Raw genomic sequence first — 72,089 nt, forward strand, 5'->3', positions numbered from 1 at the left:
TGACACCTACTCTCTTTCTTTCTGGTTCTGCCTCAACACACCTGTCCCACTTAGGCCCTGGAAAGCAGCCACACCGTCAGCATCAGTATGAGTCCTGCACTGGTGCTGTGCACTGCAGTTCCAGATGAACACAGACATCAAGGATGTAGCCTGTACATACTGGCATCCTTCCAATAACACAGTCTTGTGCTGATTACTCCAGGAGGTCCAGCAGAATGTTGATCTTACTCATCTCTACCCGGCATCTCTGTTGTCTTTCATGCCTGTAAAACACCAAATCGGAATGGCAGCAATGTTCTACACCCATTAAGCCTAGTGTTAATGACAACATAAGGGGCACAAGACAGAGCAGAACTCTCACATTTTTCCACACTGGAGTGTAAAGTATCTTTGGAGCTCTAACCAGGGTTTCTTTTCCATGAAGGTAAAAATGGTTGAAGGTGCTAATGTTACTGGACCCTCCAGACCCAGATTTCCTCATTTGCAGTGCAGCCCTCATTGAGATGTGCATGAAACAAGCAGAACAAAGCTCCACAGACCCATTCCTCCACCTCCCTCCCTTTATCCCAGTAATCTTTACACCCAGTAGAAAATTCACCATGGGGCCTGTTGATAACACACAGTAAATGAAATGAGTTCACAGGACAAAGCCCAGCACTTGCCCTCTCCAGGCTGGGGCTGACACATTCAAGGTGGGGTAGTCAATGGGCAGTTAACACTGGTTTTACCACCCTGTGAAAAGAAAATTAAGAGCACTTTTTTCTCAAAGGTTTTATCCCTTTTTAGAACTTCCCACAAGAAAGTGAGCTACTGTGTCAGTGCTCAGAACACCAAAGTGGGGGTTTAACTCCATCTTGGTGGGAGAGAGGAGAGTTTCTGTAGAAAGTAATAACTGGCCATTCAAGTTCCCGTTCTGTAGAAAGGGAGAAGGCAGCCATGAATTTAAATTAATAAGAACATAATGGACATAGTGGATCAGACCAAAGGTCTCTAGTGCAGCATCCTGTCTTCTGACAGTGGCCAGCAGCAGGTGTTTCACAGAGAATGAACAGAAGAGGTAATCTTCAAGTTATCCCTTCCCATCACCCATTCCCAGCTTCTGGCAAACAGAGGATAGGGACCCTGTCCCTGCCCATCTTGGCTAACCGCCAATGATGGACGCATCAGAACAGAACTAGGTAAGGTCATGGAGAAACACCTGCATGACATCCACTGGCAAAGAGTTCCCCAGGTTAACTGTGCATTGTAGGAAGAAATCTATGCTCCTGTTTTTTTTTAATGATCTCTGATCTCCAGAACAAGATCATATACTGTATTAAAATCTTTCAACATCCAGATCAGAATATATGATGCATTTGTTAAAGCAACTATGAAGTATTTTAAAGTGCTTTTCAAGTCTGCCTCAAAAAGAACTTCACCCACATGAATGATTTTTTTATTTTTATTAATTTGTAGTATCATAATGCCAAGGCACCCCAGTGACGAACCAGAATCCTGTCGTGCTAGTTCGCAATCCCTGAACAAGTACATGGGATGGAAGGTTTGTGGCATAGCTATTTGTGTGTGGTATTTAGCAAAGGCGACTTTCCATGTAGGCATGTGGGGCTGTGGGATTACTATACTCTCTCTTAACTATAACAGCTGGATTTTGACTCTTGCTTCAAATAGTAATTGAGGTGCATGGTGAATATTCATCAAGAAATATTTGTAAAAGTTTTTAATGAACAAAACTCACTTAAAAACTGACCAGCTGTAGTTCTCATTTGTATTTCAAGCACCCATATAGAGTGTCCAGCTGACAGACAAATGCACCCTTTTGTCTTACTGTGGCTATCCACCTTGGTTCCTGTAATACAGTCGTACAACTTCAGCAGTTTTCTTCAACTGAAACTATTAAATTGAGGGCCTTAAATTAGTTTAATTTCTCCAGACTAATTTGACTGCCACACAAAAGAAATTTTAATATAATTTGGTGAATTGTTTGACTTCTTCTTGTGAGCTATTATTGAAATATTGAACTTTGTATGTGAGATTTTTCTGTCACAAGTAACTCAATGAATAAGTGACATAAATTTCAATATTGTAGTTCAGGGACACCAGAGCAGGTGAAATCTGATTAAGATTAATGACCTTTCTGTGACCATTAGGGAAAAGGGCAAAGGCCAACTTTCTCCTATAGTCAGTGGATAATAACAAATACCACGTTGCAAGATTCTAGTTCAGTGGGAATCTGGAAATGGTCAGACAATCCCCTGGTAACAAATACTTGGGTTATATTGGATGTTAATTAAAATCACAGTGGTGCTTTCCACGCCTCTTGTGTTAAAAAGGCTTGCACAACTTAAGCATAAATGAACTTGGAATCGGCTCCTGTGCGAACTTTAGAGTCAGCTTGAACTGAGAATGAGAATCTGAAAGAATCCATTCATATCACCAGCCTAATGTGCCTTTGTTTGCACATAGAGATCTAAGGCCTCCATTTCTTGTGGTTGAGAAGAATGTCCAACTTGCGGGGGAGAGAATTCTGGGGTAGTGAAAAGGTTCATGAACACAAGGAATAGACAAACAAGTGGGCTACATCTACACTACAGTGATCTGTTGACAGAAGTTACTGTTGGAAGATATCCTCCAGGGCAACTTTTTGACAGATCATGTCCACTCTCACAAGTGGATTGCTCTGTCAATCCGCTCTGTTGACCAGAGAGTGGCCATCCGGAAGCACGGCAAACAGGGCTTCCTGATGACCCGGAAGCCTGGTCTGTTGACAGAGGGCCCCCCAGAGTTTCTACATGTATGGGTTTTCTGTTGGTAAACTGTCGACACAGGCGTTATTCCTCATCGTGGAGAGGCAGAACTCTGTCAGCGTAAGAGGCGAGTTTTTTTGTCAACAGACTGTCGACAAAATGCATTGTGTGTAGATGTTCTGCAAGTTTTGTCGACAAAACCCTCCCTCTAGTGAGACACAGCTGTTGAGTCCAGATACAGATTCAGACTGTAGAGGGAGCTGATAAAATCTTTTAATTTGAAAATTAAAACGTAGCCTGGGATCTGTTCTAGTTTGGTTTAAGAAAACGAAGGCCCCAGACCTCCAAGAAGAGCTACCTTGTCAGGCCCTTGTGTCTGCATGGAGCTCCAGATCAGTGTTGCCAACCTTCATAATTTTATAATGGATTGTTATAGTTGATCTTTTCCTTATAGTGCTAGCCCTTGGAATCATGAGAATTTCAAATAATGACTTTCTAAAATAAAAGTTTCTAGCCACTGTCGTTGTGGAGAAAAGCTTGGCAATGCAAACCTGAAAACTAAGAAACCAGAAAGCAAATGAAGTTCCAAAATTTCTTTTAAAAAAAAAAAAAACTTATGCTTTTGAAGCTGATTTCCTAAGTGTTTGGACACTCACCCATGAATTTTGAAAGTTTGAGGTTTGCAGTTCAGCCAGTGTTGCCAGCTGGAATTCTCATTGGCAGGTCGATCCACACACACAGTTCTATTCAGAACTAAAGCTTGGTCCTTTCCTGAGATTCAGAGGTTGGAAGCGTTGGAACAATCTCTGTGCTCATTGAGGGTGTCTGACAACTGCACCAATACAGGTATATTTAAAGGTAAAGAAAATTCATTTGGATATTCATGGCTCATTACTTTTACTTGAAAAGCCAGTTACTATAATTCAAGTCTGAGGTGAGACATAACATGTAATCGTTTGCTTTTGTTAGTAGAGGATTTGCGTGTGCAATTCAAGCTATGTTGGGAAATCCTAAGTTGGGGAGAAATCAATTAGAATTCAAACCACTAGCTGGAAAAGAATAGAGGGGGGAAAAAAGCAAAACTAAAACAACAATATTCTTTAGTGTTGGGTTTTTCCCCCCACCCCCTAGTTTTTTCCAATTTCACTTGTCCTGAATTTTATACCAGTGTAAAACCAATGAACCTACTCCTGGGGTTTATAAGTGTGAGATTAGAATCGGGTCCTATGTGTGTATTTTCTAACATTTATGTGTATAGTCATATCTGTGTGGGAATGCTGTGTATCTTTGTCCATGCATACGCCAGTGTGTATATTTCCCAGCAGCAGACTGCATCATTCACTTCCAAAACCAGCATGCATTCATTTTCATAACTTTTTGGTCCATTACAATATTAATGGGACTATCAATGGGAGAGGACAAGGGAAGCATTTTTAATGTTTATCTGACAGTTGCAAATTTCACTTGAGATTGTTTACTGGGATCTGATTGTTGGCAAAGAGGAGCAGGAGAGGCAGCAAGATGAATGGGATCACAGGAAGAAAAGATGTATTTATGGGCCTTCCAGCACCATCTAACAGTAATAAAAAGTCCTGTCTTGCCCCTTCTCTAGCAAGTCATGAAAAGTTTTAAACGGTGAGAAATGAGGCATTGTTTTAATTAACTTCCATCTAATCCATGTGGCTAGTTTTGAGGTGACTCATGCTGTATTTACATCTGTGTCAATTACAAACCAAAGGACCTCTGTGGACATGTTCACTCCCTCCTTCCTTTTTTTCCCCCCTCTAGTACTTTGCGCAGGAGAAAGTCAAGGGATAAAATCTGTCCCCCTTCTGGATGACTGTGCCGCACAATGGCAACCTGGGGAGCACATTACTATTGTGGCTACCACTCTTCTGCCCTTCAACTATCAGACTGGAGTGATTAGTTGGGGTGGGTGGTGTTGGGAGCAGGAAGGGGTGAAAGCATTTTTTGACACTATTATGAACTTGAAGCACTCAGAAATAATGAATCAGGGCTGAAAAAAATCAGCCCCTTTAAATAGCTCCAGAGATGACCCTTGTGGACTACCATCATGTGGGCCTTGTTCCCTGTAAGCTGTGAGCTTGTGCGGCTGCTCAGGAGACAGTCAAATGCTGCCCAGCTGATTAGCAGAGTGCCCGCAGTTAGGCTTTTGTTTCTATTGGTAGTGCACATAAAAATTTATTCTGCACATGGTTGGAAAAGATTAGAGGGAACACTGCATGTGGGCGTGGCCTTTCTAAAGTGGTGACTCCAAACTCCAGACCGAAGTCTTTCCCTTTGCAATCCCCCAGCTTCTGACTACTTTGAGCTGGGCAGAGATGCACAGAGGGAGTGTATAGCCCTATAGCTACGTAGCCCATCTGAAAGAATCTGTTGCAAAAAGAGATTCTGCTTCATTATTGCTTTGGCAAAGGACCCCGGAGAGAAAGGGATGTTGGTAGATTCAACGCATCACTGCCTGGTAACTCTGCTTCACCATTTGTCAATTACAAGGACTAATTTCTATTCAGTGTTAGGTTTATGTGAATTACAGTCAAGTTCCTTTCCATACTTAGGTTAATCACAGTTGGATGTTCCCTGTGGTCACCCACTGACACCCCCCCCTCCTTGTGGGGGTCCATTGCAGACTTTGTTTGCTACTAGCATCCTCTACGTTCAGGTTGGGTCTGAGGCAAGCTGGGTCATTGCTTTGTGAAAACACAGAGGGAGCAGCTATAGATCTTTTCATCTAAGCTTTCACTAAAGCTTTCAGCAGTGAATTGAGACCAGAGGTGTCTGAACCCCAGGGAGCTGCCGTGTTCTTAATAAAGATTGTAGCACAGGCTTTGATGATCTGATATACCTGGGCTTCCTGTGGAACTGTTCCCTTGCCAGGCAAATCTTGGAGAGCCTATGAAGCCCTGAATTTTGATTCAGGAGACCTTCGCTTTCTGTTAAAAATGCACGTTTCTCGTCTATGTTATGGGCACAATCTAAACTGATTATCAGGGCTGAGGATTTAAGTGATTTATCCTCAAGATCACAGGTAATTCACTGCTTTACATGCTTCTCCATTGCTGGCCAATGGGATTTTTGTATCCTACAGCCATGGGTCAGTCTGCTTGCTTGTTTGTTTTTTCCAGTTTTGGAGTGTAATGGCAAAAAACAAGTTCCAACTGTGAGGGTGTCTTCATTCAGGCTGGCTCTGGCCCGATGTGTTCTATGTCCTAGACAGTTGCCAGAAACTGAGCTGGTTCCTCAGCTGAAGATCTAGTACAGCCTCCAGTCACAAAAGATGGACAGCTCGAGAGTGCGAGAGGCAGCACAGTGTGTAGGGTGAGGTAGGAGAGAGACTGAAAGCAAGCGACACCTGTGTTCTAATGACTCCAGCTGTAGCATGACCAGGTTACATACACTCTGCCCTATCTTCTCTGCCCACCCTGGGGAATCACACTGACTACCTCACAGGGAGTGGTGCTGATTGATTAATTTATATTTATAAGGTGGTATTATATCTGAGCTAAACCTCACCAGAATTTACCAACAACCTTCTGGAGGATGGAGGTTGGTAGCCCCCAGCTGTCCCTTGGAAGAAGCCTAAGTGTTGCCACTAAGTTAGTAGACAACGCAGCACTTGTCCTGGAGCCTGGGAGGTTGCAGGCCAGCTGAAGATGTTTTCAGTCATGAGGGAGGAACAAAGTTGTTTAAGTAGGAAGGGCAAGGCATTGTCTTTTGGAACCTCCCTGCAGCTGTAAATCTGTTCCCATGTGTAGTGCGCAGGGTGTTCACAGGACAGCAGCTGGTTACACTGCATGTTGCCCTGGGAGCTTGTTTCACAGGCTCCCCCTAAAATCAAAGGGCAGCTCTGCTATCCCGCACAGGGGAACTTGTGCCTTTGCCAGCCCCACAGGAGATGAAATTCCAACAGTGGTCACCAATACTGAAAATGTGCGGTTGGCCAAAGTGGTACCATCCAAGTTATCTGCTGGAGCTGTAAAGTGGAGAGGAGTCACCTGCATGCAACACGGCTGGGAGGAGAAATCTCACCCTTTTTCAGCTTTATCACATCTCTTATAGGATGTCCTTTGTGACAGGATGTGTCATGGCAAGCTGGTGAGAAATGCAGCGATATTTAGCATGTTTGTGGTAGCCTGAATAAGAGGTTCATAAATCTTTTCCACATTAATAATGTAACTTCACATCTTACCCTGGAAACAAACAGGTGTTATACCCAATTTACAGGCGGGGAAGTCAGGGCACTGACGATTAAGTGGCAGTCTGAAGATTGCAGATAAAATCAGGGATTGAACTTGAGCTAGAGCCTCAGATGTCCTGATTGCTAATCCTGTACTCTAACCAACAGACCACATTGTCTGCAGAGCGGAGTGTGAGCTGAAGTGCTGAATGAAAGCTAATGCTACATCAGGCCAAAACCAAATTCTGAGCTCTACCCGTTGGAATGGGAACTCTGGGATACAATGCCTCTGCCTCCTTACCCTCCACTGCTCCCTTTTCTCTTTGCAGTCGTTACACAGTAAGGCTCCAGTCACAGCAATGGGAAATAGTGGTGCAGGGAGTGCTGCAGCATCCCCACATTTTTGTCTGGGGCCCGACCTCTGGCCCCAGGCTTGGCTTCCTTAACCCTGTCGTGGTTCCCCACCCCACAGACATGGTCCTGCTCTCAGCCTCAACTCTTGAGTTGGGGGGGAACAGGAATAACTTTAAAAATTTTCCAGCATCAGTGGCTCCAGTCTTGTTAGATGTCCCAAGTTAAGCAAGGTTAGAATTAGCTTGTACTTAGATGGATGCCTTTCAATAAAACCCCGGGTCCTATAGCTGGTGTTTTTGTTTTTCTGTTGAGTCCATACTGAGCAAATTTGCTGCTGCTGCTCTGCTGAGCACACTTTTTCAGAGGTGATGAGAAACCAGCTCCCAATCTAAGTGTGGCCGTTACAAACCTGATGAGATGGTTAGGTAAGAATTGGCATTAATCCTTAAGTCTCTGTCTGATTCTGACCATGCTACTTATATTCTACTTCTGAAAACTATCTTTGCCTTCTTAGTTCGATGCAATACTATTAATCACTTTGTCCTCAACTGATGTGTGAACAGTTAAAGAGCTGCCAAATTCCACCCCAGAGGTGGCTGCATTTCACTGCTACAATGATTTTTTTCCACACAAATTTCTGTGATTTGTTGGTTGAAGTAGAGTGACTACATTGCCCTATGCAAATAGGAGACACCGAGCTCTGGGGATGAGGGTAGGGCTGCTGTTCCATGTGAGGACTCCTTGGTAATGTGGAGTTGCTGCTCCAGGGTGAGACACCATGGATAGGAGTTCTGCAGCTTTCAATGGGGCGGCACCAGGGATCAAGGGAAGTGGAGGACAGGGGCTTCCGTACCCCCTGGTCGGGGGTATTTCAAAGCCTTCCAGTGCGGGGGGGAGCAGGGAAATAAGTAGCACCTACCTTCCTGATGTGTGGGAGGCTGGGGAACGAGGCAGCTGACCCATGGAGGGACTCCCCCCAAGCATAAGGAACAGAGAATGAGGCAGCTGTCCCATTGTGGAGTTTGCCAGCAGTGAGGGCTGCCACAGCAGGGTGCCAGGGGATGGTGCAGCTCCCCTGCAGCAAGGTGTAGAGCTCCAGGGAATAGGACAGCCAGCCAGTGGAGGAGGTCCCTAGTAGGAGAGGCTGCCAGTCCAAGACACTGAGTGCCACGGAGCAAGAGCCCTGCAACAGATGGCACAATTTACTTATTTTTCTTAAAGTCTGTATGCCTCTGAAGCAGCTTAAATAACAGGTTGTCCCGGTAAAAATGGCACAAATTGTCATCCTAGATTAAAGGCACTATAGGATCATTATCCAGTAGCAACTGATACTGGCACATTCTTTCAAGCTGATTAATCAAGCAAAGGTCTAAATTCTAGAACCGTTAGAAAAGCATCACGCTCAGTACTCAGGTGAAGAGAGCATTTTGGATTATACACCAGGCTGGAGCAAAGTTCTTTGGTTAATTACCTGGTTGGGGGGCGGGAAGGAGAGAGAGACAGACAGACAGACATGTGCATGAGGAGGAGGAGGAGGAAAGAAAACAAACAGAAAAAAAATAGATTTACCACACCCTCTAAAAATCACAGTTAAGTTTAAATTTGCCTTGTCCAGTGTCTTGTGATTGTCCTGATGAGCCAGGTTGATGGAATTCAAATTCACTCTGGATATGTGAATGGGGAGGGGAGAATAAAGGAGGAAGAAATTTTGGAGCACAATGAAGTTTTGACATCAATCACAGGCCTCCCACCTCATCTGTTTGGACAGAATGTAAATGCAAGTTATTTCCTGGTGATCGTCCACTTGATAGCCTCTTTGGAATTCCATGGACCGGCCATCTGTCTGCATGTAATAAATGATGGCTATAAAGGAAAGCGATCCCAGCCCCGATACAGCAAGAGGCATTTGTTTATATTCTTATAATATGTATCAGATTGAATAGAAATGATCACTTAAAATTGACAAATGGAGAGCAGAGCGATTTGGTGGAGATGCCAAAGCTCAGCCAGGCTGGACTGGCTACAAACTTTCTTCAGCAAAGATTCTCCATGGAGTGCATGCACCAAGGCATATGGGGTTTGAAGTCACAGCTGTGGGCATGGGGGCTTGTGAATAAAAGTGATCCACATGTTTATGGAGAGCTGCATGATGGCAGGAAGGTTATTTTGTGGCTGGTCAGAAAGCAAGCTGTGGAACTTGTCTTATCTGTAAAGGAGCTGACATCTTGGGGAAGGTGTGCCATTCTTCGTAGCTGTATTTCCACTAGAGAGTGGCGCTCTTGTTTTGAAATGGGTGTTCACTAATGAAATCCCACCTCTGCCACTACTACCTAGGTTCCCTTTAGTATTACAGAAATAACGAGAGGCATATTGTCTACTCCACAGAGGGAGGGGATGAAAACTCAGTAGATCCCCATCAGGAGTTAGTAGAACGGTTCCCCCTCTATGGTGTCATTATTCCCTGGAGTGAAAGAACTGGAACGAGTCCACAAGTAGAAACATTTAGATTCTTTTAGAGGTGGGAGCAGCCTAGCTAGGAAACTGAGGCCCAAAGTCAGGAAACAGCTTTAACCACATCTCAGAATATCAGTACCACCAGTGGTCCTGTAAGCTTGGAAGATCTATCTAATCCTAACATTTTCTTATCCTTATGGTCTTGCCTCTTTAGAGAGGTTCCAAAAATCCAGTTGAAGTTAGCTTCTACTTTTATATTCTGCCCCCTCCCACCCCCTGCACTTGCTTGATGCCTTGTTGCAATGTTATATAATGCCTACAGACTGGCACATGTCGACACTTTGCGGCTTGGTCTTGCTCGAGATAGAAATTACCTTACGCATTAGAAAGACAGCAGCCCCATCTTTGATAGTTGCTGGGATCTCGGGCAAGTCAATTTACTTACTGCAAGTGTCCATTAAGTTATTTTCTTCCCCCATCACTCCCTCATCCCCAGCTGATTTGTCGGTTTTCATTTTGTGGTTTTGTTTTCTCTCTCTGTTGTACATTCGTTGTGCCAATCCACTTACAGCACCATCTCCCGCTCTGAAGAGGTGGCCTTGCCCCACAAAAGCTCATCACCTACTAATTATTTTGTTCACTTTTACAGTGCTACAGGACTGCAGGTTTATTCTGGCACATGAACATCAGCCTCAAAGAACCACTCGCAGCATTCTAAATGGAGGCAGGCCCGTGGATAAGGTGGGCCAAAGGGAGCAACTCTAAGGGGTCCAGAGCTGCCAGCTGCTGCTGCAGCAGCCAGAACCTCAGGCCCCTTTGAATTGCCACTGGAGCACAGCTCGGCACAGCTCTGAAGGCTGGAGGGGGCACTGCAGACTGGGCAGCATGAAGGGCTGACTGCCCTTGGCCCTACCCCTTCTGTGAGCACCGACTCGGGGTCGCCACCCACACCTGGCCCCATGGCCCTTGGATGTTGTCAGCTCTACTGAACGGAGATGTTTTATATCCTCTGGGTGGAAAGAGTGAGGGAGCCCTTCAGGGCATAGGCATTAACCCCTTCATGTCTTATTAGGGAGTGCTGGTCATCTTCTAAATACTGGTGTCTCTCAGGAGGTGTCCTAGCAGAAAAGAACATAGAGCAGCAGTTGAGGGCAGCTCAGCTCACTCCAGCAGCAGGCAAGGTAGGAAACCGGGCAAGAGTGCAGGCTGCGTGGGAGCTCCCAGCCGCTGCAGTCCTAGTCTCTTCTAGCAGCAGGCGCCATAGGGGATGTGGTTGGAAGTGCTGGCTCTGCCTGAGGTTCCAGTGCACCAATTGCTTCAGTAGGCTCTGTGGGTCCCTAGACCTGAAATCTCATGGCTGGGGAGCTACCACTGCACAGACTCAGACTCCTTCACTTTCAGCTGCCCTACAGCAGATTATATTGGAGGGTTGGGGAGGGGGCCAAGAGGGAGTGTTGGGGGAGAGAGCAGGGTGAGACACACGAGCGCTGGGTATTGGAGACAAAAGGGAGCAAAGCAAAGGAAGGAAAGAGATAAGGGATGAGCTGAAAAGTACAGTAATCCCTTGATTTATGTGGTGCTTGAGTCCTGTCTCTGCATAAATTGAATTTCAGGTAAATGGGGGTGGGGGCTGGGGAAGCAGGCAGCTGGGGGAAGTGGAGGGGGCAGGCATGTGACCCTCGGCTTCTCCCAGCTGGGGGGCACACAGCTGCTTGCCCAGCGGTTGCAGAGATACCACGCCTGACACAGCTGTATGCCCCCCAGGCGCTCCAGCTGGGAGAACCAGCACTGCAAGCAGCTGTCTTTCAGGGATGGTAGTCTGACTCGTCGCTGCCATCCTGACAGGAACAGGAAACCACTCTTGTCAGGGGCGGCAAGAGTCAGGCTGCTGCCCTGACAGGCGTGGTTCCCCACTCCAGTCGGGGATGGCAGTGTCGTAACTCTGGGACATGCGCAATTGGGTGCATGTATCTCGAGAGTTTACTGTAATCATGGACTGGGGTATGCCAATCCTTTAACAGTAGAGCGGGACAGCCACTCTCGTACAGGGATGTTGGAATAAACAGGCCCTAGGAATGGCCTGGCAGCAGTGTTTCCTCTAATCTTTCCTATCCATGTGTGAATTTTTTTCTTCTATTTATTTGTGGAATAAATTTTATGTGCTCTGAGGAATGTTCACCACCACTAGGAACAAAAAGCTATCTGTGGGCACTCTGCTAAACAGCTGGACAGCATTTGAATCTCTCCCGCGTGGCCATACAAGTGCGCATCTTACAGGGAACACTGCCTGGTAACAGGAGGAGAAGTGGTCCCGGAGTAGTACGGTGGGGAAGACCAAGATGCTGTCCCATTAGGGCTCCTGGTGCTTGTAACTAGATTGGGACAGGGCTCTGCTAGTCAGTGCAGGGGGTGCTCTGAAGCAGGACAGTATATATGTTGCCTTCTCCCTCAGAGCAGGGACCACACTTACAGGAAGAAGGGAGCCAGAGTCCCAGCTAGGATTGACAGGACTGGCAGCTCCCTGAAGAGCCATTTGAGGCGAGCTCAGTGCACTGTTGAGGAGCCTCGGACGAGTATGAAATTCTGTGTTGCTGAAATGGATTTTCTGTTTGGGACACTGGGGACTAGCTGGCTTAACAGCACCTATTTCAAAATAGCTACTTCAAACTAGGCGCTATTCTCGCAGAATGAAGTTTACCTATTTCAAAATAAGGCTCCCGCTTTGTTGAAATTCTTTTGAAATAGCAGTTGTGTTGTGTGGCTGCTGGGAAAGTTACTTCGAACTAATGGCTGTTATTTTGAAATAACTTTGCTGTGTAGACCTACCCTTACAGAGAGAATGAGTCTCCTCCACGGCCTTAGCTAATAGCCAGCTGGCTTTTAGCTTATACAGGACAGGCTCATGCACTAAGTTCCAGAGGTCCCATGTTCAGTTCTACCTCAGTGTTACCCTGGGAGGGCACTTGGGCTGCGTCCAGCAGGCTGGGACCAAAATGAAAAGGGGCTGGAGCTTTGTGGGAGAGGCAACACTCTTTCCAGTTGGTACGATCAAGTGGATCTGGAATAGGGAACATGGCCAAAGCTTTCTTCTCAGCTGTCAGTGACTGTCAGCTGGACCCAACAAACCCAAGAACCCTTTTTGTAGAAGGTGGAAAATCCAAATCCGTAGGGCTCCAATCCCTGAATGTTACATTTTTTGTTGCTTAAAATAATCTTTCCTTGCTTGTCCCATCTATTCTCCCTAACCTGAATTATGAACCGACTACAAGTTTTAAGCTGTTAGTGGAAAAACTCTTGCCCCATAAACTGAACAAGGGGAGTAGAACTTATGGCTAAGGGTGCTGAGTTATAGTAGAAGTCATTTCCTCACCTCCAGGGTGTAGTGATTGGGGTGTAATGCTCGTCTGTTTATGGCAAACCACCCTGCCCCTGTGTTTTATGTGATTCATTGTATCCTTGAAGGTGCGTATTACACCCCTCACTGGAGAGTACTCCTGTGCTGTCAGACTGGCTCCACCAGCCTGTTAAGCTTCAGCAATTATAGCCGCAGCTGTATGAGAGACAATAATTAAGTAGCATTATTTAACTATTTAATAAGCATCAGACAAAATACACAGGGCCTTACAAAACATACTAACTGCATTATCCCTGCCCTGTGCTGTCTATAATCAAATAAAAATAAGACCAAGCACAGCACAATAGTTCAGGTAAAGGTAAGTATGAAGAGCAGATAAAAGTAGGTGTTCAGATGAGGCACAGATGTGTGGTACAAACCATCCCCAGCCTCTATCAAATAGAGATCAGCAGAAAATAAGACAGGCAGATACAATGTCCTTCAGAATCTGCAAACTCTACTCCACAGTTGAGTGTGACAGCTCTTTCCATTTTGAGAAAAAGATCCCTAGTCTAAAGCTTTGTGACATCCATTTGTGGAATGAATCCCCAGAGAGTTTGTAAATAACAAATAAAGGCACAGGACGTAATTCTTTGTCCTCAAACACACGGAGAGCATATTTCTGCCTTGAGGCAGAGATGTTAATACTCCTGGGCCTCTTTCTGAAAAGGCTGTGTCAGTCTGTGCCAACCTTCATCAACAAAACTTTGCCTTGCCTATAAAATTGCTGGTTTACAGATCCCTGATGCCTGTGAGAGCACAAACGTCTAAAACTGCTGCACAGCACTGGAAAAGTGGCAACGCTTTTATTCTAGGATCAATGTCATCTGTACGCTGTGAGCAGTGGAGGAATTCTCAGGGTCTTTTTGAGATGAACAGTAAAAGAGGGATGTCTCTGACTATGTTCATCTCTGGTACCATGGTGAGTGCAGCTAGAAGTTTAGAAAGTCCTCCTGTCTGCAACTGGACCCCATGTACCATCAGTCTGCCTTTCATGGGCAATAGCAGAATGTCCTCTTGCAGGTCAGAAAGGTGCATGTGTCAAAATGGAGAGTCAACAGAACTGATCTGGAGGGTGGAGACCTGGATTCATGAGTAGAGATTTAAAGAGTCAAATTTATGTTTAGATTGACCAGGAGATGGCATAAGGGTCTACAAGCAAAATGATGAAGCAAAGGAAGTGTATTTTGGGTGGTCCATGGGAGATCTAGTGAGGAGTAATGGAAAAAAATTATATTGAGTATCAGAAAAGCCTTTGAAGTAGGTTTCACTATTAGTTGGGCAACAGTTTCCCAAGGCACTGGTGTGAGCTGTGTGGCTTGGGATATGTTAAAACTAGGCTGAACAAAGCCCTAGCAGACATTTGGAAGGGAACAATCCAGCACTGGGCAGGAGGGGTGGGGTTGGGGGAAGCTTGAGTGACCTCTTTTACAGTTGATTTTTGTTCACGGGTCAGCTGTGAAACCTTATTATACTGGTACATGCCCAAAGTATCCAAGAAAGGACCTAGCAATTCTTTGAAGCCGTGCAAGGGGTTGGAATGTTGAATGTAATCCTGGTACGATGAATTGGTGCACAGTGTGCCTCCGGAGGGGCATAGCAATACCATTCGTCACTTTACTTTTCAGAGCTAAAATGGTAGTACCTGGGCAGGATCACTGAGAGCATCACTGTGTTGTACAAGATCATTGGAAGATGGTACTGCATGCCCAAGGAGCTTATAGTGACCCAGCAGTTTATAAAGTGGTTATTGCCCATATGACCAATGGAGGCTCAAACCAAAGCCTGGAAAAGCAATAGGAAGTGCATTTCATCCTGATAATAGGAGTGCCAAAAGCCCAAAATGCATTGAAAGTAGCTTTCTTTGGTAACAATGTGCAACATGTTTACACCCCTACATAGTTTGGAGTGGAACACAACTGGACTGTCCCCTTCCATGATCACCTTGAGAAGGTAGCTGCAGAGAGGAAAATGACAGCAAACAAAGGTTGGAAGCTAGCAAATACAAACTGGCGTGCGTTGGCTTCAGTGCTGTGAACATCTGTCATGGCCTCTGTGTATTTGGTAGCTGAATATTGTACACTGGTATTGCGCAGATACAGCCACAGAGCACTTGTTGACAACCAGCTGGATAAGTGATGGGGTGCATTGTGGGAACCCATCAGTCGACTCCAATACCATAGCTATCTGTTCTTTATAACGTCACTTCCTGACTGATACACAAACTGCTGCAACATTCTGCGCAGCCCAGTGAATCTAAAAAAAGGATGTCATCTTATTCAAGACTTCAGCCTTGCCCCTCTCCTTACCCCAAACTTAAGTCCACAAGCCTTTCTGGGAGCATCTGTGCTAAACAAGACTTAAAAGATAAGCTCCTTGTGCTGAATCCCAAGCAGAAGGTTCCTGGGTTCAACCTGCTATGGTCACCTGTGTTAACTTTGAACCAAATCCGAATCAGCCACAGTAGAGGCAAGACATCTAATGCACAAATAGCCAATCACAGACTCCCTAGCATGCAAGCGTGGCTCCCCACAATAGACTGTCAGAAGTATAACCACCTACTGTCTAAGTTCCTTCTAAGCTTTGCAGCTGCCTATGAAGTCCCATGCTGGGGTCCAGGTTGAAGTAGGGAGAGAGACCTCTCCTCAAGCCCTAGACCTGTGCTGCTTCTTGTTGACCCTAGCTCAGACCTGCCCTGGAACTTGTCACAGACAGGGTAGAGGTGCTCTCCCCTGGCCCCAATCCAGCCCCAGCATGGGCTAGCTGCCAGTGGGAGAGAGGTGCCCTGGCCCTAAACCAGCCCTGGCATGGATCTGCCATGGCCAGGGGACAGGCATCTCTCATTTGAACCTGACCTTCTGCACTGAGCGAAGACTGGAAGTAGTCCTCTCTCTCCCCAAGGCAGCCTACACCCCAGATCCCTCATCTCCAGCTCTACCCACAGCCAGAGTCCTCACTCCCCTTGGCCCTGGCCCTGAAGCCTCTCACACACTTCAAACCCCTCTGCTGTACCCCGCCATACACGGTCCATGTGCCAAATGGATTTTGTCATATTACACATCCCCTTCATATGGGTGCACATAACAAAATTCATGGACTTAAAACGTTAGAGGGAATGACGCCTACTGCCCAGCTTATGAACGTGAAGGAGGCATCACTGCAGTGAATTCTGCTACTGACTCTGGTGTGGCTTGGGCAAATCATTTCATGTCTTTGTGTTTCAGTTTTCCCACCTGTAAAATGAAGACCCATGTTCCTGAAGCACTGAGTTTGTTTTTACGAGGAGCAGTAGAAGAGTTTGTTTTATTAATAACATTACATTGAGCTGCAGCACTCAGTCCCTTCAGTGTCCCGTATTGTTACTGGCACAGTGTTGAGACCTGTAGACAGAAGTGGGACTTTGAGCTTTGTTGATCAGATCTCCACTTCTTGCTGTGCCAATAGCCGAATAGTAAACACCCAAAGTCCTGTCTTTACCCTGTGCCTGGAAGTAGTGTTTAAAAACCTGGCATGGGATGCCTGGGGGGCAGAAATTTCAATGGTGGGTGTTCTGGGTCAGGAGAGGTGGGGTGGTGGGGAGATCCTGTACGACTCTCCTTACACAGATCTGTCTGCAGGTGAGTGTGGTTGGGGAGGAAGCCTGTGACCACCAGGAGGGTTGAAAAACACCCCAGTAGTGCAGAATACAGAGAACGTAAGCAGGGAAAACTCTAAGTATGTGCTAATATTTTGGCTCTGTACTCTGATACCTTGTGCCTCATCAGCTCAACTCTCTTCTCTGGGCCCACAGTTAATGTCCCAGTTCATGCTCTTATATGTCAGAGGAAGGAGACAGGCCCCCATTTGTCTCCAGGACTTCATTCTGAATCAAGCTCGTTTGACAATGATCAAAAGTTACCTCTGAGAGGTTGGGGGAGTGGAGAGAGTCCAGCTCCTGTCGAATAAATATCTAAATTCAACCCTTGGCTTCTCCAGTACACTTTCAAGCCGGGGCGGGGGACAGTCACAAGAGTTTTTAGCCATAAAAAAATCAAAGCTTCTCTCTTACCCATGGAAGAAACTCTTCCTCAGCTCTGCCCTAATACTCTGGCAAAGCAGTGGTGAGGAACCATGAACTGACTTTTCCTCTTCTGTCCCTCAAGTCCTCCATCTTACTTCCAGTTTAACTGAAAAGACTTGTTTTCCTTCCATGTGCCTCTTAACTTCTGACATGGATACCATTTAATGCTAGCTATTGGTAGTACAACTTTCAAAAGGCTGCCACTAACCAAGCTGGTGCCTGTAGCATACTTGCTCACCATTTTCTTGATTAAAATGCCCCTAACTGATGACCTAGGTGGCTATTAATGTGATAAAAGTCAAAGTTCAAACTTGTGGGAGTAAAGATTGGGGATTGTCAGGTAAACATGCACAAAGTATGAGTTGATTAGGATTCAAGGCTATAGTTCTGACGTGATGGGGACCTGAATGTTTGATATCCAAGACTAAAATCTGATGATGTTTTGGTGAACTTGGCGTGTAAATCATTCTCCTTTCAAATAGGAGGGAGCGTCATGAATTACTGGTCTGGTCTGAAGCCTATTTCATCCAAAAGATGCCCCTTGCATAGTGAATTAATTCATCACAGGAGAGCTCTGGCTCAGGTTGGAAACTTACAGGAAGAAGTTGTCCTAAATCTGTAAATAAAGAATAGTTAATTGTTGTCCTAACAACTATGGCCATGAAAATGTGAATGAGTTTAACCTCCATTTATTTCTGGTGTTAGCAAAGGGGACTGACTTGTCCTAAACCAATGCTTAGCTGGGAATTATACCAAGGGAGCTCGTACTTTGGCCTCTCAAAGGCTAATGGCTGGCATCTTGCTAGGAGTCCAACAGCCACAGGGAATCTGCATAAAATGCAATAGGTAGCAGTTGCCCTTCTATTTCACACCATGGTATGGGCAGCCACAAGAGAATACAGGCCCTGGCCTGACTGCTCTTTCAAGATGGAGAGTTGCGTGTTAAGGTCACACATCTACTTTAGACATGAGGGAACCACTGAGCTGAATTGCAGGAGCTTATGGGCTGTGTTTGGATTGTGGAGCATGGTTTGGCTACCTGAACTATCTAATGTCTTATCTTCCAAACTCAAAACTAGAACTGTTTGAGGATCTCTCCACCAGCTCTCAGTGGATCTACCCTCAGTTTTCTGATGAGTTCGTACTGCCCAGAAATGCGTCTATTTAAAATGAGTCCACCTGGTATGTACTTAAAGCAGCTGACCACTACTAAAAAATGAGCCCAGGTCTCTTGATCTTTCTCACTTTCTGTGGATGTATCTGTACTACAGAGTTATTCTGGAATATCTTATTCCAGAGTTATTCCAAAATAAAATATTCCAGAATAATGTGTCAACACTACAGGGAACCCCCAAATAGTCAAAACTTATTCCAAAGTAGTGTGTCCACACACACAATAGATCCTATTTCGTATTAGAGCCCCTGGAACCACTGGTTCCAGGGGCTCTGATCTGAAATATTTTGGCTGTGTCTACGTGAGAGGGTTTGCTGTCAAAACCTGCAGAACTTCTACACCCACAGTGCATTTTGTTGACCATCTGTTGACCTCCGACAGCGTTCTGCCTCTCTGGGATGAGGAAGAACGCCTACAAAAAAGCCATGTAGATGCTGCAGAGGTCCATTTTGTCAACAGAGGGGTCCTCCAGGGCACCAGCCAGTTAGGGCACCTCCTGGATCCATCCACTGTAATCACAGCTCTAGGTTCTCTGGAAACCCCGTGGCAGGAAGCTGAGAGTGTGTGAGCAGCAGACCCACTATGCTGCTTGCTCCATGGCCTCACAGCCACTCCCTGGGACACAGAACAATGGCAGAGGCTGTCTGAGGACTCCCTGGCTCCTTGTTCCAGGGATCCCAGGACCGACCCTGGAGGTCAAAGAAGCAGGGCCCCTGCTGGTCTGGGCTTGAGCTCTGGGACCTCCTGGCTCTCTGGGGCGAGGAGGCCATAGTCCTTGACCCCACAGCCAAGCGTCAGAATGCCCCTGGAAACACCCATCTCACTGCAGCCCTGGCGAAGTGTGTCCGTCCCGCCTGCACCCTGGAGCAGGTATGGGCCAAAGTGAAGGAGCTCTGTCAGGGCTACGTGTGGGCCCAGAACGCATGGTGGAGGTTGGAGGCAGGGACTGCCACCTGGTCCTATTACACTGAGCTACACCAGCTCCTGGGGAGCGAGGCAGTCACCCCTGCTGAGAGGCTATCAATATAGTGGAGGGGGGGGGTCCCCCTCAATGCATCTGGAGCTGGAGCAGCCAGGACCCCTCCTGGAGCCCCAGCTGGAGCCACCCTCAGGCTCCAAGTCCCACCAGGGAACCCTCACCTTTGCCCTGGACTTGGGCTCCTCAAGTGAGGCAACATCCTGGGCATCTCCAGACCTCTTAGGGGGACCATCTGGTGAGTATCCCACAGGTCACATACCCTGGGGCATGGTGGGGGCATAGATGGGTCACGCCACAAGCCTCACCAGGCTGGCTCAGGCGGGGGCACTACCTGCGAAGGAAGAAGACCAGGCACGCATGTGAGAGCCTGGGGGAGAGGGCACCTCTGGGCCCTGGCAGCCTCCCTTGCCTGCTTCTGTCCTCGTTCCCTGCTCCCTCCTCACCCTCTTTGGGACCCCGCCTGGGAGGCCAGCCCCTAGTGACAGGGCTGTGTGAGGGTGGGGTGGCATAGTTCCCTGGAGAAGGGGCTTTCCCCCAACCCCTCACCCAGCACAACCCTTCCTCCATCTCCCAAGGCTACCCCTTGGGCAGGGCCCTCCTCTTCCCCTCCACTCTTTCCCCCCCCGCCCCCAGAGTGCCTTATCTGCATGAGTAGGGCTCTGAAGGTGGACCTCCCAACACCCAATTGGTTGCCCATGGAGAGGTAGCTGTCGGGGGGTGCCCAGCTGCCAGAGGAGATGGACAGCTGCCAGCAATGTGTGGCAACCTGCTTCTTGAGGGGAAGAGTGGGCCACATGGGGGTGTCCTGTCGTCGGAGGGTGGAGGCAAGCGAGGTGCAGAGCTCCATGACGGTCTCCTTGCACATCTGAAAATTCTAGCGCCACTGCTGGTCATCCCATTGCCTCATGACCAGCTGGTCCCACCAGTCAGAGCTGGTGTGGTACCTCCAGACCCACCTGAGCACCAGGGGGTGAGAGTGGGCAGAACACTGGGGCTCCACAGGTCAGATGGCAGGCTCGTCCCCCCAGACGTGGTAGAAGGCAGGCATCAGGGTGAGTGTAAGCTGCATCAAGCACTTGTCATTTGCCCAGGGCAAACCTGAGGGCTACTGTGGCATGCTTGCAGTCCAGAAAGAACTGGGTGTCTCTCAGATGACTAGCGAGCCCTGCAAAGCTTTGATTTCCCTCAAGGAGACAGGCAAGTCTCAGCATGGGCAGGGAATGTGGGTCAGGTGCGGAAGGGGCTTTTAAAGGTAAACCTGGCTGGAAGTCCTGGAAGGGCTTGCTGTCCATGCAACCCTGTCTTCTGGGGCTTTGGGGCTGGAGTGTGTGGCCACTTGCTGTCCACAGTGTGATTTTGCTTTTATGTGTAGACATGGTCTATTGAGAAACATTTTATCAGGAAATCCCTTCTGATAGACACTTCTGTGGACAGATGCTTCTAGTGTAGACACAGCCTTTGTCTACACAGCCGCTTTATTTTGGAATTAGCTATTCCTGAATAGTTTATTTTGAAACAGCCCCTATTCCTTCTCTAAACATCCCCAAAATATCTATTTCAGAATAGGTGGTGTTCCTCATAGAAAGTAAACGGAAGACCTGGGAGAAAAAAGATTCTAAAGAAGTTAAAGTAAGAAAACTCCAGAAGGAATGGGGTAGGAAATACCAGGTGTGTCTACACAGCAAAGTTATTTTGAAGTAACAGCAGCTATTCTGAAATAACTTTGTGAGTGTCTGCACAATGCAACCATTATTTTGAAATAATTTTGAAATAGCGGACAGCTTCTTTCACATTTGGTAAACCTCATTCTAGCTGTTCTCTCTTTTTGCTTTTAAAGGAAAATCCTATCATTTGTTCTTCTGTATTGGTTTCCTTTTCCTTCTCCTCTCCACCCACGTTCCAGTTTCTCCTCTTTATAGGGGCCCAGTAGCTAGGAAAAAGGGTGGATAAAATGTGAATACCGTGGCCTGCAGCAGTGGCATGAGGCCACCTGCAGAAGCACGTGCCAAACACTTCAGGAATTAGCCAAAAGACTGCAAAACCCTCCCAGGACAGCTGGCATTGTCTCAGCTCCTTTCTCTCCCCCAAGGTTCTCTGGGCAGCAGTTATTCACTGTTGTTACCAAGGACAGTGCCCCTAATTCCCTCCATGGTGCTTGGAAAATGTCCCCCTAAAGTGGCATTAGGGTTTTCTCTTCCTCTCAAACTCTTCCTTCTGGCTGTCTCCATCATGCCTGTGGTCTGTTTTCAGCCTACCAGGCCGCCACCTTATCATGCTCTGGTTTTGTCACTTTGTGGGAGAAGTGGGAGTCTGGAGTCTTGCCATTGTCCCCCCTTTGCCTGTCTCCACCCAGGTCCCACATGTGGGTGACCAATTCTATCCAGGGAGAGCTGGCCTCAGCTCCCTTTGGAGCACATCACGGTGGCTGCTAGGCCAGTTTGCCTCTTCCTCTTAGTCACCCCCCAGCAGTGGTTTCTAGGAGCAAGCTAACACTGTCCCGAGCCACAGGCCCACGGACAAGGGCAATCGCTCCAGGGAGCAGTGATTCAAAGGGGCCCAGAGCGGTGGCAGCTGCGAGCTCCAGGCCCCTTGGAATTGTTGCCGGAGTGCTGCTCCACACAGCTCTGAGAGCTGGTTTAGGGGGTCCCCTGTTGCAGTCTGGGCAGCACTAAGGCTGACTCCCCCAGCCCTTCTGCCCAAGGCCCTGCTCCTTCCAGGGGTGTGCAGCTGGGTCTCCCCCAGCCCCGGGCTCGCAGTGGCTGTCCACCCCCACCCGCCTTTCTCCTGAGAGGCCAGAGTGCTTTACAAACACTGCCGAAGCGGCTTGTTATTTCTGCCCATGATTGAGGGGACAGGGGAGCTGAAGCACAGACCTGAAATGACCAGGGTCACACAACAAGACCGGGTTAGAACTCCGCAGCCCTAACGCTAACCAATGAACCTTGGTCCATCCCAGGGAGAAAATGTAGCCCTGTGTCCTGCCTCTGGCTCCAACTACTGGACCACTCAGCCTCTCTCTCTTTTCCTTGGCTACTGATCCTCCCCCCTTCCTTCCTCTCCTTTCCACTCTTGCTCTTCCGCTTTCCCATGCCAATGAGCTGCAGGAGGAAGGAGCTGATAATGCCGTAAGTCAGGGTGGGGAAAGTCTCCCCTCAACCCTTCCTTCTCTCCCCACCCTCACCCCCCGTCCATACAAGATGGATAATGAAACCGATACCTTTCACCAGCGTAATTTTCATATTTAATGAGCGTGACTCAGAATCTATTACATTAATTAGTCAAATCCCACAAACCGTTAATGGTGCACGCAGTAATTAATATTGTATTCAATTAAAAGCTGACCCATTTCAGGTGCCTTCCCCTGGTTTAGGGGGCTCTTTGGAGACAGCGTATGTTCCAGCGCCTAAGGCCAAGCCTTTTGGTTTTTTCCCAGAAGTGGGCGAGAGAGGTATCCGTCTTTTCCGTCTTGCTTCTGTAGTTTTTTTTCATGAACATATGCTTAGTTCTTTCCCCCCCGGTCTCCGAACGTGGCTGTTTCACTGTACAGACAACCTGCTTTCTGTGATTTATGGGTTAGCCCAGCACAGGGCTCACAGACTGGAAAATTTCCAGTTTACACAAGAATTCCCTGAAAAATGAGCTTGGTTAATTTATTTCTTTCATTAATGAGTTCAAACTGTGAGATAATCTTTCTGAAACCTGCCCACTCCCCTTCATGAACCATGACAAGCTCAAGGCCCCACTATCCAACTCCCAGGCGATGTTCAGATTGACTCCTCCAATAGTGGCAAACAAAGCCACAGGGATGAAACTTACTTTCAAAACTTCTGCAAAGAGGATTTTTCTCATTGGTTGTGAGAGGGTGCAAGCCTGTGGCCAGGAACCACAAGGGCTGGTAGTCTAGGTCAGCGTTAAGCTTTGTTCCATGTGTAGTACCTGGAGGAATTGAGAGCTCATACTAGGGTGAGTGAAGTATCTGCTCTACAGCCCTAGCTGAGAGCCTGCTGGCCTTTAGTTCATGCAGTGGAGTGCAAGGCTTTAGATCCTGTGCTCACGGGTTCTATCCCTCATGCCAGCAGCCCAGGTCTGTTGGCATTACACATGGAGCATTGGTGTTTTGTAACCAACTCTCAGGTGCGCTGCAAGTGCTTGGAAAAGTAATTACAAGTCTAGCACTAAACCATTTTACGGTAGCAATAATGGAAAATACTGAAACAGAATTTTATTTCAACATCTCGCGAGAGTGGTAGTAGTCAGGCCGCACAGGCGGTTGACTCACATCATGCTAGCCTCCTCCTCCTCTAATCCATACGGAGGCTATGCTGTCAGTCGGCTGCTTGGTGTCAGCCAGTGTGTGTATGTGGTGAGTGGTGGTTTATTGAATTTATTACTTCCACTGATATGAATAAACAGAGTAAGTCACATTTTGTTCTGTAAAAGCCAGGAGTGAGTGAAAATAGTATTGGTGAGGAACCAATACCATATGAATATGTACATGTTGCTATTTGGGTGGGGTTTTTTTGTCTGGCAAATTTTTTGAAGGAAATTTTCATAGGTGTTCTGCAAAAATATATTATTGGTGTTCCATGATCTCAAAAAGTTTCGGAACCCCTGGTCTAGGTTCCCTCTCTAATAGCGCTTGCTCTCATTTGACAGCAGGATTTCTCCCCTTGAAGTCAAAGGTAACAGAGTCAGTCAGTTGTTTGTGCTGCTGGGCCTGTGTTTCAGCGCTGCCCACTGACTCTTCAGCTGTGTATACTCACTCACAGGCTGCTTTGTATCCCAGGCTCTCAAGCTGTATGGTGGAGAAGGGGACACAGAACAAAAAAGTATAGTATATTGTATAGTATATTGACAGGATATAGACTAGCACAGCTCCCTCTCTGCTACTAAGGGGACACAGAGGTCAACAGGAGGCAGGATGCCCTAACTGCCATCACTGTGATCCTTGTTCGTTGAAGAGATCCCATTGCCTACGTGGCTTGGGAGCTGCTGGTTACTGTGACCTCACAGTCAGATGTTCACAGCTTGAAATCTTTTTGTTTAGGTTCACGTCATTGCTCCAAATCACTTCGCCTTTCCATCCTTTTGTACCTATGCTGGCCTCAAAGTTTTTTGAGTCTGTGCCCAGCTGTTCTCCTTGCTCCCTCTCTCCCATGCCACACAGTTTTGGGATATGCTGTCTAAATTCCTTGAGCTTTTTTGGCATCTTCCTTTGGAATCTCTCCAATCTTCCTACGTGCCTCTTGTGCGCCGGGGCCAGAACTGAGCACAGAACTCCTTTGCATTCTCCCGAAGGCTGAACAGAGAGAAATGATCGCCTCCTCTGTCTCACAAAGCTACATCCCAAACATAGCACCAGTAATAGCATCACACTGCACAGGTCTGTTTAATTTGGTATCTGCTCTGACCCAGAGGGCCTTCTCTGGATCACTGCTCACTTACCAGCTCCCTCTTGGCCTCTGTCTCTGTGTGGTATTATTCTCCTCCCCTCCCCCATGGGTACTGCCACCATTTATCTGTATTAAGTCTCTTGGGAACAAAACGAAGACCCTGTTATCATGTATATAGCTTAATATAACAAAGAACAGGGAATGCCAAATTTAAAACAATGGATGCAATTGTTTCTAAATATAACGTTTATCTAAGGTTTCCAGGAGGGATTGGCTGGCGTTCAAGGAAACATGTACGTTCAATGACAGCAACACACATATCTTGCAATTACCCCTTAGTAAACTTTGTAATGTAATGGGATTTACCGATAAGGAATTTAGGCTCCTGCAGGTTACTGAGTAATAGGTTCAGTAATTCCCACGTACAGTAAACTGACCTGCCCTCTGGTTAGGAAGAAATGAAATTAAGCTTTTACACTCTATTTGTGTGGTGCTTGTAATAGCTAGATGGTATGATTGCATGGTATTGTTAGATTGTAAATTAGTTCTTCAAGGCAGGGACAGTGTCCTTCTCTTCTTTCTCTATTTCTTTTACAGAGTTCAGTGATGGCAATTAACAAACGAACAAAATATGCTGTCAACATGGAAAATATATCTGGCCGCTGATTAATATGTACAATATTCTTAAATAGTTGGAAATTATCAGCTGAGTATCCCTTTGAAACTGGGTGTAAGAAAGGCATGAAGTTAGTGGAATGGGGGTGAATATTTAAATTAATGTAAAGTCACGTGGGTGTAACTATAATAGCACTTAAGTTACACCTCTGGGCATGGCCTGTATGAAGTAACCTTGGAATTTTAAAAGAGACCCAAGGGAAGCTAAGGTGACGTGTGCCTGACGCCCTCTAGTCCCTTTGGACATCAAGTCAAATGTTCCTGTCAGACAGCGCTGAGGGCACAGGTAGCAGTTAAAACGTGCCGGATCTGATTCTCTTCTGCCTTTGCCCTTTGTCTTCATTTACATCTGCCTAATGAGGGTGCTAAGACGTTACTGGTAGGGCTGTGTGAATATCTGGCAGTGCCACAAAATCAGGGAAAGAAGTTAAATTAAACCTTAACTGAAAGCAACTTTTTTTTTCCCCAGAGTTTTTGTTAAATAGAGAAAAGTTGGAAAAAAATTTCAGATTCAACAGAGTATTTTGTTTCCTTGCCAAGCATTTAAAAAATAAAAGTCTAGGTTCACAAAACAGGTAGTGGTGCCACCACCTCTCTGCCCCCTCCTACACCTTTGAGCACAGTGACTAGTGCACTCACCCAAGAAATGGGAGACTCTCATTGGGAGCAGTTATTTCCCATGACGTATAGTAGCATTTCTGTGCCCCTCACCGAGCCCCCAGCTTTCTCAAAATGTCAATGCTCATCTGCCTGAACAAGTTGTTGTACTCTGCACCTAGGACCTCAATGGCCATTCTGAGTGCTTCCAACTTCGTGATTTTAAGATAAAATCCCGACAACAGCCATGCGTGCCCTGAGGTTCCTACTGCTGAGGTTGTTCTATATTGCTCTCCTTGCAGAGATGGTACTGTCAGTTATTAATTGCTGCTGTATAACCATTATACCCAGGGCTCCAATCTGGGTTAGGCCTGTGCAAAAATATGATCCTTGTCTCAGAGTTTACCCTTTAAAAGGGAACAGGTGCTTTAAAATATCTTGGATAGACCTGTGTTGTTCTCTCCTTGCCTCTTACTTGTTAAGTCCCGTTTCCTTGTTGTCTTTTTTGCTCGGCAGTGGTCTTTTGTGGCTTTGGGCAGTTTTTGTACCTGCATTTGTTGATGGTTAGCTGTCCCAGGGGTACCGGAACCTCAGAGGTGCGTATGTGGAGATGGTGCGGAACTCTGAACAAAACATTACGAGTGTCCTTTCAAAAGTTTACATCTGAACACTGACTTGATACAGCTGTGAAACTTCACCAGGCAGAACCAAAATTGGCTTTCCTTTTTTTTGTGGTTTAACACAGTGTTGTACTGCATTTGCTTTGTGGGGAGTGTGGAGAGGGGAAGTGCGTTTACTGCCCCCTGATTGCATACTCCTGGTTCCAAAGGAGGTGTGCGGTTGACTGGTCGGTTCATAACTCTGGTGCTCATAATTCTGAGGTTCTGCTGTATTTTATTTCCTTTGTCAAGTGAGAGCTCCTAAGGAAGATATCTGTCTTCCCTGGCTGGTGGCTCTGCCCACACAGGAGACAGTTTTACTGCTGTTGCAACATCCATCCATGCCCACATTAACTGTGTGCAGCCAGGTGGAGTTACTGTCATACTGTGGCCTGTAAACCTGCCCCTACATACACCTGCACAAATGTACACCCACGTCTTTACTGACAGGCACATAAATATAAATACTGTTACTGAAATCCAGCCGTGTATAGTTGGAAAGAGGCTGCGTCTCAAGCCATATGTGAAATTAATCCTGGCTCCAGGGCAGCTCTTGCCAGGCTATTTCTTATGGATTGACCCTCCAGTAAAAGGGATTTTAACTATATGCCCCCGCATGCTTGTGCCCTATTTTCATCTGTTGGTAGCTGTCTGGCTGGCCACTCATACACACAGCTCGCTTGACTTCTTCCCAGAAAGCTCATCATCACTCATGTGGCTTACAAACCTTTGCCTTCCCTGCTCTTCATCAGTACTTCCAGCCCTGTCTGTGCGAACAGACCCCTCGCTTGCACTCTTTGCCTGGCTGAATCAGTAATTCTGTTTCTTGGCTGATGCCCAGTTTTTCACTGGTACAGTGCGTGCCGGTATCATCCACCTGCTAATACTTTGGGTAAGATCATGAGACTGTCATTTTCTGGCGTGATCCTCCCCTCTTGCTGTTCTAGACTTTGACCTCTTCTCCCACCAATAGCTCAGCTGGGACACCTTAATCCTGATTAGGGTGACCATCCGTCCTGCATTAAGGATGCCTAAAAGGCATCCTGACTTATTTTTTAAAAAGGACGATTTGTCCTGTATTTAAGCCCAACTCCACTTCCCTGAACCTTGTGGAAGCAGGGGGAGCGTGGGCAGCTGCCGCATCCCTGCCGCCTTCCTGGGGCTCCTGGCAGCTGCTGCTGTCCCGGGACTTCTGGGGCAGGCCGGCGGCTGCTGCCTCCTTCCCGGCTCCCCAGCGCTTGGTGGAGCTGGGAGGAGCTCTCCTCCTCCTCCCCCCGCCCCAGCCATATCTCCAGGTCCCGTATTTGGGGCAGGAAGGCATGGTCTCCCTAATCCTGGTCTATCGCAATCCCAACTATTTCCTTACTGCACCTTCCTTGGTGGAGATGGGCCACATCCTGTCAGACTGTTGGGAAGGTTTTTTGTCATGAGCGAAAGCCACCAAACCCTCATCACTCGTGGGATTGGGCCAGGACTTGAACACAGGTACTAAGAAGTAAGGAGCAGCTATATTAACTGACTGTGCATGACATGTCTAATTCTGTTGCGCCGTCCTGATGTCATAAGACGTGGCTTATGAGACTGACATGTTCTTGGCCCAAAACCTGGCTGGGTTGTTTCCATGTGGAGGAGATATTAGCTGTGTCTACACGTGCACACTACTTCGAAGTAGCGGCACTAACTTCGAAATAGCGCCCGTCGCGGCTACACGCGTCGGGCGCTATTTCGAAGTTAACTTCGACGTTAGGCGGCGAGACGTCGAAGTCGCTAACCTCATGAGGGGATCGGAATAGCGCCCTACTTCGACGTTCAACGTCGAAGTAGGGACCGTGTAGCCGATCCGCGTCCCGCAACGTCGAAATTGCCAGGTCCTCCATGGTGGCCATCAGCTGGGGGGTTGAGAGATGCTCTCTCTCCAGCCCCTGCGGGGCTCTATGGTCACCGTGGGCAGCAGCCCTTAGCCCAGGGCTTCTGGCTGCTGCTGCGGCAGCTGGGGATCCATGCTGCAGGCACAGGGTCTGCAACCAGTTGTCAGCTCTGTGTATCTTGTGTTGTTTAGTGCAACTGTGTCTGGGAGGGGCCCTTTAAGGGAGCGGCTTGCTGTTAAGTCCGCCCTGTGACCCTATCTGCAGCTGTGCCTGGCACCCTTATTTCGATGTGTGCTACTTTGGTGTGTAGACGTACCCTCGCAGCGCCTATTTCGATGTGGTGCCGCGCAACGTCGAAGTTGAACATCGACGTTGCCAGCCCTGGAGGACGTGTAGATGTTATTCATCGAAATAGCCTGTTGCTACATCGAAATAAGCTATTTTGATGTTGGCTTCACGTGTAGACGTAGCCATTGATGCTCAGTTACTTCTTTGATTAAATCCTGTTTGTGTGCATTCTTTATAAATATTACCCCATTCCCTGAATACAGTAGGAACAAACAGGCACTTTCCTTATACAGAAATCTAAGCTTGTTTCTCAGTGGTTCTGTGCCTCAAGAATTTGTCTGCTTCTTCTCAGGGTCATGCTATGCATGCATCACTGGCTTTTTCCTTACTTTTCTGGTTCCTTCCTACTTCTGACCCTCATGGACAGACTGTCTCACTAGCCCAGGCACCAGCTGCTACATTTTTTTAATCTGTCCATGGGAAATCCCTTTTATTCTTCTTGATGTGGTATTTGTTCTGGCCTTCTCATCTGGCCCAACACCTTGGATGGTGGCTTCAGTTGTTTCATCTGTCTGTACTCCACAGGTAGCCTGTTTGAAAGAAGTCTACCATGCCCATGAGGATCCTTGATGTCAGTGATGTCTGGTAGATCAAAGACCTGCTTGATAGCAGCCACCAACACCCTCTAGCACAACAACATAGTATGATCTTGAGGGACTGATTTTTCAATGTTGTAAGCATTCTTGTGCTAGTCAAAATGCAGCTCATCTTGAGGCTTCCTCTCACCCATGGGAATCTGCCTAAGGACCCCAGAGTTTGGCTCACTGGAAGTAGGACCTACCTCAGAAGGCAAAGTGCATTCATCCCTGCTGCTCATGATGCTGGGGACCCACTTGCAGGGGGAGATGCTTTCCAAGCACAGCACTGGCAACCCTGAACTTAGTGTGTGCATCTCCCTCCGGCCCAGGGAGAGAATCCAACAATATTTCACCCAAATGAGAAATGTTATTGTGCAGATTAAAGCCACGCAGTGCCTGGTTTTGTCTTTATTTATGCCTTTCCATTTCCTTCCCTGCTGACATGGGTGCACATGCCGGGAAGCACTGAAGGACATAATTGGCGTTGTGAAAAATTATTGGGAAGCCAGGACGTTCCCTTGCAGTGATCCCCCCCTTCTCTTTCCCATCTGTCACCATCTAATGTGACAAAGTTTTTATCGGGCATCGAGGCAGAGGAGATTAAAAGTAAATACTGCAATCAGGAAGCAGCTGGGGGGAAAATGTAACACATTTCACACTAAGCTGAACAGCTCATCAACTTAGCCTTGTATATCTATGGTGGGAGGGAGAGAGGGAAGCGAAGCTGCAGGGGGATGGGCCAGCTCAGTGTGCTCCTCCACAGGGGGAGGCTGGAGGGGACTGTGGTTTCCTTGCTGCGCTAGGCTCTGGTTTTCCGACCCGTGGTCTGCTTGGGGAGGAAGCAGTCCCACAGCAGCATCTTTTTTTCCCTAACAAGGTCCTGTCAAGCGGTTTTTCTGCAGGCCCTGATCCATGTACTGAAGTTGTGTTCCAGGCTCCCCTCCCTTTTCCAGGGATTACCTTCTGTGCCGGGTCTTGGTCCTAGGCTGGGCAGCCCACCACAGAGCAGCTCAGGGCCAAGCATGGGGCACACCAAGGGGCCTGGAAGTGGGTAGGGAAGGGCAGGATGTGGAAAAAACTCCACCTGCCTATTGTGGCAAGAGCCAGTGGGCCAGAGGTGGGGAAGCAGGACACCCCCATAGAATAGGAGTCACTGTGGGGCGTGTATGGGACAGGCTTGTTCTGCACCAATTCCCCCTCTAGCTCTTCCCACCCCAGGGAACAGAACTGGATCCCCACCCCCCTCTTTCACCTATCCCCTGCCTCTTAAATGACTCTCTGCACCTCCTGGGCTATGCTACTGCCCATCTCCCACTCCTCTGGGATGCCTCTAACCCACCATGAAGCACAGGGTACTCTGAACTCCTGTCATGCAATCATGCAAGCAGCGCTGGGGATGGAACACATGGGAGGCAATATGCACTGGCTGGAACAGGCAAGGTCTTTGCTTGGTTAAGCAAAACATCAGCAAAATTTGGAATTCTACGGGTTGAACCTCTTTAGTCTGCCAGACTCTCATCCAGCAACATCCGGGGTCTGGCATAATTTCAGTCAGATGTTCGCTTGCCATCGGAGTGGCTGAGTTTCCCATGGACCCACAAAGTTCGTTTACAACCACCAGTCCTAGCTCTGCGCTGTTATTTAGCTGTCACTTACGCCTAATGTTTTCTAAGAGCCCAGTAGGCAGTGGGAATGTTAGTAATGCTGCTAGATGACATTGACTTCCTGTGGCGTGGCAAATTCTGTAGTCTGGCATTGGTCAGGTCCTGAGGGCGCCAGACCAGAGAGGTTCAACCTCTAGTTTAAAGAATGTTTACACAAGGAACTCTGATTTAATGGAGAATGAGTTTAGTTGTATTTTCCTCTTCTCACTTGGCAAAGTCACCAGGAGCACCCTGTGACTGAAAACTGGGGGCAGAGATACTGACATGAAGGGTGGAGATTTGGCATTAGGAACAAGGTGAGCTGCAAAGGGTTAAAAATAGACATGCCAATTTTTTCCTCTCCTCTCTTTTCCCCTACATATACAGCAACTACCATTTCTAGTATTTTGCTCACTATTTGTTTTTCTTTTCCCAAAGTCCGTGAAAGCATGTTCACGTTTTCTTCCTCAAAAGTGTCTGTGTATCCACGGGGTGAATACAATTTAGGCAGGGCAGTGCAGAGTCCCAGGCATGCCACCACTGGCTGATGTGACTCACTCCCAAGTTTGGAGTGAAATGGATCCTTCTAGGGGTGAAAGGAATTCAGTTGCGGGAATCCATTCAGTCTTTGGCTTTTATGCTGAGTGCAGTATGGGTGGGGGCGGGTGGCAATTACTGGCACTTCTTCGGGTGCTTTATGTGAAGTAATCCAGCTGTCCTGCTGGGAACTAGACTCAGGCCTAGTGCTTTTAATTAATTTTGAGGTTTCACCTCTCACTGGTTCTGCAATCCTAAAGACATTTTCTCCTCTTTGCAGGTGCAAAATCCTGACAGCCAAATTCTGAAAAACCAAATTTATCACTGCCTCTTTGTGTGACGTGCCTTTGGACAGTGCTCGGTTGACTCGAGGGTTTTTGAAAATAGGCAGCCCGTGTCACAAATGTGAGGGCCTTTGTGTGAGATGGGACACTGTCACTTTGCTTTCTCCTTAGTGTGCCGTTTTGAGCAATGGAATTAGGAGCTTGGAATGGTACTCAGTGGTACAGGCACAGGCTTCCTATAGACTCAACACATGCCACAGTCAGATGGCTGTTAGGTCACATATGAGAATTATGTTGATGATTTCAATCTGGGGCCATCCTTATTCCAGCATGAACAACTCAATCAGGTCATGGAATATGTTCCGTGGATACAGCAGAGGGAAGCTGCATCCAGATTCAGGTCTGTGATTGTGTCTGTGGCCTCCTCAGTGAAAATAAATGTTTGCAGGATGTTGTGGCTGCAGCCATGGGCTTTGACCTTAGTCCCTTATGACTATAGGGTAGCCTAAAAGGCAGGGCACCAGCATGCCAAAAATGAGACAGACACTCATGGATTGCAGTTATCAGAGCAATCTGGTTCCATGGGACTTCCTGAAGGAGATTATGGAAGAACTCTAGAGAATGCTTCCCTTTTAAGGAAATGGACTAGACCGGTTCCTATTTCATCCTATGTGCATCAGCATTTTCTCTTATTTGGCCAGCCCAGCAGTAAGGGGAAAAGCTCTGTTCATTTATGACAAGGAGTACTGACATGGGTATATGTTGTGGGGCATGAGGATAGGAAAATGTCCTGATAGTTATCTGAAGTACAACCTGGTATTTCACACACAAAATATTTCTCTCATAACTATGCATAAAGGCCAATGTGGATGATGACTGGGAAGAAGTAGTAAAGGGATGTCCTCAATGTGAAATACTGCAGCAGTCCTGCATGCTGGCATGCTTCCATCCCAGAAATGACCAGGACACCCAGTGATTCTGAACACACATGGATTTTGCCAGCCTTAACATGGGGGAAAAATCATTCTAATCATGGTGGATGCACATTCAGAATGGTTAGTTGTCCATATGATGATCTTGGTGACCTCCACTGATAGACTGATGTCACACTTGGATTGCCAGGACTACTTATCACAGACAAGGGATCATATTTTACAAGCTTTGGGTTCAAAGACTTTCTGATCAAGAAAGGGATTAAACATGTTCGTCCCCAGTACATCTAGTCACCTTGCAGAGACAGGTGTGTAAGAACTTTTAGAGAGGGGTTGGAGAAGAAGATTCATGAGAGCTTGGGAACAAAGTTGGCTCAACGTCTTCTGACGTACATAACCACTCTTCTAACTACAAGGAGCATGAACTTTGGCCCAGTTACTGATGGAATGGAAGATAATCTGGACTTCCCCCATGCTACCATGAAAGGGAAAGTGTTAAGGAACCAAGTGTTTCAAAAGGCTGACACGGAACAGAAGTCTGGACACAAAGAATCTTCTCTGTTCCAGAAGGTTCAATGCTCATCAGCCGATATGGATTCTGGGTACTATCAGAGCAAGTTGAACTCCTGCTCACTTGAATTCTGTTCAACTGATGAGCAAGTGGTAAGAGGCCATCAGGTTCATGTGTGCTTGCAGAGTGATGTGCAAGCACCAAAGCCTTTTGCCTTTGGGTGATGACCATCTGGAGAACTGAGCCCAGGAGAGGACGCAGTTTTACCAGGAATCCCTGAGACAGGGATATTTACAGAAGTGCTGGACGAGGGGACTGAAGAAAGCGGGTGGGATGGGGAGTGTCTCTGCACCTTGAGTAGGTTCAGGCTTCTGCAAGCATTTGCTGATCTCTGAGCGAAGAGCACTTGGTTATTTCAAAGACTTACATCCAGGCTGTAATTTAAGAGGGGAGGGATGTAGTAAAGCCGTCATCAGTGGGTTAACTGGGTTACATAGGTTGTTATGGGTTAGGGCTATGTTCCAGACACCTCCATTACTGCCTGAATAAAGCAGTGTGTTCCCCACCTGCAGCACTGTTAGTGTGTTGTGCACCTTAAAAGTGATTGATTGGGTTTTTTACTCCTTTGTGAGCCATGTAGCATGCTTGTAGATGCTGGAAAATAATTATAGGCAGAGCTGGTAGAGCCATCTCTGTTTAAGATTACCAGACACTTCCAGTTTAAGACCTTGTTTTAGTTGCTTATAACTTTGCCAAACTTACTCTTACTTTGCTTATAACTTACTGCCAAACTCAGGTTGCAGTTTTCCATCCCAGGTGTCTGCCTCTGGCTGAATTTTTCTATTAAGATCCAGCTAAAATACTTCACCTGTCTCTGAGACTGAGATTGTGGAAAAATGCACTGCTTTGCCTGTGCTTATAAATAAATTCTTACCATGGTTTTGGTAAGACATTCTAGTACCTCCATGCACTCAAGCTGGGATTTGAATTTGCAAGAGGATTGCACTGCAGTCAAGGATATCCCTTTGACAGTTCACCCAAATTTGGCTAAATTTTAAGCCTCTGGAAAAAAATTCTACTTCCATGTGTTCAATAGCAATTGCTTAGAGTTTGGATAGCTAAGTTCTCTGAAGAGCTTTTATACACTGAGGTTGTGTCTACACGAGTTCCCCCCTTTCAGAAGGGGCATGTTAATGAGGGAGTTCAGAAGATGCTAATGAGGTGCTGCCACAAATATGCAGCGCCTCATTAGCATGATGGCAGCTGCAGCGATTTGAAAGTGCTGCTTTCGAATGGCGCGCCGCCCGTGTAGCTGGGGGCCTTTCGAAACGATCCCCAGGACTTAGAAAGCTCCTTCTTCCCATTTGTTTTGGGAAGAAGGGGCTTTTGAAGTTCAGGGGGTGGTTTTGAAAGGCCCCCGGCTACACGGGTGGCGTGCCATTCGAAAGCGCCACTTTCGAATCGCTGTGACTGCTGTTATGCTAATGATGCGTATTCGTGGGATGCTGCATATTCATGGTAGCACCTCATTAGCATCTTCCGAACTCCCTCATTAACATGCCCCTTCTGCACAGAGGGGACTCGTGTAGACACACCCTGAGACGACTATGGCCTATCACAGCACCTGCCTGCTGGCTGCATGCACATAGCTCTTTCTACCACCTAATCTGAGAAGAGCATCAGTTAGATAGCACTAGTAGGTGAATTTAACCATCTCTGGTAGATTCAGAGACATTAGGTAAAGTTATTTGTCCTATACAGTTTCCTCAACGTGGATAAAATTTGGTAACATGGAGTCAGGTATTTCCACATAGTGTAATTTTGTTTATTTACCAACTGTGCCATTTCTGAGTCTTTGAACTGGGGTGGTGAAAAATGCTAATAGAGGCCTCTGGCCCAAAGTTTCTCAACTGGGGCATGTGCGTGTCTGGGAGTATGCAGAGGTCTTCCACGGGTTATGTTAACTCCTACAGATACATTTCTAATTTTACAACAGGCTGCATACATATAAAGCACTAGAGAAATCAGTAGAAACTAAAATCTCATTCAATGACATGTTTGTACTGCTCTATATACTATATTATATGGTAACCTAATGTGCATATATGCACTGTATTAGATGTATGTTTTATTAATGTCTTTTATTAATGCATGCAAGCATGTAATGAGGCTGAAGTTGTAATTTTTAAATGAGGGGAAAGTTGTGGTACACAAGACATATCAGATGCCTGAACAGGGGTACAATTGTTTGGAAAGGTTGAGAATTCTAGCAGAAGCTCAGTTAAGGGAAACAGCTTGTGCTGCGTATCAGCCTAGGGCCTCTCACAGATCTCTCTCTGTTTAACATGTTCTCTGCTCCTCTTCCAACAGCTTGGCCTATGTGTAAAATGTTGGTGAATATAACAATGTTGGTCACTTCCTTGAGAGAGACAGTTGCGTTGGCCTAAGCCCTGCTACACCAACTGCTAGGCTGATGGTGGAAGCATTCTTTATCGATCCAACTACCACCGCTCAAGGGGGGAGGAGGGTAGCCAAAGTGATGGAAAGCCCCCTTCCCTCAAGGTAGGAGGTATCTCTACTACAGCATGGCTGCTGTGGCTGTTCCACTTGTAGTACAGACATACCCTTACTCAGCTCCTGCCTTTCAATCTGTGAAAGCCCGAGGAAAAGGCTGCAAGCTAGAAAGGTGACCCTGGGCATCTGTCCTCCTTCATGCAGATGTTAGATACAATGAAACCTCAGAGTTCCAACTGGCAGACAAAAAGAGTGCTTTAACCCATACAATAACCTAAATGATTATCTGGGGACAGTCGTTGCATGGCATCTCTAACTACTTCTGCAGAATTTCATCCTCGTTACTTACAATATCAGCGACTCCTCACATGCAGCCAATTGCACCTTTCTGCACAATCAGAGGAAAAAGTAGTTACCACTCTGATTATATGCAGGAGCCACCATCTTGGCATGTGACCTTGTCAGCTTGCTAAGCAGAATCTGGAATGCTCAATACTTGGCTGTGAGACCTTCAAGAAATAGGTTGTGTCAGGAGGTCCTTTTGGTGGTACGTGGTGGCATTTTCCCAGCCCTAGGAGATGCTGAGCTGCTGCCTTTTGGGTGATGCACAAAACTGAGGCCCTGAATGTGTGCATATTTTAAAATCTATTCCCCTGGCTGTCTCCTAGGTGTATTTTAAAGAGCTCTTGTGCTTTGTTTGGGCGATATGGAGTACCATGATTAAGTGCAAGTAACTCAATGGGATTTATATGAGCTTATGAAGCGGAGAATAAACCCCATAGTTTGCACAGTAAATCAATTTGTAAAGCGCTTTGGGATCTTTCTGGATGAAAGGCTCTATCTAAATGGAAGTCATGACCATTCATCATTATTGAGTATGAAATAGAGATATACACTCTATCAAGCAGCAGCAATAGGCTGAAGCTCATGATTGCTCACAAGCCCCAATCAATCATCAGATCACGACATAAAGCAGCTAGAATAAAAAGAAAGAGAACCTACAGCAAATCATTCCAACCAATGCAATTAATGGGTGTCCAATATAAATAGTGATCTTAGAACTGTGGAGTAAGGTCTATATCCGAGCAGCAAAATCCAACAGGGCTGCACAGTGAGGAAGACTGGAGTTAAAAACCAGATCACTCCAAGGGGCTTGCTAAGAAAAACGTGTATACTTTTCAGAATTCCCTTTTTTTCTGCCTGATTTTTCTATTGAACTTTTCAGGCTATAAATCTGAGGAGTGAGACGTACCTTCTGCAAGTAATTGACACCATTCCAATGATCACCTTGAGGGGTAGCCCACAGGCCAAAAGTGGCCTGCAAATCCCTGTATTGGTCACTCTTGCCTTTAGTATGCAGGTGTGGCCTATATAAACCCACAGGTCCCAAAATGCTGCTCTTCCAGCCAGGAGGCTTCACTCAAATAGCGAATGGGGTGTTGAGGCCTATAGTCTTTTTTGATTGCAGCAGTCTTTATCTTCTCTAAGGATTACCAATCTGCTCCATTTTCTTTTCCAGTGAGGAAGGGTAAAACACAGGAAGCTCCTTTACTCAGTGCTAGGAGGTCCAGTGTCAACGGAAGGTAATCTGTGGCTTAAGAATTCCTGCATCTTGTCAGCAGTGTTCCTGTAAAATGAGTGTTTAGGTGGCCCCTCAGTAGAGATTAAGGTGCCACCCAGCTAGTTCCAGCTCTCACAGCCACCCACGGTGGGCAACATGTGCGTCTATTGTTGGTGCGCATCAACATATGCCTTAGTGCACATAAAATTTGTGTCTGTGGATGGAAAAAATTAGAGGGAACGTTGCTTGTGAGGGAATCGAAAGACAAAGCTTTTGTCCTTCACAGGTGCTTAACCCTTTCTGTCCCCCATCACCCATGAACAACAGAAGCTTTGCCACAGCAAGTTCTAGTGTCCCCAGTTGTGTTACTAAAAGCTGTGTAGTATAGACAAAGCCTAGTATGATTTTTGACTCTGTGGGGAATGGCTTTGTGTGTCAAGCACTGGGTGTTATGAAATATATTCTGCTCTCTTTTTTGTTTGCTCACGACTACAGACGAGAGATTGAACATTAAGAAAATATAAGGCTGGAACAGCCTGGCATAGGAGGCAAGTCCAATTCTACTCTCATTAAACATATTACACAGAGCCACAGCTCAGGAAAGGAATACCAGATACCTTCCTTTCTGCTGTTCACCCTGGTCAGTCAGATCATTAGTGGAGGACTGCAGGCCAGACATGATCTGCACTTTCTCAGCCTGCAGCCATTTTCCTCTTCAGTACAGAAGTGCAGCCCAAAGATGCTACCAGTCCTAATGTGTTCCAGCAACTACGATGGGCCGGGGCTGAGCTATCTCAGTGTATGTCTACATTAAAAAATTTGATCAATTTTTTTTTAAATCAACAATTTGCCTCTGATTTTACAAAGTCAATGCTGAATGTCCCCGATATGCGTATTCACTCAGTGGAGTGGATCCTTGTTACCTGGGCATTGACTGATGGAGTGATGCCCTCTGGCCACACTCCATAGTTCCTCCTGTGATTGGAATTATGGGTTTTTATCCCAGTGCCACCTGGGACAAAAGAGTTTTCTCAGGTTGTTTTGGTTACATGTCATCCGCCTGCCAAAATGTACATTTTCTCACTCTCTCCCTCCCTCCGTCTCTAAAAGCAATGGCAAACCATCATTTTTGCACCTTTTTTCATAAACCTGGGCTATCTGTGAAAACAAATAAACAAGATGGACAACACTCCCCTGTAAACTGTTGTTATGAACTTCACAAACAATTTGTGCATTATCCTGCATTGTTTGCAGACACTAGCTAGGAGCAGCTGCAGGAAAGAACACAGCTGCATGCACTCAGGTGTGCTGGAAGCCATGGAACTGGGCAATGTGCATTTGTTGGAAGTAGTCAGGCATGTTGGCATGGTACAATGCCTTTTCTGGCCCTGGAAAACAATTACAGAGTGCTGGGACTGCATAGTTATCCAACTATGGGATGAGGAGCAGTGGCAGTAGAACTTTTCAAATGCATAAGCTGCTTCAGTGGAATTTTCTGAATTGCTTTCTGCACCCTGAAGAGCTGGAAACCCAAAATGAAATCTGCCCTGACAGTTGAGGACTGAGTGGAAATAAGCCGGTGGAAGCTTGCAGTTCTAGACTGCTACCAGTCAGGTGGGAATCAATTTGGAGAGGGAAAATCTACCGTGGGGCTGCTGTGATTCAAGAATCCAGGCATACACAGACTGCCTGGACAGCAGTAAGAAGCAGTTTAACCCTAGGCTGAGCAAGTGCAGAATGCTGGTAGAATGTGCCTTTGGGCATTTGAAAGCCCTCTAGTGGAGTTTACTGACTAGATTAGACCTCAGTGAAATCAGTATTTCCACTGTTGTTGCTGCTTGCTGCGTACTCTAGAATATCTGTGGCAGTAAGGGGTAAAAGTTTCCAGCAGAGTGAGGGGTGGAGGCAGATTGCTTGTCTGCAAATAAAGAGCAGCTAGGGCAATAATGAGAACATGTGGAGGTTTAGTGCATCTCCAAGAGGCTTTGAAAACTGGTTTAATGAATGGCCCAACACTGATGTGTCATGTATGTGTTTTGCTACCAATCTGCCCACTTTTTTGCATGTACTGTCCTGTAAACTAAATCCACCCCAACCATAATGTGCACAGTGAATAAAGAGCCTGTTGGCCTCAGCCCAGGCATTTTTATCATGCTAATATACATTGAACAGAAACAGCAATGAATAGTAAAGATAACTTGGATCTAAGCACCTAATAACACAGAGAGGGGGTGAAGAGGGAGGGTGCAGAAGGACATATACTTTACAACTGCACTGTGTAATAATCAAAGCTGTGGAAGAGAGAGCCTGGAGTTGAGTAGTTGGCATTCTAGAGCTCTTCTGTCCACTCCCACCACCTGACTGCATTCCTGGACATCTGGAAGAGGAGGATATGGACCTTGGGAAGGGGAGCAGCCGGTTCATCACTTGGTGCAGTGGGACTCTATGGTCTAACAGCCTTTCCTGCGCCTCAATCAGAAAGCTCAAAATGTTTGTCTGCTCCACCGTAAGCCTCAACATCTCCTCCTGCATATTCTACTCTTGCTCCCGGCATGCTTTCCTGTCTCTTATGTTGGTGTGCGTGGCTCTTCGACAGTGTAAGCACACAAAAGGGGTGTGTGGGGGGGGGATGTGTCATATTCTGTCACTTTTCAAACATCTGTGATTTAAAGGCTGCAGCTGTACTGCCCCACCTCCCATTCCCACAGCAATGTGCATGTTGCTCCAGTGTTTGTTTAAGGTGTTTTTTGGTAAATGGTGGCACCCAGTTTGAGGTGGAGAAAGACTGGGCTTGTACAGTCACCTCTGTCTTGCACATTCTGGCTGTGGTCTCGCATGATCTCTTCCAACCAACCACGAACAGGGCACACACGTAGGATAGTTTTTTTGTGGAGATCAGTGACTAGAAGTGGATTACTTGTGGGCTAGCACTTCTCCCATTTCACCTAGGTAACCATGTGCAATATCAGTCTCCTGAGGGTAATGCAGTCAGACAGGAATCAGTTGCTGTGGGAATCTGGGCAGACACCCAGATATTTTGCTGTTATATTATGTGCTGCAATGATGCCGGATCACTTAATACTGATGTGGCATGGGGAACAGTCCTAGCATGGAATAGAGCAGCCCTTCCCAGAAACCTGCAGCAAAGGATTGCAGAGTACCCCCAGGAGCACTTCAGAGAGATGTCCATGGACGATACACAGTCCATCCCTAAGCACATTAAACAGGCGTTTTTGAGGATCAGCCTCTTTGTAGCTGAATTGGCTAGTACAGGATCCCAGCTGTTTACTTCAGATGAAACATTAAACACCATTGCCTTTAACCGCTGTAGTGTGATTTCAAATGTGCACTCACCGGAAGTGCTTCCACCATCACACCCAAACAACAATAGGTCCTGGGAGGGGATTGGCTCCAGAGTTAGGAAAAGGTCTGCGCTGTTGGGGAGAATGGATCCTCCACTCGCTTGTTGTGCACTCTCCTCCTCCTCATCCTCAACAATCTGCTCCTCCTTGCCCAAGACTGCCTGAGGCTAATGGGAGGTATCCACAGACTTCTGAGGCACTGTTGGGACCCCTGTCTACAATGGCATGCGCAGCTCATGGAAGCAGCGTATCTGTGGCTCAGAACCAGAGCAGCTGTTTGCCTGTCTGGCCCTTTGGTAGTCTTCTGTTCTCATTCATAACACCTTCCCAGCAGGGATTCCAGGTTTTCTCCCGGAGTTGAGGTTGGGGGTCTCTTGTGGGGCTTCAGAAGTTCAAATAAACATTCACACTTACAGCAGGTAGTCCATACGTGGGGTCCTTTCTGACTCCCCATCCCTGACTTCTCTGGCATATCTCTAATCCATCCACATTTAACACATGGATAGCTTAACTGTTGTTTCCTGGGTCCAGAGTTCTTATCTTTTGTGCTGCAACATTGTAATTACATTGTTATTTCCAGCAACAATCAATAGTCTCTCAGTTGGGATTTAATAGCATCTTGATTAATTGATTGGTTAATGTATTATTTATTACTCTGTTTGTCAAATCCTACTAATTAGTCAGGGCATTTTATTACTGGACTCGGTTTGGAATTCAGCTGATCGTAAAGGATTTGGTGTTTAGGATTTTGTTCATACCAGTTGATGCTAGTTCAAATTTTTTCTCCCATTTTCACTTCTCTATATGCTGGTGTAATATTGTTGGGAAAAATAAATGGAACAATAGATAATCAACCAAGTTAAAAAAAAAAAGGAGGGGGGGTCCTCCTGTCTGAGGCCTGTGTGTACTGAACATGCCTGTATTGCATTTTGTGTTTCTCTTTCCCTTGTAAGTTCCTAAGGCCAGGCACCATATCTTTCCAGAAGGCTGCACGTGCCTGTTTTTGGCACTTAACGTTAATGTGTTTCTATAACTATCAGAAATATCACCAGACGAGCCTCCAATCTCTGCGGTAGTTAAAACCATTCTTCAGCCATCTCCGCCCTTGGACGTCTTTGCCAGTGTAGCTGTACCACTCTACTACACCAGCAAAACCTCCTAGCGTGAATGCATCTCATGCTAGCAAAACACGCCTCTGTCAGCATGGCTTACTTGAGCCTCCACATCTCCTCTTCCTCCCACCCCCTAGCTCCAAAATAAACTAGTCCTACCAGTAAAAGTGCAGTTTTGTCAGTATAACTGCATCTACACTCAGGGGTACTAAAGCAGTTGGTACCGAGGGGGTGCCGAGACCCATTGAACCAAACTGTAAACTCTTTATAAGGGAAACCACTTCAAGCCAGGGCGTGGCAGTCTTCTCAGCAGCCCTAGTTCCAGCACCTATGTCAACACGTGGAGCGTCTGTTGGTCGGACTCTTTCAATCAGGTATCGTACCTCTTCATGTCCCTGACCAGCACAGCTATGCCAGCAAAAAAGTGTAATGTAGACCTGGCCTGGCTGGCCAGTATATTGTAAGCTGTGCTGGGACTGAGAGGAAGACAGGGCAGAAGGATGGGAATGAGCTATGTGTTTGCAAATGGATGAGTCACCTTCTCAGAGATGAGCAGTTAAAATTGGTCCAGGTAAAGCAGGTGTTTTGGGCAGAGTCTTACAACCGTAAGATCCCCTAGACTACAAGAAAGGAAAATTCATTGTGGGGCTGCGTGGGAGAAGAAAAAAGCCTAGGAAAAGAGGGGGAGCCATGTTAGTCTGTATCCACAAAAACAAGGAGAAGTCCTGTGGCACTTTATAGACTAACAGATAGACTTAGTCTGTATGGAGCCACAGGACTTCTCCTTGTTTTTAAGGAAAGAGGGTGGAACATCAGGCACAAATCACAGCGAGTTACAGAAATCTTTGTTTCGTAACTGAATACAGAATCAACCACAGGAAAATCTTCAAAGCTGTTGCTTGAGACATAACGCTGGTTTCGGGAGGCCCTCCCTGACCTAATGGTCTGAGCATAGGACTGAGAACCAGGAACGCTCATGTTACAGACCCAGCTCTGATACTGTTGCTTCGTCTGACCTTGTACAAGTACCTACTCTTATTTCTGCCTCTGTTTTTCCCCCTCTTAAAAACAGGGATGACACTTGCTGACCTCATAAAGGGGTAATGAGGCTTTCATCTCTGGGTGGCTGTGGGCACACTAGCCCCCTCCTTTCGGAGGGGGTATGGTAATGAGGCACTTTGGCAGATGCTAATGAAGCACTGCTATGAATATGCAAAGCCTCATTAGCATAATGGCGGCCATGCACGCTTTGAGAGTGCCGCTTTTGAAACGCACGCTTCCTGTGTAGCTGGGGGCCTTTCGAAATGACCCCTGATTTTGAAAGCCTCTTCTTCCCATTTGGTTTTGGGAAGAAGGGGCTTTTGAAATCAGGGAGTCCTTTCGAAAGGCCCCCGGGCTACACAAGTGGCATGTGTTTCGAAAGTACCACTTTCAAAGTTGGCATGGGCACCATTATGCTAATGAGGTGCTGCATATTCATGGAAGCACCTCATTAGCATCTGCCGAAGTGCCTTATTACCATGCCCCCTCCAAAAGGAAGGGCTAGTGTGGCCGCAGCCGGTATAAAACACAACAGAAGTGCTTCTGAGGCATTGGATTTCTGACCATTGACTGCGCTTAATTGATGGTGCAATTTTTAAAGCAGTTTAATTTATCAGATTTATCAGTAGGTTATTAACAGAGTGGTCTTCAGCACCCTGTTGTATTCCTGAGCCTGCAAGCTACCAGCTTCATTTCCTGTGTTGCATCTCTGAGCTTTGCCCAGTGCCAGCCACAGAGTAAAATTAAGAAAACTGGGCAGTCATGTGCTATTGTTCAGAATCTTAGGCCAATTATTACTAGGGATGTAAAAATCTTATTTAATTAATTAACTGATTAAATGGGGGCGGGGGATGCTACAAACCAGGGCTGCTCCTTCCAGGCTGTAGCACCCCGACTGCCTCATTTCCAGGCTGGCCAGCCAGCTGCAGACAAGAGCTGCTCCAGCACCACCACCCCGCTGCCCCTGCCTCCTGCCCCCCCATAATTAAGTGTAACTGGTAAGCCCCATCCCTATAGGGTGAGGCATTAGTTTTATTGCTTTTTTGGTTTTGTTTTTCTCTTAGGCACTGGTGAACTGTTAAATCCTACTGATGCTGGAGAAGATGTAGAATTAGGTGGACCTATTCTATTGGCACAATCGAGTTCTTTCACAAGGAGCTGACCTACTCTTTCGGGTTCAGTCAAAGTAAGTGGAGTTCATGTTCTTGCCAATAAAGAAGAAAAGGAGTATTTGCTTGAGGGCCCTTACGCAAGGTCAGGAGAAGGCTTTTCAACTTGTATGACAAGGTTATGAAACTAGTTTCATTACAGTGAGGCAACGCTCTCTCTGGTGTGGACACTTCTATTTCAGTTTACAAGAATGCCTTATGTTAATTTAGCTTATATCAATTCCTTACCAATTTAGGCTAAATCGATATTCCAACATTTTAAAAAATATACCTTCAGATGATAAGGTGGAGGCTACACATCAGACTGAAAGGTTTTTTGTTTTTGTTTTTGTTTTTAAAAAAAGGTTATTGCAGTTATCCCTAAATCAAGCAGTATAAGCATAGGATAGTCAGATTTATGGTCACACTTACAAGAAATCCAAATCTGTTGTGGTGCAGAAGTGCAGGCCTTAAACATGTTTAAGGCACTCCACCATATTCCACCTTGCAGTGTTTATACAAGTATATGATGGTGATTAGAAGACTTACCTGACATTTCCTGAGTCCTTCCGTGCAGGGGTCTGGCAGTGAGAGGGGTAGGGAGGGGTAAAAGGATTAGGGAAGAGGCTACTTACCCCATCTGGTGGCAGGCAAGATAGTGGAGCCCCAGCCCTGCCAGACACCGTCTTGATAATGCGGCTGCCTCCAGGGGCAAATCTCTGTATCATGTCCCTCCTCTCTGTGCCTGTCCCTTTCCATTTTATGGAAAATAGCCCCATTCCTAGCACTTCCCATTTTCTTGGCTCAACCAAAACCTGACCTCGCTTTAAGTTATGGTAAGAGAAAGCTGTATATCAACTTTGGTGGAGTCCTAGCTCTTATAATTGAAGAGGAGTTCTTGAACAAACCGACTCTCAGACACACAGACTGACAAACTCAGACCCAGAGGCAATCTGTTGACAGAAGTCACTGTTGGAAGAGTGGAGCCACATACAAAAGCCAGTTAGAAGATTGCTCCACTCTGTCAACAAAGCAGCTGGACTGCCTGGCCACTCTCTCAACAAAATAGCTAACTGGAAGCACAGCAGACAGGGCTTCCCATTGATCTGGATGCCCTGTCTGTTTTGAGAAGACACCCCAGAGCCATCCACACAGCTTTTTTGTCAACTGAACCGGTTGACAGAAGACACTCTTCCTCATCTGGGAGAGGCAGAAGGTTGTCGGTGAATGTATCAGGTTTTGCGAGATACTGTTGACAAATCTCATTTTGTATGTGGATGCTTCACTAGTTTTGTCAACAAAACTGAGGTTTTGCTGGCAAACCTCACTAGTGTAACCATAAGCAAACAGTCTGATAGATACTTCTTAGTTTCTGTGGGCTCAGAGTAAGGTGTTTTTAGACATTTCCCACAGGGCCCCCCCATATTTTTTCTTCTCATGGTGTTACTATACTTAATGTTATCTGTGCATTTCTTTGTCATGTCATTTTTATTACAAATTTCCTATGTGAACAGCAAAGTTCAAGGGACCAAAACAAAATTTCACATTTTCTTCCCATATTTTAGCCAACTAGTAAATTGTCATTTTTTGCAGTACCCCACAACTGCCTCTCCCATGTTTATCAGACACTTCCCATCTGTAGTGTAACAAGGGAGTTTGCAGACTCAGTGTTGTACTTTTGCTTGTCGGGTTCATTTCCTCTGGACTAGCTTTCTCTCAGGTGTGGGGCATGCCTCCCACCCCAGGAAAAGAGAAGTGAATGGTTCACGGGCTATGGCCTTTAGTAACAAATGCTGTGGCGATAAGGTGTGGGAGCTCTAGCAATTAAATTTTCCTGCAGGAAAGCTCAGCTCCCCAAACTTTCTGAAATGTGGCTGTAGGCAGCAGTTGTGTACAAGAAACTCATTCAGAGAGACAAAGGCAGCAGGCAGATTTCACTGGTGAGATGCACAAGAACTGCATTACATCTGACAAAAAGCATTAATCCAGCATTGAAGTCTTCTGTACAGAGAGCTAAGCAGTACTTATAAGGCAATCGGTAATATTGTCGTCTGATTATTCTCTAATCCTACAATGCAGCCCCCAGCTACCACCTTTTAGTAGGAGGCAGGGCCCATAGAAAGTACAGGTCTCAGCATGCAGTAGGGAAGGATGTTGGGACTGAGGTGAATTCCCAGCGGGAATTTGTAGTCTCTGGGAACTGCACCACCATACTGAAAAGGCGGATGCTTGGGATCTGCTGCGTTAATATAAATTAAGTTCTGCATGCAGCCTTCTGGCAAGTTGCTGATTAGGCTCCTCATTAGGCAAAGTTTGGGTGGCCCTGATCTGTTGAGTCACTGAAAATGCCTCTCCTGCTTTTCCTTTTTCCACGCTGTGGCTTAACACTTGAGCTGTTGCGAGCCCGTTATCTCCTTCCTTTGTCAGGACGGAGGAACCTGTGCTGTGCATGAGCGTCTCCGTGCGTGTGTCTGGCTGCCTGTCATTACGGCGCTAATGGAAATACTGCACGGATCACAACTCTCAATTAGCTCCTTGGGAGATGGCTGTGACAGCCAGTTCCTGAACAGCAAGGCCTGAAGGAATGAATTAATTTGTAGTACACGGCAGTTAGAGTCACAGTGTTAGCGATGGAATGAGACAGCAATAGACCCTGATTAGGCACAGGCTGTGCAATGCAAAGGAGTGTTACCTGGACGATGGCCTTTCCTTCTCCCGACTGCACCCCCCCAGGACTGCGAATGGTCTCGGCCCTTACATGAGATGCGTGCGGAGATCTCAGTTTAGCTTTTGGAGAGACAGCCTGCCTGAGGCAATAGCCAGCCTGGGGAGTTTCGTTCAGGGCAGACAAAGACATGCTGCACTCCAGCTGGCTGGGGGCCAGGCCGAAGGCACTAAGTGAGCCGTGTTCAGGGAGAGTAACGCAATCTTCTTCTCTGTCTTCAAACTAGATCTCTCATCCTTATTCGTTTAGATACGCATAGATCGCAGAGGGGACCCTAGGGCTGCTGCTCCCAGCAGGGCTGGTGTATTGGGCAGCTTCCCTGTGCAGCACAGGCTGTCCGTACTGTGCTATGGGGAGAGGTGGGGTTACATTAGGCACAGCGTGCAGGGAAGTTTGAAGTGCATTCACAGAACATGTAAGAATCATCACACCCGAATAAACAGCCTGGAGTTTCCACAGCTGCCGCCAGGAGCCAGTCATGTGTTCCTTGTTACCCTGAAGTGCCCTAGGATCCAGTTCAGAGCTACGTTATTGCCCATAAGCCTCTGGAGCTGCTGCTGCCCCCCCGCCCCCAGGGCAGTGTGACCTCTTTGCCCCTGAACTCTCCAGGCCTGCTGCCCTCAAGACTTGCATCATCTTACCCTGAAATCCCTGGGCTGCTGCCCAGATCTAACCTTTCACTTTCTGTTCCATATGATTTTTTTTTTTTAGCGCTATAAAGGGGATTTTTTTTAAATACCCAGAATTAGATTTCCTAGGGTGGGATGTCACTTTCCCTCTCCCCCTCGAGGGAGCATCTGTCAGCGTGAGAAGAGCTTTGAAATTCATGAGGTGCTGGGAAGTGTGATCATCTGCAAGCGGAGAGGCCCTGGACTCGAAAGATGTGTGGTCTGCAAGCTGGACCCATGAGCCAGTTGAAATATCAGGGGAGCACAGGGGGCCGTGTGGTGTGCAAGAGAATCATTCTGCTTGGGACAGGAAGTGGGAAAGGATTTTCTCCTTTGAATGAGTATTGTGCTGATGAACGGTACAGAGTGGTGGCCCTGTTGCTGGTATTGTTGTGTATTTTGGCAGCACCAAGCGAGGTGCTGTACAAAGAGACCATCCCTGTCCCCAGTCACATACCTTCCAGTAAGAGAGACATGTGAAGAGTGAGGAAAAGAGAAATACCCTGCCGGCAGTACAAGCCCTGTAGGCTGCTGCCCACTGTTTCTACACAGGGACAGGAAGTGGAAAAGGATTCTCTTGCAAATCACAGGGGTAGCCTGAGAAGAACCAATGGAAGCTTCCTCCTCTTTCTTGGCCTGCAAGTGTTTTGGGGCAGGGATCAGCTTTTTGTGCTGTTTATTCAGTGCCTAGCACAGTGGACTCTTGGTTCATGACTCCAGCTCCTAGGCACTTCAGTGATACAAATAATAAATACCACTTCCCTGGCCGCTGGCTTCTCTCCTGACTTGTAGGGATAAGTCTACTCTAGCTAGACATCCTCAGCAGGCATGCATCAACTGACTTGGGCTCGGGATGCAGAGCTGTTTAATTGCAGTGTAGATGCCTGGGCACAGACTGGACCCAGTCTGAATATTTAGACCACAGAGTCCACTGACATGGGCCAGCTGTTGCTCTGGTTGCAGTATAGGCTTTCCCTAGGTGTCATTTTTAGGGGTGAGCCAAGTATTTTAGTTTTCAGGAGCCATTCTGTCCTTGGCTCATCCGTTGACACAACCAACTAGAGAGCTACTTAATGCTGTCCGCGTTGGTGGAATGAGGTGAGTTTTCATACATGCAGAAGCATCCCAGGTTTCATTCTGCTCCTGTGACTTTGTTTGTGGGTGTCGGGTTGTAGGTGGAACCAACATTTAGGATTATGGCCCTACCAGCATTGCCTGGCAAAGACCAATCTAGGTCCCCCCCCAGGCAGCATTGTGCCCGACACCTGTTTATCTTCTTGTTTTGTGTGTAACCAGGGTAAGCAGGCCCATCAGTCAGATTTTTTTCCTGTACCCATCCTGCCTTGCACACCCTCCAGTTTTTCACCAATCTTTTAATCGATTGTGTTCAGTCTGAAATGGCCTCACCCTGGCCAAGGTAACTGGTGCTCCTTTGGCACCAGTCATTGTGCAGAAGCACCATTTTGCTTCATTGTCATTTTTTGGCCTGGGCTATTTGGTGTGGATTCCTGAAGTCATTCAGGGATGTGTCTTACCAGTCACTGTGAGACATACTAGTGACTTCATTACGATGTTAGCATTGCACAATGGTCCGTTAGTGGCATATTTGCGTGAGGCACTGTACAAACACAAACTAAAAGAAGGTCCCTGCACCCAGGAGCTTACAACTGAAATATGAGAGATGACAGATGGATACAGACAGACTGGGGAATGTAAGGAAACAGTGGGACCGGATTGGTCAGCAGGATGATGGTCTGTGGTCTCCATAATAGGGATTTTACATCTGCTGGTAAAGCTTCTCATTCTGACCACTAGTAATGGTAGGACTGCAGTACGCCCACAAATTCTCAGTTCCTAAAGCATTCAGCAAGCCTGGCATGGTTCTGCAGCATTTCCCTGAATGTTAGAAGAGGTCCCTTTTGTGGTCCGCTGTATCTTGCCTGGATAAGAAATCTGTTTCACGGCTGGAACCTCTTGCTTTGGGCCTTGACATGCCACTTCTCCCACTAAGCTAGCTAGGTCAGCACCTTACTGAAATTCTGCTGTGAATTTTGATGGCATGCAGCCTGAAGGCTAATCACCCGGTAGGCAGTGACACCCATTTTTGCCAGGTGTAAAAAGCAACTCTTCTGATGTGGGAGCCGCTAGGCTCTCACTGTGTCCAGATGCAAATGAGGCCACAAGGAGTGGGGCTGGAGAGAACGAGGACAACGGTGGGGAAGCCCTTGGATCTGAAATGGCAGAGAACTACCTGAACGTTAAGAGATGGAGCAAGACACAGAAAGTGGCCTGAAAGAGAGGCAATGAGGAGAATGGGAAGAGAGGAAAATTGATAAATAAAAGAGGTGACTTAAGTGAGAAGAGAGGGTGATTCTCTCCTGATTAGAATTCATGAACTCCGTTCTTATATTAAGTCTATATATGACACCTGGCCTTTAATGTGAAGCTGCCTACAAGCATTAAAAATTAAAAGCAGAAGGTAGGATCCATCCATCTCAGGCAGCGCAGCTCCCCTCCTATCTGAGCTCTGCACAAAGCTATTACACATTGATAAATTATTTTGGGTAATAGCTGAGATATTACATTGTTTCTGAGTGAAGGTAAAATCTCTCCATGACATGGGCATTTATCAGGAGTGCATTTCATCCTATTTATTATGGCTGAGACGAGATCGCAAGCTACGGGCAGAGCTGGCACATGGTACTGATCACCTCCTCCATCGCCTCCCTTCCCTCTCTCACTTGGGTGATGGGATATTGATGGAGCTCATGACAAGTTAATTATTAACTAAAGATATGCAGTTCACCTTTGCCAGGGGAGGAGGCATGGTGAGGAGCAATGATGGCTCTTTTAAAAATATATATCCATTGTGTTTCTGTAACTCTTCCCCTCTAGCCAACGCATGGTCCCCTCATTCTGCAGCTCCCCACATTAATGCACAAGTTTAGAGTTACCATATCTGACCTTTCAAAAGAGAGGACGCTCCTGAGAGGGAGTGTATCTGTATCAGTGTCTACCAACTCGTTTTGTATTAATGTACTATACATATGCTAACCCATTAATACAATAACAACAAGAAGTCCTGTGGCACCTTATAGACTAACCAATTTATTGGAGCATAAGCTTCTGTGGGCAAAGACCATGCAGCTAATGAAGTGTGTCTTTGCACAAAAGCTTATGCTCCAATAAATCGGTTAGTCTATAAGGTGCCACTGGACTTCTCCTTGGTTTTTGTGGATACAGACTAACACAGCTACCCTGCTGATGATAATACCATGTGAGTTGGTAGGTACTGATACAAAGACACTCCCTCTCAGAGGTATCTTTTTTTAATATGGTAATCCTTGTACAAGTTGTTCGGAGCTCAGCTAGGCCCAGGCATTGAGTAGGGTGGATGAAGTTCTGGAGATGTAGTCTTTGGGCTCATTTAAGCTTCCAAAATCTCAGATACTTACACAGCTTCCCTGGGTCTGAAGTAAGTTCTGTAAAAATGTTATTGAATTCCTGTGGTACTTGGCATTTCTGTTTCTTGTGCTGGCTAGAAAACAGCAGTGGGAACTGACTTAACTAAAGCTTTTAGAGCCACAATCATTTTTCAGAACTCAAACATACATTTTTATTTTATTGTATTTTATTTTATTTTGTGGGGAAAGTTTGCTCTTGTTTTGTTCAGAAACCATTCAGCCATGCTTGGCTGTATGATGGCTGGAGGAGAAGGGAATTTACAGCAGCTAGTGTGGTTATGTGCTTTCTTGGACACATTCTCAATACTTCCTAGGGTGCTGGAATATATAGGGCAGAGTTTTCCCTCCATACATTAACATAACAGCTGCCATCTTGGCTGCTACTAAGGGTAGAACCAGGGACTTCAAGATCTAAAAGCAAGTGTCTCTACCGCTTGAGATAAGTGCCTGGTAACATAGCTAGGGGGTTGTAGACTGGGCATGCAGGGATATACACCGCACACACTGACCAGTAGGTAACATCAGCATGTAGAAATATTAGAATAATTGAAGAGATTTGGCACAGGACATGCATCTTTTTACCAGTTCCTGTAGTGGTAGGTCACCACTATCCAATGGGAGTTTTGCCAGTGTGAAGTGAGTGGGAATTCCATTCAGTGTTTATTGAAACAATGCCACATCCATGGAAAACCACCAGCACAGTTGCACTAATTGGCTTCCCTGTTCATCTCAGAATAGATTGAAAGGGCCACTAAAGTAGGTGTTGAAGCATTTTTCTGGGGAGCAGTGAATGGGAGATAGCACAGCCAATAGCAAGGCTATGCATCTTCGAGGGAAATCCAAGCTTCAGTCTCCACAGTGGCCAGTTCTGAACACGGTATCAGTGCTGGAATCACAACAAAGGAAAACTGGCAGAGAACATACTGATTATGTGGTTTTATGAAGATATAAACAAATGGTATCTCCACCCATTGTAAGGTGCCACAGCAATGATCCATTTAAAATGCAGTCGTAGGTAAAAGACTCATTACCCACTAACCACAAATCACTTTCTCTGTACCTGTCTGTGAACCTTCTAGAGCTGCACTGGCTGGAGGTTTGTTCCTCAAGTGAACATTGGCAAAACATTGGCATTGTTATAGGCTGGGGATTGACTGGCTAGGAGCAGTGCGACAGAAAGGGACCTACGGGTTATGGGGGATGAAAGGCTGGATATAAGCAAACAGTGCACCCTTGTAGCCAAGAAGGCTAACGGCAGACTAGGGTGCATTAGGCGGAGCATTTCTGGCAGATCTGGAGAAGTGGTTGTTTCCCTCTATTTGGCACTGGTGAGGCCACATGTGGAATATTGCGTCCAGTTTTGGGCCCCCAGTATAAAAAAAAAGGATGGGGATGTGCTGGAGCAGGTTCAGCAGAGGGCAACAAAAATGATTAAGGGGCAGGAGCACAAGACCTATGAGGAGAGGCTGAGGTATTTGGGCTTGTTTAGTTTACAGAAGAAAAGACTTAGGAGTGATTTAACAGCAGCCTTCAACTTCCTGAAGGGGAGCTCTAAAGAGGAGGGTGAGAAACTGTTCTCATTGGTGTCAGATGGCAGAACAAGGAGTAATGGCCTGAAGTTGAAGAGGGAGAGGTGTAGGTTAGATATTAAGAAAAACTACTTCACCAGGAGGGTGGTGAAGCACTGGAATGCGTTGCCTAGAGAGGTGGTGGATTCTCCATCCCTCGAGGTTTAAAGTCCCAGCTTGACAAGGTCCTGGATGGGATGATTTAGTGGGGGTTGATCCTGCTTGAAGCAGAGGGCTGGACTAGAGGACCTCCTGAGGTCCCTTCCAGGGCTACGATTCTATGAAAACTGGTGTGGATGGGGTTTTTTTCATGGAAATAAAGGTGGTTTGGACTCAGTTTCCAATACTTCCATCCTCAAAAAATCACTGTCAGTTTTATAGATCACACAGGTGGGTTTATCCATCTTTCTTAAACCTTGTCTTCTGCTGGTCAGACCTGGGTTTTTCCTCATACTCTGTTTTCTAAGGTCGTGTTCTGTCATACCCAAAATGGTCCACAGACTGGGGCTTCTGACTGCATCCTACATTGAGTGACCATTCATCCTGGTTTCGGCAGGACAGTCCCCTATTTGGAACGCCATGATGACGCCCCAATCTATTTTGTCGAAGGGGCTAATTGCCCCATATTTTCAGGCAGCTGCCACCTGCTTCCCCTGGCTGGGGGAGCCGGACCCAGCTGTGGCTACCCCACCCCCAGCTTGCCCCCAGCTGGGGGAGCCGACAGCTAGACCCACGCAGCAGTGCGGATGCTACCCAGCTTCCACCAGTTCCTGTGCAGCGGCGTGGCTACCCCCCCAGCTTTCCCCTGCTGGGGGAGCCAGGAGCCAGACCTACACTGTGGCTGCTCCCCTGCCCCTGTTTTCCTTGGTGGGTGGAGCTGGAGCTGGACCCACACAGCAGCGTGGCTGCCACTCTGGTTCCCTCAGCTGGAGAGCTGGAAGCCAGAGCAGCAGCATGGTGGCCCCCCAGCCACCACAGGGCAGCCACCTCCTGAATCCCAGACAGGGTGACCATCCCTCCCGTTTTGGCCAGGACAGCATCATTCCCCTTGTCCTATGTTTGGGCTGGGGAGATATGGTCACCCTAGTCCTACATGTGCCTTCAAGAGCCATCTCTTGGGCACTAAGCCTAGCAGCTGGTAGTCAGAAACCAAAAAATTCTCTTTAGCCAAACATGATGGTGTTTTCTTGGGACTGGACTTCTGGGCATGCTTCCATCCCCCCACACTTACATTTGTTTAGATTTGAAAATGGGAGACCAATTCTGGTTTGATGCCTCTGTACTAGAGCCCAGTCAGGACTGTCCTCGCACATTTCATTAGTGGCTCTCGCACTGAAGTATCCCAAACCAAGTTACAGACTATGGCTAGGCATCTCCTCTACAGTGCAGCCACTTCCTGGGTGGAAGCACTGACCAGTGGAAAGGAAAAGAGAATTATCTGCCTGATCCCTTTCCACTTTCTAATACCAGAGTCCATGATGGATTATCTGGAACTGAAGTTTAATCTAATTGGATTCCACCCTTCCTGCTCCCTGACTCCTTAGGGTTTCAATGATTCCAGGCAAAAGCCACAGCTCCAAGAGATTGTGGTGAAAATCCTGTCAGCCTTGTGTGTGTCCACCTGAAAATAGGCCCAATTTAGAATGGGTAGGTTAATTTTTTTTAAATAAATCATTGGACATGATATTCAAGCAGGATTCATCAGTGGACTCCTCTGATTTAGCTCTTCCTTGTTGACCTTGTCCCATTTGCTCCTGCATGAAAAGTCAGACTTCCAGAGATTTCACCCACTTCCTCCATCTGTCTTTTAAAAATCCTGGTCAGAAAATTTTTCATGTTTGATAATATCAAAGGTTTGAGAAAGAGAGATGGGACTGGCTATTACCTTCAGATAAGGTGAGCACTACCTGACGGGTAGATAAGTTGTATGGAGTCCAGGTAAAAAAAAAAAAAAAAAAACTGCCTCGCACTGCAGTAAGGCTAATCTTGCTGTCCTTGTCTGGTCCCACTGATTGGTCTGCCTTCTACTTAGTATAATAAAATACGTAATAAAAATATATTAGCAAACCTGAATCTTCCTCCTCCCTCCGCTTCTGTTCAGGATCCTTCAAGGTTACAGGACTTATGTAACATACCTAAAAGAAACTGCATTTACCTATTGCCTTCACCTGGATTTCCTGTGCCTTACCCTCCCACATTGCCTTTCTTCTTGTCCTCTCTTGCTGACAAGCCTACTGATGGGGGAGGGCAACTGTCATGGGGCCCAGTGATTCCAAAGGGCCTGAAGTTCCCATCTGCTGCCACCACTGCTGTGGCAGTGGAGGCTGGAGCCCTGAACCCTTTACATTGCTGCCTGAGTGTGCAGGAGGACAGCATGGTGCGCTCCCGGTGGCCTTAAGGGGCGGGGGAGGCTGTGTGACAGGCTCTGGCAACCCTGAGGGCTGCCCACCTGGCCCAGCCCTGCCTCTTCCACCCGAGGTTCCTTCCCTTCTGGGAGGATGGAACCAACTCCCAGCACCTTGTCTAGGGGTCCGGCGAGTCTCAGTATCCCTTCTTGTGGTGGTTTTTGTATAGGACCCAACTTTGCAATCACTTGCTACAGAGTAGAGGGCTTACTACTGTAATATGTGCATTGAAGTCATCAGGGCTGTACACATGGTTGTAAAACACTGGGCCTGATTCATCGCCCATCACTAATGGGAGGTTTTCCATTGATTTTTAATGGGAGCTAAAGGTATCAGCCACATGACCAGAGGTAAGTGTATGTGGGATGGGGCCCTAAGTTTTATGTAAACCCCCCAAGGAAGAGAATCCATTTTTCTTTGTTTCATAAAACATCTAGCCCTATGCAAGGCACCAATAATTAAAAATTGCAGAATCCTAAAAATTAGGACTGGAAGGGGCCCTAAGACGTCATCAAGTGCAGTTCCCTGCCCTGTGGCAGAATCAAATAAACCTAGTCCATCCCTGGCAGGTATTTGTCCTGTCTCCAATGACGGGGATTCCACCACCTCACTTGGAAGACAATTCCAGAATTTCATTTCCTTTATGGATAGAATTTTTTTTCCTAATCTGTCGCAGAGAAGATTTAGGTTGGGTATCCAGACCATTGCTACTTGTTCTACCATTGTACGTGGAGGATAATTGACCACAGTCCTTTATATAACACCCTTTAACTCTTTCAGGTCATTATGAGTAGGGTGACCATTCATCCCGTATTAGGCAGGACAGTCCCTTCTTTGGAATGCCAAAAAGGCATCCTTGCTTATTCTTTTATAAGGGACTAAATGTCCGGTAGTTGGGCCATCCCCTGGTGACCTTTTTCACCAGCAGCTGTACAAGTGCAGCTGCTGGTGGGAGTCACTTCCCTGAGCCTTGGGGGAAGTGGGGGAGTATAGGCGGCTGCCATGTCCCTGCTGCTTCCCTGAGGCTTGGGAAGGGCCGGCAGCTGCCGCATACTTCCCAGCTCGCTGCAATTTGGTGAAACCAGGAGACGCTGCCACTCCCATCCCATATCTCTCTGTCCTGTATTTCAGACAGGGAGATAGAGTCACCCTATTTATCAGGTTCTCCTTAATCATCTTTTCTCAAGATTAAATATTCCAAGGTTTTTTAAAACATTTCCTCTTAGGTCAGATTTTCTAAACCTTTTTATTATTTCTCTTGCTGTCCTCTGGACTCTCTCCAATTTGTCCACATCTCTACCGCAGTGTCTCTCCCAGAACTGGACACTGGACACCTGCTGAGGCTTCACCAGGGCTGAGTTAAGAGGTAACTGTTGCCCTGGTGTCTTGTATGTGCCACTCTGGTTAGTACCCACCAGAGTGATATTTGGATTTTTTCCCCAACTGCCTCAAATTGTTGACTCATGTTCAGTTTGATCCATTGCAAACCCCCCTCCCCCACAGCTTCTTTTCAGCAGTTCTGCCAGCTTGTCTCAATTTTTAGTCATGCATTTGATTTTTTCCCCTTTCTAAGCGAAATATTTTCCAACTCGTGTTGCTTTTATCTTGTTGATTCCAGAACAATCCTGTAATTTGTCACTGTTATTTTGAATTCCAGGGCTGTCCTCCAAAGTGCTTGCCACCCTTTCCAGCTTAGTGTCCTCTGCAAATTTTATAAATATACTCTCCACTCCATTATTCCAGTCATTAATGAAAATATTGGATAGTATTGGACTCAGGACAGATTCCAGCAGGATTGTACTAGATGCATCCTCTCCATTTGACAGCAAACCATTGATAACTATGCTTTGAGTACAGTCTTTCCACTAGTTGTACATCCCCCTTTAGTAACATCAAATGGAACCATTTCCCCAGATGGTATCTGAGAATGTCATATGGGACTGTGTCAAGAGCCTTACTTAAACAATACTGTCTAAAACTCTTCTTAATCTTACCCATTCTTGATGCTACAGTAAACTCTTTCCTATCTGGCAGCCCCAGGACCGGGAGGTTGCTCGATATTCAAATATTCTGGGTAATAGAGAGGTATACCTAGCAATGCATAACACTAAAGAAAAACAAGATTAGATATTAAGAAACAAGCATGTATGCGGAGTACTTTATTTACCAACCACAGCAGTAGTGTACACTGTAAATTTATACTATATTTGCTGTATTTATTTGTATTTACTTTCGCTATGCTGTATTTATGGAAAGTATAACTAAAATTTACTTATGCCTAAAAAGTGCCAGATAATTGAATATTGGATACGAAAGTTTACTGTACTAAGGCACAGTGTTGTACTTTATCCCTTAACTGGTGCACACCAATCTAGTTATAATTACTCATTAGAAGAACGCCTCTTGCTAACATTTGTGGTGTATGGGTACCAAGCAGCAGTATCTTCAGGTGCTCCCCTTGGATTTTTAAGGGCATTACATTTCTAGGGAAGACTCTTAAAAATGGGATATATTCCAATACAGTAGAACAAATAAGCATTCTGAAAAAGTACATTTATACATATCGTTTGTTTCCTGGATTATGATAGGTTAGTATAGCCACATATCTATCAGCTTTGGATATATGAATTTAGCTCCAGCTCATGGTTGATGACTCATTTTCTAGTGGGTAGTGGAAGTTCACACAGTTCCCACACGACTCAACATGATTTGACAGAGCTGTGTGTAGAAGTAGATCAGGACTGAAGTAGCAGAGGATGCTGCAAGACAAACTTGACAGGCACTGACGGAATGGAATAGGAGGGTTACTATTGCTGATGAATGAGGTGAATTGGCCTAGCTATATATATGTGGGATGTAGGCACAGCGGTTGCGCATTCTTCACTGAAGCCTTGCACCTGGGATTAGCTCATCATTCTCGTGACTTCAAAATACCCACAAATTCTGAACACAGGTTTGAAATGGCTCTCAATGAAAGAGCTTGGGCACCTGGTGTACAAGTGCTAAGTACAACAGTAGAGAGCCTAGAATTTTCATATATGTAACTGAACCTGTTGAGACACTGGTAGTAAGTTGTATGACAAACACTGTGTGTAGTTCATAGCTGTTGAATAAAGTTTTTGCTTTGGATGTTATTCTGTGCATTCTCAGGGCTTTAACCTGAGTCCGGTACTCCTGAGATGCAGAGGTGTGATATACATGTTCCAAACCAGTATGTCCACTAATGCCCATACAGGCAGACAGGCTCACCAGCTCATCAGCATTTACCAGATGACAACTCCTCCACAAGAACACAGTCACTGTTGGTGCCATGGATGCAGTCTCATAGATATTCTTATAACCAGTCACACATCTGTATATGACGCAAGCCCCTCAGGGCAGACAGACTGTTTGTTTGGCACTGCTTTATAACTATATAGCACTATGTAGGTGTAACCCACACACCTACGTGTGGTTGACTGTCCCATGTAGTGGTACCTAGACCACTTCACAAAGAGTGTGTCCTCTACAGCCTAAGCTGAGAGCCAGCTGGCCTTTAGCTCAAGCTATAGAGGTACCTGTACCAAGTTCCAGAGGTCCAAAATTCAAGCCTGCCTGTAGGCAATTACCTAGGAACGTAAGAACTGCAATACTGGGTCAGACTACTGGCCCGTGTAATCTGGTATCCTATCACTTACTATGGCTCATACCAGGTACTTCAGAGGAAGTTGCAAATCTTTCTGAAGGGAATGGTTATGGAATAATCTGCTCCAGAGATAGTTTCCTCTTAGCTCCCAATAGCTAGAGATTGGTTGGTGCCCTGATTTGGCACGGAGGTTATCCCTTCTTGGGTTTTTTGCCTTTTTTAACTAGTAGTATCTCTGTAGATTTTTGTTATCTATGTAGAAGTCGGATCCTTTTTAGAATTATGATGAGCTCTTCAATTCAGTTAAACTTGTGGTGATGAGTCCTACTGATTAATTGCATGAGTTGTGTAGCAAAGGAATTTCATTTAATCAGTTTTCAATTGTTGCTACCTCTCAGAATCATTGAGCATCTCCATGGGCTCGTATATTAGACAACTAGACAAATAATAAATAAGCCTCCCCGCTGGGCCATTCTTAAATTGTCTCCCATTGCCTGATGTTTTCTCCACTCTGCTAATGTCAGCCTCCATTGTGGGAGACACTGACAGACAAAGGCTGTGGGGCTTTCTCCCACGCAGCCCCTCAGTCACAGCACATTTTCCCCAAACTGAATTGTAGAGCCATTTCTCCAAATCCTTTCTCAAGGTCCATCTCTCCCGTGGTGTGTCTGTTGCACTGATGGGCTCTGTGAATGGCAGTAAAGAGATTCATCAGTATGTATTTCTACCTTTAGAACTTATTGTTATGAATATATTGTTAAATGCCTTTGGCTTTAAGCCACCTAGTTGTGCTCAGAGGGAATGCTTGTAGCTATATGGTCCTATTTCTCACTCTCCTTTTTCCTCCAGTTGTTTGTTACTTCCAAATATTGTATCTTGTCCACAATTGTGTTGTGAGTTCTTTGGGAAAGAGCTTAGTGCTTCTCCACCCCACCGCTTAAGTTAAGTTACATCACTCAGAGGTATGAAAAACCATACCCCTGAGCAACGTAACTTACGTTGGCTTAAAACAATAGATCTTGCTTTGTTGGAGGAAGAGCATCTCCCCAGACGTGACTTCCACCTCTTGCTGAGGTGGATTATTTACGTCAACAGACGCACATGCTCCTGGCACTGTAACTCTGAACAGACCTGTTAAATGGACCCTGCAAAACTGGTGCAGCAGCTCTCGTTTAGCATGAGTGAAAGTAAGGCCTGAGTCTTTGCACGTGTCTATGTGTTGTGCTGTGAGCCCCTGAGCTCTTTTCAGCATTGGAGTAGTTCTATAAATCAGATCCATAATAACCTATACGCCCCACTTTGTTACACTCAAACACAGCAAAGGTAATGTTGAACACTATGCCATACTAATGAACACAATGAGAAGTCCTGCAGCACCTTATAGACTACCAGAATTTTTGGAGCATAAGCTTTCATGGGCAAGGTCCCACTTGGTCAGTTGCATCTGGTGCGGTGGGTCTTTGCCCATGAAAGTTTACACTCCAATAAATCTGTTAGTCTATAACGTGCCACAAGACTTCTCGTTGTTTTGGGGGATACAGACTAACATGGCTACCCCTCTGATACTTGTCCCCCTACCAATGGGCATTCTGCATGTTAATACAGGCATACATTGCCCTAAACCCATTACAAATGGTTAGGGAGAACCATATTCCATATGTTCTCAGGTCCACCTTGAGGAAGAGTTTTTGTTGTTCTGTGTCTCACGGAGATGTTCAACGAAATAACCTTACAATAATTGTCTGGGGATGGGGGTGGGTTGAGGGAGGGGTGAAGAGTTTCTGTAAACCCATTGCCTCAGCTCAGAGAACCTGCTAAGGGGCAGTGGTCAGAGAGAAACAGAAGGAGAGAGAGAGATATCAAGTGTAGTAATCAGAATGAAAAATGGAGCTTCGGTTACTTTAAACAAGAGCTAATTTATCACAAGAACGAGTGGATAAGTAGCTGAGTTTCAGGCGTTCAGTAAGTTCCCCGTTCTGCTCCAAAAATTATTCCACCCCTGTCTCCATGCTACCATAAATCATCCCCTTCTCCACTTCTGCTCCGATTGCCAATTACTCCTTCCTACAACACGCTTTCCTCTGCCCGACACAATCTGATGGGGCCCTGCCTTTTAATTTTACAAGTGCTTTTTTCTTTCTCCCCGTTTCTCCTGTCCCCCCCGACGTTCTTTCTTTTTGATTTTCTTTTTGATTTTGACTTATTTTTAGATAAAAAAGGTTGGGGAGAGATCTCTCTTGGCACTTCGCGACTGGGGAGGCTAGCTGAATTGCAGGAGGAATATGTGAATTAGTTATTCTTGCCATTGTGGGGTGGTGTTTGAATTTTTGTGGCCTCTTTTTAGGGGTATGGCAAATTCTAGAGCCGTCAAATCTATATCAGACCTAAAGGGCTTGTTGGTGAAAGGAGGTTTTTCCTTTTTTAAGAAAATCTTTGTGTGCTCCATCAATTTTGGTTTGCTTTTGAACCAGATACAGTATGTTGCATGTATAGCTTCATTTGTTTTGTAAAACATGGCTGCTCAAAAGAGTTACCTTCTCCGCTTCACTGACTGTGAGAAACATAATCTTTGTGGCAATGCATTGCTCCTTCTGCAGGTTCCCCATATTAGGTCGTGTACAAATACATAGGAAGTGCACATTTGGGCCCTAATCCAGGTAATTTAGGGTAGGTCTATACTAGCAACTTTTGCCACTGGTACAATACTCATTAAGGGTGTGGGTTTTAGCATAGCATTTCTATATTAGCAGAAATGCTGTTCTGTTGGCAGAGAAAGGCTTTCAGCAATATAGCTTATTTCATTTGTGGTATAAGCAGCATATGTGTTTGGCAGTATAATCTGCGTCTAAGAGGGCTTGATGGTATAGTTTATGCCACAAACTTTTTTCGTGTACAAAAGGACTTAATTATAGTTGGGAAAACATCCTGTTGTTTAGGCACTGGATGGGTCAGACTTCAAATCACAGGAAAAACATCTCTAATGTATATTTAAACACTAGAAGAATAAATGTCTGGAAACATCTTGCCTGTTCATTTTTTCATGGCATAAACTACTCCATATATGTCTCATCATATATGTGTGTTGTAGACAGCATGTATTATATAACTGTACATGTGGTTCACTAGTTCCCCATGTGGGCAATATATTTTTTTGCTAAGGATGCCAGTGAGGCTGAGTATATAGGAATCCAACAACTGCTGAAATTCCATAGGGGAATGGGATGGGTGGATGTCCTTCTCCAGGAGGATGGAAACCACAGCAATGAGTGCTCTAAAAAATACTTGATAGGTCAGACGCAGTAAAAGCTACCTGTCTGTCCATCAGCCAGGCAAGGACAATAACATGGTTGTTGGAGGGTTAATTAGAGGATATCGATACAGTGTGTAGCAAACAAAAAGAGCTTTCTAATGCTTAATGTGTACCCCCTTCTTTACACTGATGAGCTCTCACATGAGTTGTCACATTCAAATGACTCTTGCTGTTCCCCTGGGTGATCCTACAACCTAGTAGTAAGTACAAAGTGTTAGTAATTCCTGTAAGCTATTAAACCAAAATGCATAAAAGTTATTGACTCTAAAATAGGAAATTCCCCTGCCCCCTGGAAGAGGGGATCGGCAAAGTGACAGCTATGGCTGCCTGGCTGCTGAGAGAGCTGCTGCCCAGAGCTGATTTTCAAGCTGGATAATGGATGGAGGAGATGGATGACCTGGTGATAAATCACAGAGAGGAATCACTGATGCCAGAACTCATGAGCGAAGGGTGCTCCAGCACACACTGCAATGGGTATTGCTATCTCTGTTCTAGGAGCCCTCTTCTCCAAATATGCCACTATGAAGTACAAACAGGAGTTAATTAGTGTCTTGCTGAATGAGGACTTGACATGGGAGCAGATGTGCAAAAGAGAGGATTTTCTTTGTACGCCTGTCAAGTCAACGTGTTTCCTGTAGCCCCTTCATGTGAGCCAGGCCTCTGGGATCTCATTTTAACCTTTTGTTCCTATCCTTCAAAGGTCCTGTGCTGGCATTGCATTCCCTTCTCTGACAAAGGTGGGTGGAAAGCATTTCTCGCTGGGCCTTGTAAATGCCAGAGTGGCCAAGGGAGCTCCTTGGACAGTGACACAAGTCATTCCCTTCCCACAGGAGCTGTGGACACTTCCTCTACAGTGTCCTTACCATCCCATGGGCTGAGTGTGAGAATCCTAAATGAGATCTTGTTGCACAAGCAGCTGCTCTCCTTGCTTTCCAGAGGTCACTCGTGCTTTAAATAAGAGTTCCATGCGTCCTCCTTCAAAGGACGTGCACGTTCTGGCTGTGTCTATGCTAAAAAATAACTTAGGAGTTGCTTACGTTGAAGTACGACTATGAAGTAAGCAACTTCGAAGCTGTGTGTCTGCACACACCCTACTTCGAAGTTAAACTTTGAAGGAGGGCACTACTCCATTCCCAGGAAAGGAGAAAGGATGTTGAAGTTGGGCTCCCTACTTTGAAGTTAACTTTGAAGTAAGGGAAAACATGTGTAGACTCTCTGCTGGCTACTTCGATGTAGTGCCTAACTTTAAATTAACTTCCAAGTTAGTTCCCAGTGTAGACACACCCAGTCTGTATATTGACAGGGAAGAGTCTCAGGGGTACTGGAAATCGGTCTATCTCCTCCAATTCCTTTCCTTAGCCCTGTGGGTGATGTTGCACTGAGCAAGTCCTCATGCACCCAAAACAGCACGCAGATGCTTTACGTTTGCCAGACTGTCTAAGAATACAAATGTGTGCCCGATTCTAGAAGGGCATTCCTGAATCTGCCCTTTTTGTTCCCCATTGTTGGAGGCCCTGCCAGACCCTACCAGCAGGGCCGCCAATGGAAGAGAGCAAAAGGGGAAGTGATGATAAAGCACTGCTGTATCAGCACTTTAACATCAGCCGTGCACAAGCCAGGACTGGCAGCCACTTCTTACCGATGTCCTGCGCCAGCCCACTTTCACCTCTGGTTTGATCCACTGGTGCGTATGCATTATGACTGATTAAAGACAATCCTATACTGCTGATTCCGTAGAGACCCCAGAGTGCCTCATTCAGTGTGCAGGTGGGACACCCGGAGCAGAATTAAAGTCACACAGTCAATTGTGAATCAGGGATGTACTCCCTTGGTGGGGTTTGATTGTGTAATAGCCTATAGGTTACAGGTGATGGGGTTCTTTTGTCTGCAGTATGAATGAAATGTTACTCTCATATGGAGTTCCACAGGAAGGCTTGAAGACTTGAGCACCCTTAAGTCAGGTGCCCCATGAGTTAAGATTCTTGAGCCGTTGTTACCTCAGCCACATTTCTTGGTTCTGCTCCATAATCTGAAGAGGAGGGTTTTACCCATGAAAGCTCATTACCTAATAAAATTATTAGTCTTTGAGGGGCTACAGGACCACTTGGTTTGGTTTGAGAAGATACAGACTAACATGGCTACCCCTCTGAGACATCTTAAGGTCCAAGACTTGGCATGTGTGTTATTGGAGTGTCAGAACCACAGATTCTGCCGCTTCTTGCTGAGCGACACTGTGCTCCCCTCAGATGTGCCTCCAGCAGTTATCACTCCCCAAACTGGGCTGGAAAGGTTCCTTAATACCCACTATGGGATTCTCTGATGGAGCCAGACTGGCTTTTTCTTCATGTGGCTCATAATAGATACAATGAGCCGTTCTTTTGTCTCTTTCCCAGGCATCGTGCCTCAGTGTTGGTAGTATGCTACACGTCAAAATTCCTCAGGAAACTTGGGATGGGAAGCATTCACTATCCAGAGGCCTGTCCAGGAAAATCCCAGGGAGGAAGGGACGCTGTTTATGTGCTGTCTGATGTAGTTCATCTTCCTTGTGAGGGAGGGGTTTCCTGAGGAATGCCAGAAGAGGGTTCTGTCTCCTATGAGCTCTTGGCCTCCCTGTTGGCCAGTTGAGCCTACTGGGCCAGTTGTTGCCACCTGTGATATGTGATTTAGGTGAGCAGTTCATTGGCCAGTTTCTTAAGCCGGTCAGTCCCCTAACCAAATATATCCTATTGGTGTTTCTGTCCCAGCCCAAGAGCCGCTTAGAGGGTGATTTTCAGGAGACACTTCTTGCTTTCTCACCGAAACGTTAGTCCCTGTTGCTGTGTCTGCCCCTCCTGGTTTTATTGTGAACTATTAAAGAAACATAAAGGCTAAGAAGAATAGGCTGGTCCTTGCTGAGCTGACCCAGTGCTGGCGATATCATTGTTGCAAGAGAAGAGACTTCTCCCATCAAGAGATCTCCAGGTTGTACTAATGTTTTCTGCCACATTCATTCTGTGTCTCTGAAACAAATCTCACTGGGGAAGGTTATCTGGGGGTCTCTTTAGCCGATCCACTCATATGTCTGTCACAGTAGGAAACCAATAAGGCAGCACGCTGGTTGCTTTCCAAAGCCTTACTTGGATGAGGACGTAGCCAGCCAGGTTTGGATTAACTGGGAAAGGAGGAAGTTGAACTCAGTTCAGAATCCCTACCTGAGGTAACCGTGCTAGGCTGATTTGTTTTTAAGTGAATTTAGCACTGGTGAAAGAGACCAGTCTTGGAATTTAGGTTCTTTGAATTATCCTGCTAGCAGATGAACTCAGAATTACATAAGATTAAGGTTGGAAAAGACCTCAGAAGGTCATCGAGTTCAATGCCCTGCTCAAAACAGGATCCACCCCCAACTACATTATCCCAGCCAGGTCTTTGTCTCTTACACTGGATTTTCCAAATGTCCTCTGTTGCCTGTATATTTTGACAGATAGGTTAGTCCATATGAATGAACTTTACCCACACTAGGAGCAGAGTTAAGGTCATGTATGCTTTAAGGTTGTATGTACTGTTTCTTTAAATTTGTGGCAAGGAGTGGAATTGTGAAGGCTTCTGGGCAGAAGGTATGCAGTGATGCATGGAGACGGAGAGGCTTTAGAGAGAACGTTGTTTCTCATCAAGTGTCTTAGCTGTGTTTAAAGTTTCTGTTCCACATTAGAAGAAGGTAGTTTTCTGTGATTCTTTACTGTTATGACATGACACATGCAGCCTTAACACTGACATTTCCTGACTCAGGAGAGCTTTGCTTTATGGCAGCAAAGTGTAGAATTGCTCTGAAAGGTGATTTTTACCAAGGCACCTTCCTACTGAGCAAAGCTGCCCCACGTGCGGCTCAGAGACAGATTAGCTGTTTTTAGTGACAGTGTTTGCTACATTTTACTCTTGTTAGTTTGCTCCAGTCCCAGAGCACCCACAGAATCTGTGTCTACGACCCTAAGTTAAGGGTTTTTTTAAAATCTCGGGTCTAAATCCAGGGTTCTGGCCTTCATAATGCAGTACGGCATGCAGATTAGGATGTGATTTGCGGGGGAGGTGTTTCCACCCCTGGGATGGATGGTGGGGTTGATTGCCATCCAATGTACTCCTCAATGACCTCACTGGTTATCAAGTGGGAGGTAGGTGTGGGGGTTGATTTACAGTACAGATTGAGTGTAAGCAAGTGATTTGATGTATGGATTGATATAGCTAATTGCATTGAGAAATAGCATTTGCATACAAATGGCCAGTTGTCCCTGATCATATGTTTGCCTTTATTATTTGCAGTATGTGTTGTAGGGAAGTGATGCAATTATAGCAATAAACTTCTTAAATCAAATAAAAAGCTTTATTTATTAACGTTTATTAGAAAAGCAGGATATTAACCTATTGCCAGGCAGGCCAGGTGCCATCCCCATAGCAAAACTTGCAAATCGAAGGGTTCTGCCTGGCACATGGTTTCACTGTTTGTTCTTTTTATCATCTCCATCTCCTGTTACAAGTCCCTGGCTGCCTGTTCTGTCCCTTGCACACATGGTGCTGGGGGGTGGGATGGAGATGTCTGCAGGGAAAGGGGTCACTGTGGAGGATGGCATGGGGGAAAGCTGCCTTGCTCACACACTCATAGGGCCTGATTGCATGGGCCACCCCCCTATGTTGTCTAGGCTGTTCCTGGTAATGTGGAGGAGGTGCAGGCCATAGTGCGGATGCGACAGGAGCTGCTACTCTTGTAGCCATTAGTGACAGCAACCACTCAGACTTCCTTCTGTGGTGCTCCATCCTTCTTCCTTACCCACCGCTCCTGTTCCAGGACACACAGCAGGTACCTGCTTCTGTCCTGCAACTGCGCCCTCAAGCTGTGCAGCCAGCCCGAGCCTTGCCTCTTGCCACCCCTCTCCTCTAGCGTTAAGTCAGCAAAAATCCAGGTGGACTCTGAAGACGTGAAATTTTGCAATTTCAAACTAACATCAATGTATTGAGAGAGGGATGCCTCAGCCACTCGCTGGACGCAGCCTTGTTCACTGGCGTGAAATCCATGTAGAGACACTGTAAGTTAAATCACAGCACTCTCTCCTCCCATACCCCTTTGCATTGCAAAGCAGCTTGGCTTTGGGTTGAGAGGGGGACAGTCAGTGCCCCTGTGGTGAAAGTTTCTCCAACATTTCAGGAATTCTACTTTTTGGAGGTCATAACAGTCCTTGCAGTTCCTGACTGGCAAAGAGATGTTAAGCCAAGCTACGGGTGGGAAGCCAGACGTGTATCCCACTGATGTATTCAAACATACAGTGCCTGTACAGCCCATCTGGGAGTGGTAGGGGGCTGTGCTGCTATTGAGTGGGCTCTGGAAAATTAGTCTTTTCTGAAATATGACTATTTCTCAGTCGTTCCCACGACAGGAAGAGCTTCCAGCTGTCTGCACTTGGGGGCGGAGGAGGCGGGGTGTCAGAATTTGTGAGGGGATCAGCAGGATGCTGTGCTCGCTTTCACTTGGCATAGCCTGTTCTGACTGCGGGCAAACAGAGAGACTTCCACTATTCCCGTCTTACCTCTCCACCTCTTTCCTCAGGCACAATTCTGGGCAAAACCCTAAACCCCAGTCCTGACCATTTTGTCACCTGTTTCATTTAAATGAAGTGAACTAGAGGTGTAAAGGGAACACACTTCCCCTCCTCCCTCAGTTCACTGCTCTCAGGCAGTTTTGAGAGGTCAGAGAGTGGTATACATACAGCTCTAGCAACGTAAGGTGGTTATCTTATTTTAAAAAAAAAAAAACAACCACCACAGGAATGGCACTAACAACAACGTGCACCTCTCCAGTACACTGCTCGAAGCATTTTTTTTACTCTTTGCATTTCCCAGGTGCCATTTGGATTCAGCGTATGGGTAGGGGCCGGAGGACACCCAAGTGCTGGCATCCAGTCTGCCATTAGCTGGTAAATGCTGCTAGCCGGGGCTTGCAGTGACTTTTACATTGCTATTCTATGAACCAGTCCCTCCCATTCCTATATCAGTAAAATAGAATCACAAACTCACCGGGCTCCAGGGCACCTTCCGCCTCTTCTGTTTCTGCTGTGAGTTCTGTGGGAGGCCATTCGTTGTGGAAGGGGGGCATCAGAAATCTCCTCTGGCCCCAGGATGTGCTGCAGCCACTCCTGTGGCTCAACTTCTCTAGGACCATTATCAGCAGCAGAGTCACTGGCCTCATTCAGTGCCAGCTGCTGTCTGCCACCCATCCCATGCTGGATTCTGGGGCCAGTAGATCACCTTCCTGACTGACCCGGTCGCAGTGCATTGCTCTGGGCTCTGTGCTTGACGCAAAACCCAGGAGCTGCTCACACTTGTTATCAAACAGGAATGAGGACAATGAGCTGCCCAAGATGAGGTTAGGGTTCCTGGGTCTCTGGTACTTAGACCTGAGCTGCCTATCTCCCTGCTCCGGTTATCGATCCAGTAAATTTCCAGCGCCACTTGTTTCTTTGCTGGCAAGCATGCTCCCTCGTGGGACTCTCACTAAACCCCACTGTTTTGCTGGCCTCGCACCTGGTCAGGGTCTGTTGCTAATAGAGAAACTTCCTCTAAGGAAGTTTCTGCAAGGTGTTCGCAGCGTGGGGGTTCAGAATAAAATGGAACTGTTAAGTGCTGACTTGCTGAGCTACACCAAGGGAAGTTGCTTCTGTTTGTGCAGGGGCTGTTGGTGATTCTTGCTGGGAGAGGACAAAGGAAGTTAGCCAGTGCAACTGTGAGATGCTTTTGACGGGCTCCCAGGATCAGTCTGCACAAGGCTGCATCAACATTGCAAAGTGATACAGCTTGGACTGGGTGTCCCAGATTGACCGAGCCTTGAACCCCTCATCCTCACGAGGCCCAATATTGCTGCTCTTCCTATCAGGTGAGAGGTTGCCGCTAGCGAGCTGCTGGAGAAAGCGCCCACCAACCCAAGGCTGCCACTGCATAATGACCTTCATCTTGAACTGCCAGCAGCACACTTGCTGCCGGGTCGCCCGCTATGGGCTCTCCGCCTCGCCAGGGGTCAGACAGAACCGCTCGGGCAGGAGCAATGGATATCTGTTATGATCCCCAGCCAGTCCCTCATCACCAACACGACTATCTGACCGACTGGCAGGGCCGTCTCTACCGGGGGCTCAGGGTCCAGGGCAGCCCCCAAGCTCCACTGACCCAGGCACAAGGCAGTCCCTGCTGCAGGCTCTGATCTGCTCCCTCCTACCCCATTGTACCCCCTACCCAGATCCCCCTTCCCCAAATGATGCAAGACGGGATTACCACGGGGCTTGGTGTGGGGTAGTTCCCCCTTTCCTTGCTCTGTACTCACCACAGCGGCAGGAAGCAGAGCACAGTGGGCTGGGAGTTCGGTGACGGAGCAAGGCAGGCTGCTAGGTCACTCTAATTCCCCCACTGAGGAGAGTGCAGAGAAGGGTTGGCCCATGATACCTCCCCAAGCCAGCTCCCCAGCAATCCCCCAGGCTGCCCTGGGCCCTGCCGATCTCGTCCATAAGATGGTTGAGGTGGCTGCTGTGGGGCCCCCAAAACTCCTTATAGTCCATAATACAAAAGCAGGTAGGTTAATTGAGTCACATGTAATCTTTAAGAAAAGGTGTGCGGGGGGGCTTGGTTTTGGTGGGGACAGTCAGTGGCCGTGCTATGAAAGTTTCTCTCTCATTTCAGCCATTCCATCTTTTGGAGGAGAAGTTGTGTTGGTGGCAGTTACTAAAAACATAATTGCACTTATAAACTGCGACCATTTGATCCGGAATCACTGAGACCTGAAACATGGTGCTCCCTGTTGTGCTGTCATTGGATATGTGGGTGCAGACCTAGGTGTGCTTTGGTGTGCATGTATAAATAGGTCAGTTTCGGTGCCCTGAAGGACAAGTGTCATCAGCAGTAACTCTAGAATATGTGTAGCCCAATAGTTCCCAATTTCATTACCTTAAGGCAGTTCCACTGGGCTTCTTTCTCTTCCTTGAGATTTTTCCGTGAGTGTGGGTTAGTATTTCGATATTGATCAAAAGGCATTTTAAGCACCTATAACTCCCGTAGAAATCACTGGCAGTTGCAGGTGCCCAGGGCTTTATTGTTTAGGGGCACACCTGTTCTTTTTATTTGTGTTTATTATTGTAGATAATCTGGGAGGGTTTTCTTTTCTTTCCATATTTGTAGACATGCCCTGAATTTTTATGATAAGATGCATTGTATAAATTAAAACATAAACCTTTATTGTGGTCACTTCAAAATCACCCACACAATAGACAATGCAAAGAATTTGTTAGCTTGGTTTCACACCAAGTATATCACTTCCTGGACTTTCATTTGCTTCTTGGTTTGTTTTTAAGGATACTTATTGAGCTGCATGTTTGTTATTGTTGTCAAGTGTCCCCAGTCTCTTTAGGCCCCCACGTACACCTTCCTTACTTCCATGCCATATCATCCCTGTGGAGATGCCTTTAGAGTTACCACAAAGAGATGGAATGAAAAGACCATTGCTAGGGACCCAAACAGCATTTAGGAGAATATGCATATTGTAATGCTTGGCTGCAATGTAAATGTCATTCTGTTCTCTACTTAAGGATTTAGACTTGCCAAGGTGTGTATCAGAAGCCATATACAGCAAATGGCTAGTTGAGAGTCTTCCTTAATCAAGTGGTAGGAGTCTGTGCTTTTGGAGAAGAAGGATCTGAGATCTTTTTCTGCTGTGACTGAAATTCCAAGTGAGTATGGTGTGTTGTATAATGACAACTCAAGTCCCAGCTGGTCCGAGGCTTATTATACTACAGAAGCCTCCAGAGGCAAAGAAGGAATCTTTCACTCCACTCCTAATGCACAGATGTGTTCCAGAATGGACACGGTAATGGAATCCACGGCCGCAGACAAGATTAGGTGGTTTGATCCAGAGGGGCACATCCTGTGGTCCGTAAGTCTCCTCCAGGGATGCAGGGTGGCAGGAGCTTGCCTTTCCGGAAGGTACCTTTTGTGACCTACCCACTCATAAGTGAAGTTTTTAATAACTTCTTAGCGATGCACATGGGCATCCCAAGAGCATCATTGGTATGATCCTACACGCTCAGTATGCACATGCATTATTGGGTAGGTGCAGTTTTAACAGTTTTTTGTTTTTTCCTCTTTGAAACATCATCATCTCCTCCACCTCTTCCTATGTTGTATGTGGAATTGAACACTACTGCTTTGTGCTATAGAAAGCATTGTTATTGGTCTCCTAGGTCACCCTGTATTCTTGCAGGAGCTAAGTCATCACTGGTTGTTTTAGCCTGGTTCGGGTAAGAACAGAGGTGGGGAAAAAATACCCCCAAAGTTATTTGAGTACAAGTACAGTGGTTTGGGGTGAATGTACTTAACTACAAGTCACCGGTGTCCCTCTGGAAAACTACCTGAGGAAAACACATGCCTGCAACACACACATCACATCTTGAGTACAATCAGTATCCAGGAGTGAAAGCAGTTGCACTTTTACTCAAGTAACTTTTTGGGTACTTTTTCCACCTCTGGGTGAGAAGGTAGAGATAAGACAATGAGCTGAGAATTCATGCACTGTTCCCACCTCCACTTATTGCAGGTCATGGCCCAGGCCAGGGTTCTGCAACCGTCAGCTCTTTAAGGACTTTTAATGGCTCTCAATGCTATAATTGCAAAGTTTGTTTTTGTTTTTTTGTTTGTTTTTTTAAAAACAACCTCCTGATTATTTTTGATATTTTGGTGAACATCTAAAAGCCCAAGAGTGAACAACTTATGTCTAAATAGCAAAAGATACGTGATTTCAAAACGTTGGCTAACTCCCCCTTTAATACGTGCAGAGCATGGCTGGATAGGTGTGCACTGTTCTTAAAACAGGGGTTACAAAACGTACGGTGTGACAGTATTGACGACTGTCTCATATTCATGTGCATTGTGGCTCTTGAATTGAGTTTCTTACCAAATTCGGAAAAAAAAATGGCTGCTCTTGCTCTTTTGGTTGCCAGTCTCTGGCCCAGGCAGACTTAGCCTCTGTGGTTCTGGGAGATGTGAACGAGATGACTGCACACGAAGTAACAACTGATTATGTTCTCACAGCTGTGACTGGCTTCGATTTTTTTCTCCCGCCATTTCAAAGTCCAGTCGTGCTCTCTTGGACGTTGCAGGGGTAAAGATATTGGTCCGCGAAGCAGGATGACTGTGGGGCTTAGTT

The sequence above is a fragment of the Carettochelys insculpta genome, chromosome 6, assembly GCF_033958435.1.
Source record: "Carettochelys insculpta isolate YL-2023 chromosome 6, ASM3395843v1, whole genome shotgun sequence".
Taxonomy (NCBI): domain Eukaryota; kingdom Metazoa; phylum Chordata; order Testudines; family Carettochelyidae; genus Carettochelys; species Carettochelys insculpta.